Raw genomic sequence first — 72,089 nt, 5'->3', positions numbered from 1 at the left:
GACACACATAGGGTTAGGGTACTAGACTCAAGTGATCCATAATATATCATCAATTTTAAGAGAGAGGCAAGTATTAGTTATGCCAAGGAAGTTTATCATTCTATGAAATGTCTGAGGCTGCTTTCCTATGAGATAGAGGGAGCAGGCTACAATGAAGAGGATGGTAGAGAAAACAACTTTGAGTTGTCAGAAACGAGATCGGGGGTGGAAGAAGGTGTGGAGAAGGAGGAAGTCCTCCCTGAGGGCTTGAGAAGGAGCTGGTTCTGAGAGACTTGCGTTGGTGGGGATAGGTGAACAATTACCAGCTTAGGAGTCTGTACCTTTTGCAGAATAGCCTTGAAATCTGGAGAGAAAGAAAAGCCCAATAATATAGAGATAATACATTTAAAATACATAGTTCAAAGGAAGAGTTTTTTTGTTACCTTTGTGGCCATGAAAATGACAAGGAAAGCCACGAATGGGTGAGAACCTCTCTCTCTTTCTCTGTGTGTGTGTGTGTGTATACACACACACATATATATACACACACACACACGTATATGTACTCATATATGTAAATATACACATATGTATATAAATACATATATACATATATATAGAGAGAAGCATTTTTACAACTGGTGAAATTTTGAAAGTAAATTTATGAAACCAAATTATGACATGTCCAATCTTATAGTTACATTTTGAAATCAAGGAATGAAAAAATTTTGCCATTAAGTTCATGAAATAAGTTATTGTGTTGTTCCATACAGGGTAGCAAAGGATAGGAAAAAGTAATGAAATTCAACAAAGCCTATACCCCACTACCATTGCCCAAGGAAAAAAGGAGCAGAGGAAAGAAAAAATATTGCTAGATGAAAACAGAAAAAATAGAGAAAGCTTGAAAAATAAAAGCTGCTAAGATTAGATGGTCATTATTTTGCTTCTTTTCTCCTCACCTTATATCATCATGGAATGCATGGAGAATAGATGGCTTGGAATAAATTGAGAGCCTAATTTGATTTGAATCAATAACTGTGACATCCTGTCCAATGCTCTGAATTAGGTATTTTTGAAGATACAAAATAAATAAGACTTCATAGAACATTCACTGTATCCAGGATAATGAGTAACACAAAACACCAGTGTCTATTAGTGCCACGGTTGGGAAAGGGGCCTATGGGACCAAAAAAGTTTAATTCTTCTTAGGGGTATCACAGACTTTTGAAACGGGATCATATGTAATTAGGACTCTGATGATTGTGTAGAATTTGTATAGGTGGAACTGGAGCAGAAGAGAATCAAGAGAATCCCGGAAATACTAAAATGGAAGGCAGGTCTTAGGGCAGGTGCTTTTTGTGGGCGATAAAACTTGGTAATTCAGATCAAAAGGAAATATGGACATTCAGAAGGTCTTTGGAAGGCCTTGTTGAAAGATACTGTATTATATTGGTTACAAACTCTTGCAGAGATCCGATTGAAGTTGTTGCTTCTCACGCACATATGCACGTTCAGTAGTGTTTTGCACACTGTTTATAGTTTCACAGAAGGCCTTGAGCTATCAATAATCCTTACTCATAGGCAATGGGAAAATGTGAAAGTAAGTTTCTAAGAGCACACATTTTCTGATAAACTGCAAGCATTTTTTTTGTTTTATGTGAAACTCATCATCACCATCTACAACTCTGGATACAACATGGATTTAAAATTGCAATGGTCTTCCCAGGTGTGAAAAGATTAAAACATTTCTCTGGAGAGGTTTACACAATGCCAAGGGTAAATGCTTTTAAGAAGTAAATATCATCTATGTGAGCATATATCTCCGATTCTGTGTTTGTAGAAAGAGTCCCCCTGATAAGTGTGCTAGTTTAAAGGAACATAATATACATATTTTTAAAGCTGAGAAAAATGACTGAGTTTTGTTCCTCCCATGTCATTGGCATAAAGGGATTTTTATCACTCAGACATTTCTAGAATTAGAAAAGAGCTTTCACAGATTTTACCCTTTGAAAATGACAATATCTAATCTCTTTGCTTTCATGAGCCTAGCCTGCATTGCCAAATATCTCAGGAGGGAAATAGTAAACTATTTTTCACAGATCCTCAATAATAGATGAGATATGAAATGAATTTCATGGAAGTTGAGCACCCTGGAGGTTATTAGTTTGCCATAATATATAGCATTATTCTGACATCACATCATTATCATTATTATTTTTTTGTGCAACCAACCTAAAACATTTGAAGCATTTATCAATTTTATCATTTATGGATCTTAATAAAGAATGTGTGTCTTTTTCTTGAAACTGTTAAGCTATGAAAGTCATTTATATTTTAAGTTATACATGCATGCACTGAATATTTAGTATGGCAACTTGAAGTATATTAGAGAAATAATTAACCTATATTTAGTTAATACAATATACATTTTTAAGAGCAAGAAACATGTACACAATTAATACATCAAATTATTGACATAAAAATAAGTAATAATTTACACAGGCATTATCAAAGGTTTAATTTTAAAGCCAAAATGTATAATAAATAGTGATCATTTTCTAAGTGTTATGCTTGGGTGCTAACATATTTTTAATATTAGTATGTATATATATGTGTGTGTATTTTTTTTCTTTACGTTAGGCTAGGGAGAGAACTAAATATGCATATTTAATCTCTAAAAGGTTCAACTTGGAAATTGTCTTCAATATTTTCAAGCAATCTTCAGAGTCAACTTTTAAAAGTTGGGAATTGAGGATCTTATATTTTATTGGCAATTTTTTCCTCAAAGATTCTAGAAACCAGTATTAAAATGTTAACTAAACACAACAATATATATTTGTTAAAACTAATAAAACCTTGCACTTAAAAGGGTAAAAAAAAAATGTAAACCAAACATCAATAAAGCTGACTCTAAAAAAGCATGAACAAATGAATCATGTGAAACTTTTAACATACTTTAAAATAGATACAAATATTGTTTACAAATATCAGTAAGTTTGAGCATCTCAAATCTGAAAATCTGAAACTAAAATCCAAAATGCTCCCAAATTTGAAACTTTCTGAGAGCTGAAGTGATGCTCAAAGGAAATTCTCATTGCAACATTTCAGATTTCAGATTTTCAGACTAGGAATGCTCAACAGGTATAATGCAAATATTCCAAAAGTTCCCCAAAATCCCAAATCTGAAACACTTCTGGTCTCAAGCTTTTTGGATAAGTGATAGTCAATCTGCACAGCCATGAGCTAAAGAATTTTTTTGTCCACCCTGAAGCCCCTGTCCTAAAGAGTAGTACAATTAGAACAAATTTAAAATTCTGTGTTTATCAATATTTTTTCTTTCTTAAAAAATGTCAACAGCATTAATTTCACTACCAAGAATCAGTCCATTAAAAATTAAATAAAAATTTCCTCTTTGGTGTTTGGTAGGAGATGTAAAAAGAGTTTTCTTGATATATTTACTATATTTTCTTGTTTTCATCATTTGAAAGATTTATGGTTATTTGTCTATTTAGCTAACAGATGGGAAGTGATTTTCTCATGTTCTGTATTCATCACAGAATGACAGATCATTCCTATTTTCCCTCTATTTCAGAGAAAAACAAACGAAAAATAACTTCCATTATAGTTGTGCTACTTTCATTACAGTGTTATTGTCACTTTACACTAATCGAGGATATGAGTCAAGGCACTGAGTATCCAGTAAAATAAAATAACCTTCTTGTACTGTCTCCAGTAGCCTAGTTTTGATTCGAAGCTCTTGCTTCTGCTCACCAGCTGCACACAACTCTTCTTGCATTGTCTGACCCACTCTTCTCTTTCAGAATTCAATCGTCTGCCTTTTCAGCTGACCTCTTATTGATTCTGTGCCGAGACACTTTGCCTGTCTTTGAGTTTCAGATAAACCCTTATTCTTCTATCATAAGTGGCAAAACTAAGACCAAAAAGCCAATGCCCTATAAATGGTCTAAGGTGTGTTAGGATCCTAGGCACCTAAATCTGGTGTGAGATGTTTACAAGCTTTCCATGCTCTTCTTCAAACATGGATAAAGTAAGAAAGTGCTGACCACTGGCATTTGAATCACTTCATATCCAGTTCTCCCAATCCAACTCTTAGGAATCTCATCCAGTATGAGCTACCTCCCCAGTTCAGGAACAAATGAGCTCACAACCCTCCCAAACCCATGTATTTTTTGGCTTCACTCCCAGGAGACAGCTCCTTCACAGCTTTCTTCTTCCCAAAGCATAACCTATCTCACCTATTAGGAAAAGTGGGATAATAGTAAGGAAGTCCTAGTCCTTTCCTCAAAGCATCCCAATGGGACATTATTACTTAGGCAAATCCATGTCCTCCATTCAAAGGAAGAAGGAGATCCCTTCCTATCATACATAGAATAGTTTACAAAGGAAGAGCCTATTTTAGACTTTGCCATTGTTCATCTTTACCCATAGTATCATTCCTTTCAAGGACTCTAGATTTTAAGCCAGTTAAAACCACATTACTTTTGATACTTTATATTAAACTCAAAATAAATATTACTTAATGATATTCTGTTTGGTTCAATACATTGGTAACGGTTCTTTATTCTGATTGCTACTAAATATGTTGCTGAATTCCAGAAGATCCTGGTTAGCCATTCTTGAAATAACATACTCAATAGCATTAATTTGGATTCATCCATATATAGAAACATATTTTGAGTATGTGGTCTTTTATTGGGATACATCTGGAATACATTGGTTGTTCCATTAACTGACTGCCCACTTGTATATAAAGATAATACTTATGGAAATGTATTAAACCCTCTTTTAGTAACCTTTATATATTATATAATCTGCTTCTTACAAAAACTTTATGAGGCAGGTACTATTATTCATGCCCATTTTAGTGTTCAAGAAACTAAGGTGGAGCTCTACTGAGTAACTTTCTCCAGGACATGCAGCTAATAAAAAGTTATGTTTGTATTTGAATCAAGAAAGTCTGGATCTAGAGCCCATGATTTTAACCGTGACTCAACTTAACTTTAGCAGATGTTCATTTTAACTGAGACTCTTCCTATTTCTTGTCAGAACTTGACGAGATTGTGTGACTCAGTTTTAATGGAGTCAATCCACTTTCACTGCCCATTTCACTAGCCCACAGTATCTGAAATAGATAGATCCCACCAAAAGATGTTCTGCCAGAATGTAAGGACATAGAAGAAATTTTAAATACTCAAGGGCTAAAATTTGACAAAGAGCCACTGCAGGGTGGAAACAAGATTTTGAAGTATTAAAATGTCAACCTCTTAATCTGATGCATGTATATCAGTAAGATTTAATGTAGACCTTCTGACTTTTTAGACCTCATCCCTGGAAGAGAGAGCTCGTTGATCTTTCATCTACTTGTCATCAAATACTGGAAAAAATTATTCATAAGAACTGTGAGTTTGCAAAATATCTAGGTTGTAAAACGTATTTCCTCTTTCCATATTACAACTTCTGAAAAGCAATATCATATCTTCAAGAATGAGTTATATCAAAAAGCGATTATTCAGAGGCCATCCCTCATGCCATTCTTAAAGATTACACCCCTAGAGAAAGTAAAAACTCATCCATTGTGGTTTAGGAAATGTGTTTCTGTATGTTCCTCAGTCATTTTATCTTGTCCTCTTCAGCCTGCTTGTAGTTAGTTTTTGTTTTTGTTTTGTACACTACCTTCTCTACCATTAGTAGAATATTTACCTCTTTATTGTCTTAACCCATAGTTTCCCAATCTCAGCACTAGTGACATATTGAGCTGGATAATTATTTGTTGTGAGGGGGCTGTCTTGAGTATTGCAGGATGTTTAGAAGCATCCCTGGCCTCTACATTAGGTGCTAGCGATACTACTCTCTCCCCATCCCCAAGTTATGACAAGTAAAAATGCCTCCACTCATTGCCAAATGTCTGTTGGTGAAGAGGGTGGCAAAAATTACCCTCTGTTTGAAAACTACTGACATAAAGCATGGAGAAAGTTGTTTCCTAAGAAGATACATAACATCACTTACATAGCTTTCTGCTTTAAATTTTCCTTCAAGGAGAACTTAATAAAAGATAGTGTTAAAGTACGTGGGCAGTAAGAGGCAGTTATATACCTGAAAACTGACCATAGATTTTGGATTCAGACTGCCTGCCTGGGCCTGAACTCCAATTCTAGTACTTAGTAATTACATGAAAGTTCACCACAGTTTCCTCATCTGTAAAGCTGAAATAATGTTCTTGTGCTGATTATTCTCTTTTGCTCCTCCAGATTATCTCCACCCTTGTCTTCCCTGACTGGGACGCCGACCCACAGGACTAATCTTATGTTTCAGAAAAGAAATCTGAGATTCTATGACCTTAATAAGGAGTTTTTCTGAAACAAAACTTGTATATGGGAGACTTGGGCTTCATAGCTAGGAGCGCTGTCTAAAATTAAACAAGTGCTCACACCACCAATGACTAACTTCCTGTTTTAATAATTCTACTAATTAGGAAAGTTTTAATACCCATTTATTTCATTTTGAAGATACTTCTATAACTGTAGTTACTCCTGCATATGCTTTCTATTAACTCTCAAATATGTGTGTAAAGATTATTATCATTCTCTTTTAACAGATGAGGAAACTCAAGCCACAAGCCTGTTTTTGTATGCTCTCCTATCCCATGAACATTCCCTTCAGCCTCTGCTTGATTTGTTTCCTGGGGCTTTAATTCTAGCTGTCACTTCATCAAAGAGCACTTTTGTGGTTATCAGGTCATCTAGAGTCAGTTTCCCTTATTCCTTATTTATTCCCTGTATAGCACTTATCTATAATCTCGAATTATTTTATCTACATAGGTTTTTCTACTTGCCATTTGCCTCTCTCCAGTAGAAGAGACAGAGAATATAGCTGTCTCATTCACGTTTGTCTCCTCTGTGCCTAGTATGACAACAGAGAGCAATATGTGATTAACAAGTATTGAATGTGTGAACGAAGAGTCATACATCCAAGAAATGGTAGTCAGAAACTGAACTCAGATCTTAATGAATCAAAAGCAAAGCTTGAAATCACTATGACTATTTCCTTTTATAATCTGAAGGAATCTCTAATCCTAAGAATATAGGGCAGCCAAGGAATACAAGCTTCTCCACCAGTCTTCCCACATCAGTTTCACATTTGATTTTTCTCTCACTGTTGACCATCCTCTCTTCCAGCACCCTGAACTACTGGTCAATTTTATTGTACCATTTCCAAATTACATAATTAGCCCAATCACTTACTTTCATATTCATTGCTACCTTAGCCCAAGATAATGTCTTTATTTTTTATGCTATAACAGATAATGTCTTTATTTTTTATGCTATAACACAGTCTTCTTATTGATTTTGTTTGGTTTGTTTCACTCTTTCTCTCTTGATATATTCTCCACAGAACAGCTGGTAGAAATTAAAAAGAAAAGAATCATAACATTGCCTTAAGGAAAAATTTTCAATCATTTTCCTTTTGCAATTAGAATAAATATAAAAATCATTAGAATAACCAACAAAATCATATTCTCTGATATTGCTTTCTGCACTCCCCCTCATTTACCGCTTCTCAGTGTTCCAGCCTTTTTAAAGTTTTGTTTGTTTGTTTGTTTGTTTGTTTTGTTTTTTGAGATGGAGTCTCACGTTGCCGCTCAGGCTGGACTGCAGTGGCACGATCTCAGCTCACTGCAACCTCTGTCCCCCGGATTCAAGTGATTCTTGTGCCAGTAGCTGGGACTACAGATGCGCGCCACCATGCCCGGCAATTTTTTTTTTTGTATTTTTAGTAGAAACGGGTTTTTGCCATGCTAGCTGGTCTTGAAACCTTGACCTTAAGTGATCTGCCCGCCTGGGCCTCCCAAAGGGCTGGGATTACAGGTGTAAGCCACGGCGCCTGGCCCCTTTTTTAAGTTTCTTGAGCAAGACAAGCTCATTCCTTTCTTTGGAATCCTGATCATTGTGTTAGGCTGCCTCATCATTCAAGGAAAGTTCTGCTTTCCTCAACTACCATCCGTAAGAGGTAATAGTCTTTTTTTTTTTTTTTTCTTTGTGGCATTTATTTGCTACTGAAATTATTTATATGTTCCATGTGTACCACTCCACACCAGAGGTTTTAGAATTTTTCCTAGATCATAACTGTATTTGCAGTTCCTGGAACAATACCTGGTGTGAAGTAGACCCTAAATTTAAAAAAATATATATGAGTAAATGAATAAATATATTTATTCTGGACTTTCACAGAACTTTTAGAATAATGGCTCAGTATCGTTACCTTTTATTCTTAACTAAAAATGTTTCTAAGAAAAACTCAACTTTAATATGCTGGAAATAGGCAGGATCCTTTCCACTACAAATGACACAAACTCAACTCAAACTACCTTACACTAAAATGTAATTTGTCAGCTCTAGTGTCTGAGATACTCAAAAAGTGATGTGACATTCAACCTGGACAGTTAAAACACTGTTGGCTGCTTCTCTTTCTCTCTCTCTCTCAGTCTCTCTTCCCCTGCCTCTTTCTCCCTCTCCTTTTAACTCTGTTAACTTTATTTTTAGATTGTGTCTCTATAATTAGCATTAATATGACCGCTAGCTACCCCAGGCTTACAGTTAGTGATCTCTGGGTGAAGAAAGAAGTCTCCTCTCACACAGTGTACATAGAGGTGCTCCCAAATTATTGTTTTGCTCCACCCCAAAATATGAGCCCATCTCAATAATGGAGGAAGTAGGTATGTCCTTGTGTGACAATCCCAGCAGAACCACATAGAGAGGAAGAGGAGGAATGGCTCAAAAATTAAAGCTCAGGAAAGAAGAAAGTGCACTTAAAGTCCACCAAGCCATAATGTGCCCTTTTCAGTGGCTCATTGTAGGAAACATGCCAGCCATTCAAAACCACTTACAATAAGCGAATCTAAAGTTAAACTAACGTTGGAAAGATAGATCCAGGTGTATTTCACCTTCCTTCTGATCCTGGATGGTGACATAACTGGTTCAGCCTTCAGGATAACTGTTCAACTTGGGTTGAACTTAGCCATGAGGCAAGGAAGTATGGAAAGTTTAAATTTTCTAACTAGTTTATGCTCCATTTCACACTCAGTGATATTAAATGAGACATGAGAGATGAACAATGCAGTTGGTTCTTCATTAAACTGTTATAGCCATTTCTATTTTAAACTTATACAGGCTTATTTCCATTTGTAGATGTGCATGTGAATACTTGCACATTTTCTCTGACATACGTGTAGAAGAAACAAATACCCGTGATGGTAAAGATACATTTCTTCATTCTAAAGATATCAATTATCAATATGTAGATTCTGGATTGTATAAAACATTAATCCCTGGTTTGCCAACATTGGCTAGAACATTTTCTAAAGAAGCCTAACAGTTTAGGGGAATGTAGACAGTATTTCCCTCTTGTTTATGGTTTTGTTTTCTGTGGTTTCAGTTACCCAGAGTCAACGGACGTCTGAAAATATTAAATAAAAAATTCCAGAAGTAAACAATTCTTTCTTTAAATCGAGTACCAGTCTTGAGTAGCATGATGAAATCCCATGCTGTCCTGCTCCATCCTGCCTGAGACATGAATTATTTCTTTGCCTAGAATATCCACCCTGTATGCACTAACCTGTCCATTAGCCACTTAGTAGTTGTTCCTGTTATCAGATTGACTTAGTGGTATCACAGTACTTGTGTTCAAGTAACCCTTAATTTACTTAGTAATAACTTGAAAGTGCAAGAGTCGTGATGCTGGAATACTGTTTTATTTGTTCTAATTTGTTATTATTGTTGTTACTCTCTCACTATGCCTAATTATGAATGAAGCTTTACTATAGGTATGTATGTATAGGAGCAAACATTAGTATATACAGGATTTGGTACTATCCAGCATTTTTGGTATTCACTGCAGGAGATGGTCTTGGAAGGTATCCACTGAAGACAAGAAGAGAATGCAATTGTATCTTAACAATACAAATTCTCACAGAAACCAAAGGAGTCTAGGGAAAATAATCCATATTAAAAAAAAAAAAATACTTAGCTAAGATCTATTCCTCTAAGCTGCTTATCTGCATAACACAGGGGCACCAAATTAGAGATAGTAATTTTCTGAAAGAAAGTATGCTTTGGGGACCCTTGGAAAATAAAAAACACATGTTTTGGGAAGAAAAATCCTGCCAAACAGCCAAAACAATATACTAGAATGAGACAATTGTATTATTAATCAAGTTTACATAAAGTTTGATTCTTTACAACCACCACCACCATAGAAAGAAAAGCTTACATTGGACACTACATTTAATTATGAAATATAGAAAAGATTCAAGTAGAGATTGTTTTATTTTTTGTTTTGTTTTGTTTTGTTTTGAGACGGAGTTTTGCTCTTGTTGCCCAGGCTGGAGTGCAATGGCCCAATCTCGGCTCATCACAGCCTCCTCTGCCCGGGTTCAAGTGATTCTCCTGCCTCAGCCTCCCAAGTAGCTGGGATTATAGACATGTGCCACCATGCTTGGCCAATTTTGTATTTTTAGTAGAGACAGGGTTTCTCCATGTTGGTCAGGCTGGTCTCGAACTCCCAATCTCAGGTGATCCACCAGCTTCGGCCTCCCAAAGTGCTGGGATTACAGGCATGAGCCACTACGCCCGGCCGAGATTATTTTAATGATGACTAACATTGTAATTTTAATGAAGAGAGTTTCTCCTGACTTAGAGCTTTCCTACTACTCTTTATTCTAGTGTGTCTTGAGCTATCACATTGGAAAACAAATTATAATAAAATAGGATTTGATGTAGCTTGATTGCATGACACGGCCCAAATCTCATGTTGAAATATAATCCCCAATGTTGGAGGTAGGGTCTGCTGGGAGCTGGTTGGATCATGGGGGCAAATTTCTCATGAATGGCTTAGCACCATCCCTTTGGTGCTGTCCTTGCCATAGTGAGTGAATTCTCTCAAGATCTGGTTATTTGAAAGCATGTGGGACCCTCTGTCTCGCTCTTGTTGCTGCTTTCACCATGTGACATACCTGCTCTCCCTTTGCCTTCCTGCCTGATTATAGTTTTCTGAGGCCTCCTCAGCAGCAGATGTCGCTATGCTTCCTGTACAGCCTGCAGCACCTTAAGCCAATTAAAAACCTCTTTGCTTTATAAATTATCCAGTCTTGGGTATTTCTAGCAATGGAGGAATAGACTAATACAGATTTAATCTATAACAAATCAATATAAAAATCTCAGTGAATTCACACTGCTGAAAATTTACTTATTCTACATATGTGGAAAAACCTTTCCTTAGACTTTTCTAAAATTAGATTAATGAAGGTAAGTAGAATCTGCTCTAATGATCACACTCTAGTTAGGAAATGTGGAGGAAGAAAAACATAAGAGGTTATTCACTCTTTCTTATTTGCAAACATCATTAAATCTCCATCATATTGATAGGAGTAATAATTTCATAATAAATGCTATGAAGTAAGCAGTAAAAACTCATTACTGTGTAACGAACAAAAGTATATTTGCCAAATTCAGTTGTCCCTTTTTAGTTTTACTCTTAAAATTTTTAGTCGTTAATTAACTCTGATAACAATCTTATCTTTTCTACCATTCTTTTTCTTCTTTTCCTCTTTATTACTCCTTCTCTTATTTCCTTGCTTGCTTCTCTTGCTCTTATCTGCATTAGTAACATAGTGGCACCAAATTAGAGATAGTAACTTCCTGAAATAAAGTATGTTTTGGGGACCCTTGGAAAATAAAAAACATACATGTTTTGGGAAGAAAAATCCTGACAATTTAAAGTAATTATTTTCTGTAAGTACAAATACTCCTCCAGTTTAGGTTCTATCTTTGGCTTTTAAAATTTATCTGTCTAGGCCAGGCACAGTGGCTCACTCCTGTAATCCCAGCACTTTGGGAGGCTGAGGCGGGTGGATCACTTGAGGTCAGGAGTTCAAGACCAGCCTGGTCAACATGGTGAAACCCCATCTCTACAAAAAAAACGAAACAAACAACAGCAACAACAACAACAACAAAAATTAGCCAGATGTGGTGATGCAGGCCTGAAATCCTAACTACTTGGGAGACTGAGACACGACAGTCGTTTGAACCTGGGAGATGGAGGTGGCAGTATGCCGAGATCACGTCATTACACTTCAGCGTGGGTGGCAGAGTGAGACTCTGTCTCAAAAAAAAAAAAAAAAAAAAAAAAAAAAAATTATCTATCTATCTATCTATCTGTCTATCTATCTATCTATCTATCTATCTATCTATCTATCTATCTACCTATCTTTTCCCATTGAAATTCTATTTCGCCACTTAACCAGGTTTTTTTTCTTCTTTCAGAACATTTTTTTTTCTTTTTTTTCACTTTAAATTCCAGAATACAAGTGCAGAACATGCAGGTTTGTTACATAGATATATGTGTGCCATGGTGGTTTGCTGCACCTATTGACCCATCCCCTAAGAAGTTCCCTCCCTCATCCCCCACCGCACAACAGACCTGGTGTGTGTTGTTTCCTTCCCTGTGTCCAAGTGTTCTTACTGTTTAGCTCCCACTTATGAGTGAGAACATGCCGTGTTTGGTTTTCAGTTCCTGAGTTAGTTTGGCTTCCAGCTTCATTGATGTCCCTGCAAACACATGATCTAATTCCTTTTAATGGCTGCATAGTATTCCATGATGTATATGTACCATATTTTCCTTATCCAGTCTATCGTTGATGGGCATTTGGGTCCGTTAGATGTCTTTGGTATTGTAAATAGTGATGCAATAAACATACATGTGTCTGTGTCTTTATAGTAGAATGATTTATATGCCTTTGGGTATATACCCAGTAATGTGATTGCTGGGTCAAATGATATTTCTGATTCTAGATCCTTGAGGAATCACCATACTGTCATCCGCAATGGTTGAACTAATTTACATTTACACCAACAGTGTAAAAGCGTTTCTATTTCTCCACAGCCTCATCAGCATCTATTTTCTTGAATTTTTAATAATTGCCATTCTGACTGGCGTGAGATGGCATCTCATTGTGGTTTTCATTTGCATTTCTCTAATGATCAGTGATGTTGTGTTTATTTTCATATTTTTTCTTGGCCATGTAAATGTCTTCTTTTGAGAAGTGTCTGTTCATATTCTTTGCCCACTTTTTTAAGCAGTTGTTTTTTTCTTGTACATTTGTTTCAGTTCCTTGTAAATTCTGGATATTAGACCTTTGTCAGATGGGTAGATTGCAAAAATTTTCTCCCATTTTGTAGGTTGCCTGTTCACTCTGATGGTAGTTTCTTTTGCTGTACAGAAGCTCTTTAGTTTAATTAGATCCCATATGTCAATTTTGGTTTTCGTTGCAATAGATTTTTGCATTTTTGTCATGAAGTCTTTGCCTATGCCTATGTCCTGAATGGTGTTGGCTAGGTTTTCTTCTAGCTATCTTGGGTTAATTTTTGTATAAAGTGTAAGGAAGGAGTCCAGTTTCAGTTTTCTTCATACAGCTAGCCAGTTATACCAGCACCATTTATTGAATAGGAGATCCTTTCCCCATTGCTGGTTTTTGTCAGGTTTGTCAAAGATCAGATGGTTGTAGATGTGTGATGTTATTTCTGTGGTCTCTATTCTGTTCCAATGGTCTATATGCCTGTTTTGGTACCAGTACCAAGCTCTTTTGATTACTGTAGCCTTGTAGTATAGTTTGAAGTCAGGTAGCATGATGCCTCCAACTTTGTTCTTATTGTTTACGGTTGTCTTCGCTATACAGGGTCTTCTTTGATTCTATATGAAATTTAAAGTAGTTTTTTCAAATTCTACGAAAAATGTCAGTGGTATTGTGGTGGGACTAGCACTGAATCTGTAAATTACTTTGGGCAGTATGACCATTTTCACAATATTGATTCTTCCTATCCATGAGGGTGGAATATTTTTCCATTTGTTTGTGTCCTCTCTTATTTGCTGAGCAGCAGTTTGTAGCTCTCCCTGAAGAGGTTCTTCAAATCCCTTGTTAACTGTATTCCTAAGTATTTTATTCTCTTTTTAACAATCGTGAATGGGAGTTCATTTATGATTTGGCTCTCTGCTTGTCTACTGTTGGTGTATAGGAATGCTTGTGGTTTTTGCACATTGATTTTGTATCCTGAGACTTTGCTGAAGTTGCTTATCAGCTTTAGGAGATTTTGGGCTGAGATGATGGGGTTTTCTAAATATGGAATCATGTCATCTGCAAGCAGAGATAATTTGACTTTCTGTTTTCCTATTTTAATACCCTTTGTTTCTTTCTCTTGCCTGATTGTTCTGGCCAGAATTTCCAATACTATGTTGAATAGGAGTGGTGAAAGAGGGCATCCTTGTCTTGTGCTGGTTTTCAAAGGGAACGCTTCCTACTTTTGCTCATTTAATATGATACTGGCTGTGGGTTTTTCATAAATATCTCTTATTATTTTGAGATATGTTCCATTAATTCCTAGTTTATTGAGACTTGTTAACATAAAGGGATGTTGAATTTTATCAAAGGCCCTTTCTGCATCTATTGAGATAATCATGTGTTTTTTTGTCTTTGGTTCTGTTTAGGTGATGGATTACATTTATTGATTTGCATATGTTGAACCAAACTTGCATCCCAGGGTTGAAGCTGACTTGATCATGGTGATTAAGTTTTTTAATGTGTTGCTGAATTTGGTTTGCCAGGATTTAACTGAATATTTTCATATTGATGTTCATTGGGGATATTGACCTGCAGTTTTCTTTTTTTGTTGTGTCTCTGCCAGGTTTTGGTATCAGGATGATGCTTGCTTCATAAAATGGGTTATCCCTCCTTTTCAATTGTTTGGAATAGTTTCAGAAGGAATGGTACCAGCTCCTTTTTGTACCTCTGGTAGAATTTGCCTGTGAATCCATCTGGTCCTGGGCTTTTTTTGGTGAGTAGGCTATTAATTACTACCTCAATTTCAGAACTTGTTATTGGTCTATTCAGGGATTCAACTTCTTCTAGGTTTAGTCTTGGGAGGGTGTATGTGTCCAGGAATTTATCAATTTCTTTTCAATTTTCTAGTTTATTTGGTAGAGGTGTTCATAGTATTATTTGATACTAGTTTATATTTCTTTGAGGTCAGTGGTGATATCTCCTTTATCTTGTTTTGTGTCTATTTGATTCCTCTTTCTTTTCTTCTTTATTAGTCTAGCTAGTGCTTTACCTATTTTTGTTAATTTTTTCTAAAATCTAGATCCCAGATCGATTGATTTTTGGCAGCTTTTTCATTTCTCTATCTCCTTCAATCTTGCTCAATCTTAGTTATTTCTTGTCTTCTGCTAGCTTTTGGATTAGTCTGCTCTTGATTCTCTAGCTCTTTTAATTGTGATGATAGGGTATCAATTTCAGATCTTTCTAGCTTTCTGATGTGGGCATTTAGTGCCATAAATTTTCCTCTTAACACTGCTTTAGCTATGTCCCAGAAATTCTTGTACGTTGTCTCTTTGTTCTCATTGGTTTCAAAGAAATTCTTGATTTCTGCCTTAAATTTCATTATTTACCCAAGAGTCATTCAGGATCAGGTTGTTCAATTTTAGTGTAAATATGTGATTTTGAGTGAGTTTCTTAATCCTGACTTCTAATTTGATTGCACGGTGGTCTGAGAGACTGTTATGTCTTCACTTCTTTTTCATTTGCTCTGGAGTGTTTTTCCTTCCAATTATGTGGTTGATTTTAGAAGAAGTGCCATGTGGCACTGAGAAGACTGTATACTATGTTACTTTGGGGTGGATAGTTCTGCAGATGTCTATTGAGTCCACTTGATCCAGAGCTGAATTCAAGTCCTGATATCCTTGTTAAGTTTATGTCTTGATCTACCTAATATTGACAGTGGGATGTTAAAGTCTCCCATTATTACAGTGTGGGAGTCTAAGTCTCTTTGTAGGTCTCTAAGAACTTATTTTATGAATCTGGGTGCACATATATTTAGGATAGTTAGCTCTTCTTGTTGAATTGATCCCTTTATCATTACGTAAAGTGCTTCTTTGTCTTTTTGGATCTTTATTGGTTTGAAGTTTTGTCAGAGGTTGGATTGCAACCCCTGCCTTTTTTTTTTTTTTTTTTTTTTTTTTTTTTTTTTTTTTTTTTTTTTTTTTTGCTTTCCATTTGCTTGGTGAATTTTCCTCCATCTCCTTATTTTGAGACTCTGTGTGTCTTTGCATGTGAGATGGGTGTCCTGAATACAGCACCCCTAAGAGTGCTCTTTCCAATTTGCCAGTCTCTGTCTTTTAACTGGGGCAGTTAGCACATTTGCATTTAAAGTTAGTATTGTTATGTGTGAATTTGATCCTTTTGTCGTGATGCTATCTGGTTATTTTGCACACCAGTTGATGCAGTTTCTTCATAGTGTCATTGGTCTTTATATTTTGGGGTGTTTTCTGCAGTGACTAGTACCAGTTTTTCCTCTCCATATTTAGTGCCTCCTTCAAGAGCTCTTGCAAGGCAGGCCTGGAGGTGATGAAATCGCTTAGCATTTGCTTGTCTGGAAAGGATTTTATTTCTCCTTTGCTTATGTAGCTTAGTTTCGCTGGATATGAAATTCTAGGCTGAAAATCCTTTTCTTTGAGAATGTTGAATATAGGCCCCCAATCTCTTATGCCTTTTAGGGTTTCTGCTGAAAGGTCTGCTGTTAGTCTGATGGGCTTCCCTTGGGCTTCCCTTTGTAGGTGACCTGGCCTTTCTTTCTGGCTGCCCTTAACATTTTTTCCTTCATTTCAAGCTTGGAGAAGCTGATGATTATGTGCCTTGGGGTGAATCTTCTCATGGAATATCTTAGTGGTGTTCTCTGTATTTCCTGAATTTGCATGTTGGCCTATCTTGCTAGGTTGGGGAAGTTCTCCTTGGTAATATCCTCTAGTGTGTTTTTCAGCTTGTTTCCATTCTGTGCATCTTCTTCAGGTACTCCAATCAATCATAGGTTTGGTCTTTTTATGTAGTCCTGTATTTCTTGGAGCCTTTGCTCATTCCTTTTTGTTCTTTTTTCTCTAATCTTGTCTGCATGCCTTATTTCAACAAGGTGGTCCTCTGACTCTGATATCCATTCTTCTACTCGGTCGATTTGACTATTGACACTTGTGTATGCTTCACAAAGTTCTTGTTCTATGTTTTTCAACTCCATCGGCTCATTTGTGTTCATCTCTAGACTGGTTATTCTAGTTAGCAGCTCCTCCAACCTTTTATCAAGGTTTTTAGCTTCTTTGTGTTGGGTTGCAATATGCTCCTTTGGCTAGGTAATGTGTTTTTTTATTACCCATCTTCTGAAGCCTACTTCTGTCAATTTGTCCATCTCATCCTCATCCTAGCTGGAGAGGCCTTGCAATCGTTTGGAGGAGAGGAGACACTCTGGCCTTTGGAATTTTGAGCTTTTTTTCATTGATTCTTTCTCGTATTCATGACTTTTTCTTATTTCGATCTTTGAGGTTGCTGACACTTGGTTGGGGTTTGTGTGGGGATTTTTTGTTGTTGTTGTTGTTGATGCTGTTGTTTTTGCTTTCTGTCTGTCTTTCTTTCAGTGGTCAGGCCCTCCTTCTGTAGGACTCCTACGGTTTGCTGGGGGTTCCCTATTCATCAGCTTTACTCCTGCACCTGGAGATGTCACTCAAGGAGGCTGGAGAACAGCAAAGTTGGGTGCCTGCTCCTTCTTCTGGAATCTCTGACCTTGATGGGCACTAACCTGATATCAGTGGGATAGCTCCTGTATAGGAGGGTCTCACCCAGTTGGGTGGCACAGGGAACAGGACCCATTAACAAAGCACTTTGACTGTCCCTTGGTAGAGGGGGTGTGCTTTGCTAGAGGGAAACCCAATTGTCTGGGGTGCCCAGATTCCTCAGAACTACTAGGGGGAAAGGCTAAATCTGCTGGTCCGCAGACTGTGGCCACCCTTCCTGCTAGGGGCTCAGGCCCAGGGAGATCAGGGATCTGTCCCTGACCCTCTGGCTGAAGTTGTTGGAGTTCCACATCCAGTGAAAAAGGATGAGTCAGGGTCAGGCCTGAAGAGGCACTCTGGCTACAGTCTGCCATAGCTGGTGTGTTGGGCTGTGGGCGGCACCTCTTGGGACCAAGCCATCCAGCCTACCTGGCTCCAGCCGGGGAAAAGCATGACCTAGAGCTATAGAGATGGATGCTGCCTTTCCCCAACCCAGGGAGCTTGGTGTGTGAGGCAGTTATGAGTCCCAGTGCTGGCTGCTGCCCCTCCCCGCAGGAGTTCAAACTGCTTAGCTAGCAGGCAGCGGCAGCTGTGAAGCTGGTCGCCCCTTCCCCCTGAGAACTTGGCAGGCCTAAGCAGATTCTAGCTGAGAGGCTGTTGAGAATCTGCATGGCTTGGGGATTGGGACCCTAGGCCTCAATAGCATGAGTTCGCGAGTGGGATCTTCCGATCGGTGGGTTGCACAGTTCTGTGGAAAAAGCATGGTTTCCCTGGGTGGGTAGCACCCTCACTCACTGCCTTCCTTGGTTGTGGGGTGGGGGCTCCCCTGTCCCGTGTGGCTCTCCAGTGGGCCACCGCACCACACTGCTCTTCTTTCCTCCCCGTGGATCATGCCAGCTGCCTGGTCGGTTTTGATGAGGGAATATGTTTACCTTGGTTGCTAGTGCTTTATTCACATGCTATTATGGTTCTTTTCAGTGGCAGCCTCTGATTGCCACTGCTTCTCAGAAGCAGCCATGGTTTGTCAGCCATGTTGGCTCCACCCTCTAACCACTTTTCAGGTGGCATTAAAATTCTCATTTCTAGATCAAACTCCAGATGAAATTATTTTACAACTTACATCACTTGTCCTATTGATAGTCCATTTTGTAATGAACTAAACTCAGTATCGTCCCAAAACCTTTCATCTTCTTAGTTCCTTCTTTCAATTAATGATGCCAGCCCTCCTATTGTGAGGTGTAAAACCCTAGTCATATTTATGTCCTTACTCTCTTGAGCTAACCACAGTCATTTAATATTTAAATCACGTGATTCTAAATTCCAAAATATCTTTCTAATCCTCTCTTTATTATTTATTTTCAATATTGCCCTACTTATTACAAATTCTTTACCACACTATAGGTACATCTCATAGTATTATGCTTGCAGTACTTTGTATAACACCTTATATCAGTTAGGCATAACACATGTAGTTGTTGAAGTAAGTTTTATACACAGGTGCAAAAATTTATAATATGGTCCTTATTTTTCAAAGAAACATAAGCTATAGTTTGGAGCTTCCCTTCAACAAAAATTACATGACACTAGAAGTAAAATAATATTAAAGTCATATTTTGATAGTATAAAATCCAACTCTACATGATACGTTTTCTACCACCAAAAGTTTAGAATTCGTAATAGTAATTGTATAGGTTGGAAATACCCAACTTGCAGCTTTTCTAACCTGTAAAATGACAAAATATTAACAATTCATGAAAAGTAATACATTCAATTTGAAAATTGAGCAAGGGAAATGATACTAACATTGAGCGTTCAATATTGGCAGGTACTATGATAGAGAACGTACATAGGCAGTTCAGCTTAAACCTTACAATAAGCTTGTGGAGAGAGATTATTTTATGGCATTTTACACATGGGAAAAACTTTCATATTTTTATTTCTCCATGATCACAATTCTAGCAAATGGCTCCCCTGAAACTAAAATCTAACTTTTAACTTTTTAAATCACATTTGCAGGAGACACCTAATAATATGTGCCAGGCTTCTGTCTTACTGTGCATTGCAGATAAAATTTAAAAAGAAAAAAAATGTGTTATACTACATTTGGGAATTTTTAAATAAGAAGCAAAAGTTTATATTAGGCTAAAGCACTTTCAAATCTCTAAAAGCATCAATCATGTATTATCTAGCCTCCAAGCATTTATACAAACTGCTTTCTCTGCCTAGTAAAATAAAGACAACATTACAATAAGTGAATGACAGTTAGATAATTCATACATTCTTTAATTTAACAATCAAAAATTGAGTGCACACTCTGTGAAGTGACCAGAATTCCTGGAGTTTACAGTTGTCCCCGGATAAATATATTCATCAGTTGGATATTCTACTTATTAGTTGTGTAACACTGGGTGATCTGCTTATTTCCCTGAGCTTTAGTTTTTTTATATGTAAATAGGATTTTAAATTTCTTAATATATTAGACTGTTGTAAAGAATAAATGCAGAAATATTGTGATTTATTTAGCACAGTTACTAGCAGTCATTTTGGATTTGACTTTCAGCCACAATTTTGGTTAGTTTTGGTTTTTTTGCTTCATTTTTTAAATTCGTCCTTATAATTTAGCAATCTGATTATACATCCTTCTTCCCAAGAAACCTTCTCTGCAACCTCAGTACAAAATGAAGCATCATTTCCACACATACTCACATAGCTATCTGTATACATCACCATATTACAAATCACATTTTTTTGTAATTACATATATTTTACATCCCAAATCAGACTATAAGGTTTTTGTTTTTTTTTTTTTGGAGATGGAGTCTCGCTCTTTTCACCCATGCTGGAGTGCAATGGCACGGCTCACTGCAACCTCCACCTCCTGGGTTCAAGCAGTTCTCCTGCCTCAGTCTAACAAGTAGCTGGGATTACAGGTGCCCGCCACCACACTGGACTAATTTTTGTATTTTTGGTAGAGATGAGGTTTCACCATATTGACCAGGCTGGTCTCAAACTCCTGACCTCAGGTGAACCACCTGCCTCGGCCTCCCAGAGTGCTGGGATTACAGGTGTAAGCCACCACCCCCAGCCAACTATAAGATTCTTAAGGGTAAGATGAGATTGGGCTGCTCACCCATGGGTTCACAGCAGGTGCCACATTTCTAGACCACAATGGATTTCTAATAAGTGGTTCTGAATGAATGTGCTTGGAGTACAAAGAAATAATGGGGATGTAGGAGTGGTGAACTTCTTGGCAGTTGTTTCAGTATTGCAACCCAAATTGGATCTACAATGGATGGAAGGCCATTATTAACCTAACAGCCATGTGAGTGTTTTAACTCTCTCTATTGCCTTTCAGTTTAATAGCGTTCCCCAGTAGGAAAGGCAAAACAGACTGCATGCACTGTCTGTCTGGAATATTGTTGAAAAGGTTCATATATTAGAAGAAATATTGGACTCAAGAACATTCCCAGGTACCAAATAGAAATTTATTACCAAGTTTGATTCTGCTCAGAAAAATGTAATATCTGGGTAAATAAAATCTGAAAATAGAGCATTTATTGTCTCATTATATATAAGAATTGAATAACCTTGATATTTAAACAGAACTTGTGAATGCAGGTAATATTCATTACAAAATGTCATCAGTCAAATTCTCAGTCTTTCATTATGGTGGCTATAAAGATTGAAAATTTTAAATAAAGCTGTACTGTACTGAACTTTTCACTTCCTCCAAGTGAGCGAGTAAGTTGTCCTCAAAGCAATTTTATTCCAGCAGTGGTTCTTTATGATAAACTGGGATAACTTCTTCCTTCACTGATGGATGTGGGCTCCTTTGCTGACATGACAGATTTGCTTTTTTGTAAGGTTTTCCTCAAGAAATATAGCAATTAAGCTTCGAATGTAAGAGGATAAACTATAATTTATAACCTTCTCCCTAACACAGCAATTTAGAAATGGTGCTTCTAATTCAGAGGAAATACAAACAAAACAAAACAAAACAAGGGAAAGTCAAAAGAACAACAGCAACAAAAACAACAATGGAAAGGGGTTGGTAAGGCTTTCAAAACTTGTAAACTTTTTATACACTGTACTTGACATATCTCAGTGGAATGTGCATCAGAGGGGGAAAAAAGCATGTCATTGCTCTGAAACTGTCTTTTCTAATTCAGTGCATCCATGTATTGTTATAAATCTCTTTCCCAATGATGCTTCCTCACTGAAAGATGCAGACACAAGGGAACAAGCTTCACTGCTATCTATCAGCTCAGATAAAGGAAAAGTTTATTTTAACCTGACACTGACAGCTTAATGAAATGAAGGCCAAGATGCATGCATGCAAATAAGAGAAAGAGTGCTAAGGTAGTGACCATACGTGGTATTTAAAATAGGCAAGTAGGGCGACTTGTACCTATGCTTTTCTTCCCTTAGGCTAGGGCAGTGAGACTAAGACTGCTTTCTGTGGATAGTCTATGGACAGTGCTTTCACAACTTTGTAGATACAACTTTTCTTTGGCCTAATGAAATAATTAAAGTCATTGCACTTATTTAAAGGATTAAAAAAAGGCTATAGTTTTTTTTTTTCTATTTTGATAAATGAAGAAAATGATAAGATACCAAATCTCATTATGTAAACTTGTATTATGTACTGTGATTTCCTGTCATTGCTTTGAACCTTGCAGCTGGGTTATTTTAAAATCTCTAAGGACCAGTGGGATTTTTATAGAATGAACTGAAAAATGGACCCAATCCTTTACTTGAAACGTAGCAAATATTTACTACCCTTTGTTTCCCCATTAGTTTTTACTTTCACACGCCTACACCTTTCCTTAGCATTTGTAGGGGGAAAAGAATAGCGGGAAGAATTGGGAAGAACTTCCTGTCACACATTCCAGATTATTAACAGTAAACACAAAGTACTCAAAATCTCATGAGAAAATCTGAATGGTAAGAGAATTACAGCATCAAGTTTGGTGAAAGAGGTGATGATTATAATGCAAGCTTTTTTTTTTCTTCTTTTTCTTTTCAATCTTCATTTGGTTAAAGGTGAAAATGTTTTGAAAAAAGATATAAAATTTACTAATCACTGACATTTCACCCAATCACTAATCCTTAAAAGGCTTACCTGTCAGTGTTTTCGCTCCTGACTTGAATGCATTTACACTGAATATGTCGGAACTACGTTTCTGCATGTGCTTCAAGTGGCCAGTGTCCTCCAAAACACACAAGTCACCTTGTAAAGCTACTGCAGACAAAAGTGACATGAAGATATTGCTGTTTCTAAGATTCCCCCCCCCCCCCCATTATTTAAGTGTCTATAATACCATTAGGATTACAATAGAAGAGAAATCTGATTTTCTCCAATCACTAGCTAGATTTATATCTAATGTCACTCCATATCTTCAGAGCATTTTAGAGCTTACACCAAGAACACAGTTGAGGCCGAGAGTGGTAGCACATGCTTGTAATCCCAGATACTCAGGTGGCTGAGGCACAAGAATTGCTTGAACCTGGGAATGGGCCACTGTACTCTAGTCTGGGCAACAGAGTGAGATTCTGTCTTAAAAAAAATACAGCTGAAATGAGAATTAACAGAAAGATTAATGCTACAGTTTTAAAGTAGAGAGAACCATTTCTAAAATTCTGGATGTTTGTTTGTTTTTTTATTTGTTTGAGACAAAGTCTTGCTCTGTGGCCCAGGCTGGAGTGCAGTGGCGCAATCTCTGCTCACTGCAAGCTCCTCCTCCCGGGTTCATGCCACTTTCTTGCCTCAGCCTCCTGAGTAGCTGGGACTACAGGCGCCCCTCCACCACGCCCAGCTAATTTTTTGTAGTTTTAGTAGAGACGGGGTTTCATTGTGTTAGCCAGGATGGTCTTGATCTCCCGACCTCATGATCCATCCGCCTCAGCCTCCAAAAGTGCTGGGATTACAGGCGTGAGCCACCTTGCCCAGCCTAAAATTCTGTTCTTAAATCAGTGTAAAGCAGGTCTTCTATCTTCATATGTGAAAGATTTTTGACCTCTATTTTATCCTCCATCATTTTTTTTCTTTACTCTTGTACCAATAGCCACACACACACACACACACACCCCTTAAAGGTAGAGGTATTAAATTAGTTCACTATTTTAATTAAACTTCAGGGGCAACTACTGATTCACAGTCAAACAATATTTGTCAAAAGGCAAGAGTTATTGTAAAAACAAAAATTTTAAGAAACTCGCTGAAGTATCTACTGTGGTTAGCTATTATAGGCCAATTGCCGTAAAATTAAAAACAAAAGCAAATAATGTTTTAGTTGTTTAATATGGTGGAACTTTATATTTATGTCTTCCATCTCAGTCTACTTGCACAACCTTCTGTGTGGTGATTGAGAGACTCAAGGTCATTCTGTCTAGTGGCTCTCCCACTATAAGCGCCTCAGAGCTCTCCACCAGACCCTGTGCATCAGGACTAGAGAGAAAGGAGAGCAAGCATGTGAAGGCTCATGGAAGGTATTTTAGAGGCTGTGCCTAAACTGGATGAAATTATTTCTTTCCATATTTATTATTTAAACAAGCCTCAATCAAATGGCTCCATCAAACTAGTGTATAATGTAGATTTTTTTTTTTTTTTTTTTTGAGACAGTCTGACTCTGTCGCCCAGACTGGAGTGCAGTGGCATGCTCTTGGCTCACTGCAACTTCTGCCTCCTGGGTTCAAGTGATTTTCCTGCCTTGGCCTCCCAAGTAACTGGAATTACAGGTACCCGCCACCACAGTCAGCTAATTTTTGTATTTTTAGTAGAGCTGCAGTTTCACCAAGTTGGCCAGGCTGGTCTCAAATTCCTGACCTCAAGTGATGCCCCAACATCGACCTCTTAAAGTGCTAGATTACAGGCATGAGCCACTGTGCCCGGCCCAGAATAGCTGACACTCTGTAAAAACATGGCACAGTTTAGTAACAATCTTATTGCAGATGATGTTCTTTATTAATTTCATCATTTCGGAGCTCTAGGAGAGTTCTCACTGAGAAATCTGATTATATTCATTTTCTTTCAAATATTGTTTCTCAAGAACAGGCTATTTTGGAAAGGACAAATTTCAATTGTCATAATGTAGGTGTGTAAGTCATTATAGAAGGTACCATTAGATTTAGAACTGGATATACCTTATCTTCAGTAAAGTTGTCTCACTTTCTTTGTTCATTCCACTTTACATAGATGATAAATTTATTATGTACTTAATATAGTCATATGAAGTAATTGATCTTACTGTAACACATCTATGAACAGATAAACAATTATATAAATAAATAGACACATAGATAACTACATAAGTAAATGTATATATAAATAACTTTGTTGATTGATAAAGAGACAAATATGCAGTTTTTATTGTAAACAATACGATAGGATTTTGTCTTTTCCATCAAATCACATTTAATAGGAAAAAAAAAGACTCTAAAGTGATAAGTATAATGATAACTATAAGAATAGGATGTATAAAGGCCCTTGAACCCACATAAAGGTGAAAAAAGAGAGATGGGAGTTGATGGTCAATAGAAATTTCCTGAAGCTGCGGAATCTTGCAAAATTAAGTAAATAAAGGTGGGAATATTCCAGGTTGCTGGAGTGCCATACAAAGGCAGTAAAATATGTCAGAATGTTCTATGTTTGGGGAACTTCAAGAAAATTTTGGTATGGTGCAATATCATGTTCAAGAGGAGTAGTGACCAGATAATAATGAACCTCATATTTAATGCAAAGCAAATGAGAATCAAATCTTTAATGCAATATTACATAATAATTGCCTAAAGATCCTGATTCAGTAGGTAAGGCTTTGACATATTCATTTTTAGCAAACAACTCAGGTGATTTTTGAGGCTATTTGCCTTAAATTTATTAGATATTATTTATTAGATAAAACTTTTGAAACATTGCTTTTTGGTAATGAGAGTCCTGAAAGTATTCACCAAGGAAAAACAAGGAAACATTTCTTTTGAAAATAATAAATTCTGTGACATTTCGGTGAAGAAATGGATAAGAACAAGTTGTTAATAGGAACTAATACAAATTAGGAAGTTGTTAAATAATCTAGGTGAGAAATGATAAAAGTCTCACCTATGGCACTGCTGGAAGTAGGCAAAATATATGGAAATTGTTAAGGAAGAATTGTCTAGTCAATACCAAACCACCATTCACATATACTAAAATCCTTACTATATTTAAATTATTTCATCCTCACATACTATGATGAACATGTGTTATCTCCTTTTATAGATATTGAAAGTTTCAAAGACAATTAAATAACTTGCCCAGTGTTATATGGCAAGGAATTGGTTGAACAGGATTCCAGCCCACACTGATTTCAAAGCCCATTTTTTTTTTAACATGGTATACCCTCTCTTTTGTGAATCAGATAATATAAACCCCACTTTAGAGAATTTTGCCTGAGAAAGTAGAGAAAGAGACAGGCCTATTACAAGAGTAAAATTTAGGGAGGTAAATTTCTGTAGTTTAAATTTGAAGAGGGAGTAGATTTGAGACTGCTTGTTTCCTCAGGGCAACATGTTGGTGGAGCTGAAGACAAGGAAGAGTAAGAAAATTCATAGAATATGATGATGAAGAAGCTGGAAGAAACGGAATCTAAAGCATAGTTAGAGAAACAGGCTGTAAAGATAGATGCATTCTCTTGTGGGTCAGAAGAGCATGGCAAAAAGATGGATGTAAAGAAGCAAAATGTTGAAGTTGAAGGAAGTGACAGAATCATGGAAAAGGAACCAGCCATCCTGATCGTCTTTATTCTCTGTGGCAATCTCATGTCTAAAATGAAAGATCTAAAATGAGAGCATCTAAGCTATATGGGAAGAAGTATGGCTATCAGAGAGGGCTGATAGAATGGTATGAAACATAGCAATCAAGATGTGTAGACTTCATGAAGACAAAGAATAACCTTAGATGTAACTGAGCTAGAGAATGGGTAGGATTACATTTTTTGAAGGCAGAGGAGTTACAGCCAATGAAAATTTCCAGGACGGGTTATGGGTGTAGGTGAATAAATGTTTCCCTTGAATGCTGAATCAACAAATACTTGAAGACACAGAGAAAAGCACCAGTTAATGGAAGACATTGAAAATATTGTGGCAAATATGGACATCTTTTGAATAGAAACTGATCATATATAGTTTCCTTTCAATGTAATAAATCATTCTAAACTTAACTTTATATCAGGAATGACAAATAAGAAGCAGAAGAGCTGTTACTTCCCTCTCATAGCAGGTGTTGGTTATTAATCTTTGAGCTCATTCCAAAAAAAAAAAAAAAAAGAGACAGCTTCACATCCCTTTTTAACTTAGCTCTCAACCATATTATTTGTTACATTACCTTAAATGTATTTCCCACACCTGATATATCATAAATAACTTACAATACTTTGACAACTTTATAATAATAGCATTGATCATTTTGACTGCATTGGCTTATTTCCTAAACAGGATTATTAATATAAAGCTCTTACTACTAAAATTATTTTAAGGCTATTTGAACATTATCCTAATCACAAAGATAATTTAAAGCATACAAAAAGATACCTAATAGTTTAAATATTCCATACTCTGTCAGTTTTTTTTAAGTTGACATATCTCAATATATGTTTGATTTTTCTATTGCAGTATTTAGGAATACGTAAAATACAATGAAACAAGTAAGGGAAATGACAAAAATCTTGAGATTACTCAATATACAAACAATCCTGAATTTCTAAAAGTGCCTCCATTTTGTAAGCTTTCTGTCATTTGGAGTCCCTCTGAACTCTTATTTCCAGCTGCAGAAATGGAGCAATTTGTTCTGTAAACACTTGTGAAGACATATGGTGCTCTCTGATCTCTATTAAGTTTTCATTTGCTAAACTTGAGTCAACTAAGGCAGAAGAAATATATTTTGAGAGCAAGCAAGAAAAAAGCAGTTTTAATTTTTTTTCCATTTTCAACAGATTCTTGGGTTCTCAACTTTATCTTTTCTGTACAGAAAACTTAATTAATTCTAGAGAATGATAAATCCTAAGACTACGAGAGAAAGAACAGCTTTCAATTTCTAATAAATCACTAAAATACTCTTTTATGGCATGTGTTAGTAGAATCTTCCCCATCTTTGTTAGCTTGCTTATTTTCTCCCCTTCTGGAAATCTGTAAGTTAATACATACACTTTGATATGAGAGAAACAGATGATATAATCTTTTAATACTCCATCTATGCATAAGACATGCTTGAAAATATCAAATAAATCTAGGTCAAGAAGAAGAGGGATATCTCAATATAAATATTAAAAGCCCCATGCTTTAGCAATGATTTAATCATTTTAAAAATTGTCAATACTCAACTCTGGAAAAGACAGAACAGATTAAAAAAAAAGAAAAAAACAGAAATTATTATTGTAAGGAAATGGCGGGTGGGAATTATTAAATCTGAATGAACAAACAATAAGAGTTTGTATTAGTTTGTTTTCTTTTACATAAAATAATCCCATATAAATTAGTTCCTTCAGCCTTTTCCTTTGACCTTAAGCTGTTCAAGCCTAAAGGAATTCACAAAATTCCTCTTTGTCATTGAACTCTATGTGAACATAGATGTTTTGTAGTTCACACAGATCATAGACTTTTGATCTAAATATATAAAAAACAGGGGAGAGAAAGTCAGGAATTTCTAATAGAAATGTAAGATAACATTCTCAGACATAAGAGCTCATTTGGGTATACTTTTAAACAGTGTGATTTTTTAAAAAGTGCTTTAGCTTATAAAACAGTGGTTTAGAGGATTCCTTGCGTGATATTTCTGCCACTTCCCCCATTAATAATCACCTTCATTACTTCACTCCCATTATCATATTAAATCCTACAAAGTTTTTCTTTTTCTTTTTTTTTTTTTTTTCAAAATGGGGTCATACATGTAATAAAGCTGCTTATCAGACTAACTGATCACCAGTTCTACCTGTGCAGAGTGACAGTGGCACTCCTGTGATAGAATTATAGTATCTAATCAGTTTATGGTCATTTGTCATCAGAGCTTATTTCTCTGCCATTGGTGAAGAGACCAATGAAAACATGGCCATTGATCTGTGCTTGCCTCTGCACCACTGTGTAGACCAAGTATTCACTGCTGTGTGGTAAAACTGGAAAACTAAGGACAGTATGGAGAATTTTCAGTTAAGTTAAATGTGTTCACTTTTAAAATTTCAATATATATATAAATTCTTAGTTTTGATGCAAAATGTCCTCTCTTATAGATTGAGAGTATGCTGACTACAACTGAGTTTTGCTCTTTTGACAACCCTCATCCTTCCACAAGCATATATGCACATACTCACAGAACCAAGCAACATAGCACAATGATGGCTCACCAGCCAGTCTTGCCAAATGTTAAAGTAATTTTAACACATTTTTTATTAAGAAGGTCAACCAAGCCCACAATTCACCTGAAACGATTAATCTATGTCTCATTGTGGTTCTCATTAGACAACTTTTATGAGATCATTTAGAAGTAGTTGTGATCAAATAACAGTTTATCAACAGTTCATGAGCACTGAAAAATGTGAAAATTCAGTTTGAAATATCCAATAACTTTGATTATATCCAGGATAGTAACTATACAAGAAAACAAGGATCTTGAGAAGGTCCTTCACGTGATAATATAATAATGATTCACTTTTGCCTCATGAGCATACACATAATTAAGGTATAATCAAAATAAAAAATTCTCAACATACTCATGATTGAAACATCTCATTTATGTTAATTTCTAGTGTCGTTTAAGTAAAGTTGAGATTTGTGTATTATAATCTTAATTTTTTTACTGTATCTTATTTTATATTGAAGTTTATACGTTTCTTAGATGAATTTTGATGGCTTGAGAAGTGTTCTGAGTCATCTATTATCTCTTAACTTTGCTCAGGTCTTTTAGTCTCTCTCAGTAGTAAATAATATATGTTTTAGTTGAATTCTGTCTGTAGCCTCTACTGTAACTTGCAGGAGTAGGGAATCTCATTAAGCATCTTACTGAGAAAACAAATATTCATCACAGTTCTTTACATTGTTCCCATGGGAAATCATACATAAGCAGATATATGTTACAAAGTGGTGCAGTCACTCACACTGCCTTACTTTCTCTGTGTAACAACTTGATACCATATTGTCAAAGCGTTATTTATTGAAGAGCATCAACTATTTAAAAAAATTATATGAGATCAACTTGAATTATATGAGCTATCAAATGTAGATAAAATACAATTAGCGGTGGTTTGAATACGTACATACATAAACATAGGAGTTTGGGAGCTCGTGATGTGATTGGAAATGAGCTGGGTGGCAGAAAAATCTCTTATTCATCATCTATGTGAGGTGGCTGAGGATAGGAATGTGGACAATAGAGAATAGTTGGTTTCTTGTAAACTTGTGTTTTTCTATTCTTACTCAAATTGAAGGCTTCTTTGTGTATTTGAGGGAAACTAAAGGAAGTTACAGGGGGCTGACACACTTGAAGTTATTAATAATATATTCTCATAAAATACAGTATCACTGAACATTTTCGTTCTCATATAATGACTGTGTTGTTAGCTTATCTCTTGTTGTAATGTCTGTTTCATACAGAAGGAGAAACAAGTTTACTTTAAATGATAATCTTTACTCCATCAAAGCACAATGATTTACTTGGACACATTCACATCACACTATACTTAAAAGCTTTATCCTTTAGTTAAATGAGACTTTGAAGCCTAACTTTGCTTTTTTAAATGATATGTTTGAATTTCCAATCATGTATTTTCTTTCCATATATTCTTCAGATAAAGGAAAAGCTTCCATTTTCACTATCTTAAAAGAAACCCTTTTTCTTGGATAATAGCTGTAATTCATGCATTCATGTCTAAACACCAGCTTATTAATTCAGAATCGGTATTATATGTAATACTGAAATTAGAGTCTGAGCTAAAATTAACTTTTGCGTGGTTAACTCTTTCTTCATAAAAATTTCTGGGGAAATCCAGGCCCAGAAAAACCTGGGATTTTCAAGTAATTCTCACATACACACAAAAATACTTTAAAGAGAGATGTGTTCAGGATTGGCAAGCCAGATAAGTTGATTATATCTTTCATGCCAATTCCTCAGTCAAAGGCAAAAATACAGTCCCTTACTGTCAAATTCTGTCTCCAAAACTCCCTTACCCACCATGATCTGTGTTCCCCGGGAAGCTCTGTTTCCTAGAGTACAAACTCAATCAGTTTCAGTCTTTGCCCCAGTAGAAACCTGTCCATATTCCTCAGGGATAGTGGGTTCCTGTCAGCTACTTATTATTCTGTACCCTCATATTTTCAGGCTACAAGACAGCATTTATAGTCACCTCCTTTAGTCCAAGTCTTTTCCTAGACTTCTTATTTTTCTCTCTCATTCAAAACTCACAAAACAGCAATATAAACAACAAAACTCCTTTGACATAAAACTCTGTAGAACCTAATCTGTCATCACTTTAAAAACATAAAACGTGTTCATGAGTTTAAAAAAATCACTTGCTACTAAAAGGCTATAATGAAAGAAAAATATACTAATCCCACCCATCAGCTCATTCCCCATAGCCTAACACCGTTTAGTTTTCATTTCTCTTCATTGACCACCCTTTTGCAGTATATACATACTACTTACTCTCTGTTGATTTGCTATTTTTGACATTGCATCCAATAAATATAAAACTGTTCCAAAATTTAGTGATTTTGTGGTATAAAATCTTTTTAATAAGTTGTTCCAGTTCTTCTCCAGGCTATGGGTTGGCTGAGCTGACTGCTGGTTGGGATGGACTTCACTAATCTTGGCTGGGCTCACTCATGTATTTAAGTTTAACTGGTAGGTCAGCTTGGGGCATGCTGGTCTGGTGTGGTCTCTGCAGGGTGACTCAGCTACCCTTTACACATCTCTTACATACTCAAATCTCTCATAGCAGTCAAGCCCTATTCTCCTGACATACTCTGATGGCATTTTACAGAAGCAAGAGGATGGGAAAATGTGCAAGCAGTCTTTCAAAGCCCTGCTTGTATCACAGTTACCGGTATCCCACTGTTCAAAGAAAGTCACATAGTCAAGTGCAGACAAGGTTTGGGAGCATAGTACCGAAGGGTATGGATACAGGGACAGCAATGATGTGGCCCATAGATAAAATCAAGCTGGCTTCCAGTATTAGAATATGAAACACATTTTCTCCATTAGATTCCTAATCAGAGATTAAATTTTCTGAGCCACTGCATATATGAAAATCTATTCCACTCCCACATAGTTGGAAAGTTGTGCTGACTATGTTGGAATTCTAGGTTCCTAGATTGGCAGTTGTATAATATTTAGTCAGGATAATGTAAAGTTACTCTTTCATTGTCCTTCAGGGTCCAGTATTATTATTGAAAAGCCCAATGCCATGCCATCTTGTTTTCCTAATGCTTGTATTTGTACCCTGTTTTAATCTCTTCAGATTTTAAAGTATTTATTTATCAGTTATGTACTTACCAATCTTTTCTCTTTTTCCCTTTATCTTAGAAAATGTGTAATGCTATGCCCTCATGTTAATAATTTCATACTTGTCTGATACCCCATGGATTATTTTTATTATGGAAACTCATATTCTTCAATTCTGAAAGATTTTCCTATATTGTGTCTGATAAATTGTCTCCTATTTACTCTTGTCTCCCTTCCTGGAAGTTCCAGGTACTTAAATTTAGACCTCTGAATTAATTATTTAACTCTGTTATTTTATTTTGGCCCTCTGTAACCTGTCTGACAATTCCTATGAATTTGTACATTTCTGGACTTCCAAGACATCTCTTTTTAATCAGGCCTGCTTCTCAACATTACTTTCTTGCACACCCAAATGGTTCTAAATTCTAAGTCTTCCTATTTTAGTGTTTTCAGGAATTAAATTTCAATATCCTTGCTTTATGCTAGATATTTGGTGGCATATATTCTGTGCATGATTTATGAAAGAAATTTTCTCTTTTTTATGTCAACTTCTAAATACAGTCACGTGCTGCAGAATGATGGTGGTCAATGACGTACTACATGTAAGTCGGTGGTCTTATACGATTATAATACCATATTTTTAATGTACCTTTTCTATCTTTCAATATGTTTAGACACACAAATGCTTATCACTATGTTACAAATGCCTACAGTATTCAGTACAATAACATGTTGTACAGGTTTGTAGCCTAGGAAGAATAAGCCATATAGCCTAAGTGTGTAGCAGGCTTTCATCTAGATTTTTCTAAGTATACACTTTGATGCTTGCACAATGATGAAGTGGCCTAAAGATACATTTCTCAGAGAGTATTTTCACTGGTAAGTGATGCATGACTCTATTGTGCCATTATTTATTCATTCACATTTTTGGGTATAAAGCAGTCTTTCAAAATGTTATCTTCTATTGTCCTTTTTCCCAGTATTTGACCTGATAGATTTATATTTTTCAAAAATTCCTTTATGATCATTTTAGTGGTGTCTAGGAACCGCTAAATGAATGTGGCAAGTATAGCATCTTGAAAAATAAGCCCATTCGTATCTAGTTTATAATAAGCACGTTATTGCTCTCTTTCCATAAATCCAACTTCCAGTTGAACATCACTATGTTAATGTTCTGTTTCTGCTTGCAATCAGTATACCCCCAAATTAATTTATCATTTTTCCTATAAAATCTATAGAATCTCAAGGCATATTCTGATATTAGGGAGGAAAAAGATTTTATGTAGCACCTGGAATGACAACCACAAAGACGGGACAGATACTGACAGACACGTAGACTAACTCCAGAGAAGTAAACTGTTAGTTTGGTGCAAAAGTAATTGCGGTTCTTGCCATGAAAATTAATCATTGTTGCCATTAAAAGAAATGGCTTTAAAAGTAATAGCTATGCATGTTTGACACTTGTAATTCATTTCTCTTTTAACAAGTCATAAAACATCTATATAGCACTCATCAGACTGGACATTTACTAAAATGGTAGGCAAATCTCAGGGTCTGGGATTAGAAAAGGTTAATTGTATTCAAAATAGAAAAAAATAATAATTCTGAGAAAAAAAAAGAGCAAAAAAATAATATAATGGTATTAAGGTCCTGAGGTTGAATTCAGGACTGTACTATTACATTAAAATTTTGATAATAAGTCAAGATTCTAGAGGGAGTAAGTTAAGGTAAAAAGAAGACCTAGCAGACATAGTAATGACTCTAGTAATTTTTAAAATAAACATTTGAGAGTGATGTTTCATATGCTTGGAGTAACTGGCATCAAAGGAAGTTCAAGGAGCAAAATGGGAGTGTGCTATTTATGCAAAAGACTACAGTTTCTGAGTCTGTGAGTGGGAGTTCATGCTTTTATTTAGTGGAAATGGGACACTGGAGCTACTTGCAAACACATCCTGGTAAAGATTGAGCCAGGAATATTTTAGTACAATCTTATTGGGAACTCAAAACATTCATAGTTTCAGCATTTGGTGGAAGAAGAGAACGTGATAACCAACAATAGCATCCCAAATTGTTTTTTCTTATGTCCCATGCATCCTCAGTTGCCCATCAGGGTCCTTAAGCTTTGAAATTTTAGAATCACTTTTAAAACTGTTCTTTTGTTCTTCCTTAATTTAAAATCAACTGATAAATCAATTACTCTATTGCTATATTTCTTGTTCCTTTTCTTATTGAAGCTGTCATTATCTCTTATTTAGATCACTATAATTGTCTGTTTAGTACATTCTCTTTTCATAGTGTCTCATTCAATCCACCTATGTGACCCCAGATTTGTATTTTTAAATCATAATTCTGACCCTTACATTCTTATTTTAAAGTCTTTGAATCCACATTACATATAGAAACTCATATTATGATTGAATGTTATTTAAGTTTTTCCTCATAATCTGATCGAAATCTTGTGTTAATCACATACTATTTTCTAGGAACACATGATTTCTCATCATTCTTAAATATGCACTGTACGTTATATCATAAGTTTCATCTCTATGTTCACGCCATTGTCTTTTTTTTTTTTTAATTATACTTTAAGTTCTAGGGTACATGTGCACAATGTGCAGGTTTGTTACGTATGTATACATGTGCCATGTTGATGTGCTGCACCCATTAACTCGTCATTTACATTAGGTATATCTCCTAATGCTATCCCTCCCCTTCCCCCCTCCCCACAATAGACCCCCGTGTATGATGCTCCCCTTCCTGTGTCCAAGTGATCTCATTGTTCAATTCCCACATATGAGTGAGAACATGTAGTATTTGGTTTTCTGTTCTTGTGATAATTTGCTCAGAATGATGGTTTCCAGCTGCATCCATGTCCCTACAAAGGACACAAATTCATCCTTTTTTATGGCTGTATAGTATTCCATTGTGTATATGTGCCACATTTTCTTAATCCAGTCTGTCACTGATGGACATTTGGGTTGATTCCAAGTCTTTGCTATTGTGAATAGTGCCACAGTAAACATACATGTGCATGTGTCTTTACAGCAGCATGATTTATAATCCTTTGGGTATATACCCAGTAATGGGATGGCTGGGTCAAATGGTATTTCTAGTTCTAGATCCTTGAGGAATCACCACACTGTCTTCCACAATGGTTGAACTAGGTTACAGTCCCACCAACAGTGTAAAAGTGTTCCTATTTCTCCACATCCTCTCCAGCACTTGTTGTTTCCTGACTTTTTAATAATTGCCATTCTAGCTGGTGTGAGATGGTATCTCATTGTGGTTTTTATTTGCATTTCTCGGATGGCCAGTGATGATGAGCATTTTTTCATGTGTCTGTTGGCTGTATGAATGTCTTCTTTTTAGAAGTGTCTGTTCATATCCTTTGCCCACTTTTTGATGGGGTTGTTTGTTTTCTTCTTGTAAATTTGTTTGAGTTCTTTGTAGGTTCTGGATACTAGCCCTTTGTCAGATGAGTAGATTGCAAAAATTTTCTCCTATTCTGTAGGTTGCCTGTTCACTCTGATGGTAGTTTCTTTTGCTGTGCAGAAGCTCTTTAGTTTAATTAGATCCCATTTGTCAATTTTGGCTTTCATTGCCATTGCTTTTGGTGTTTTAGACATGAAGTCCTTGCCCATGCCTATGTCCTGAATGGTACTACCTAGGTTTTCTTTTAGGGTTTTTATGGTTTTAGGTCTAACATTTAGGTCTCTAATCCATCTTGAATTAATTTTCGTATAAGGAGTAAGGAAAGGATCCAGTTTCAGCTTTCTACTTATGGCTAGTCAGTTTTCCCAGCGCCATTTATTAAATAAGGAATCCTTTCCCCATTTCTTGTTTTTGTCAGGTTTGTCATGATCAGATGGCTGTAGATGTGTGGTATTATTTCTGAGGACTCTGTTCTGTTCCATTGGTCTATATCTCTGTTTTGGTACCAGTACCATGCTGTTTTGGGTACTGTAGCCTTGTAGTATAGTTTGAAGTCAGGTAGCGTGATGCCTCCAGCTTTGTTCTTTGACTTAGGATTGTCTTGGCAATGTGGGGTCTTTTTTGGTTCCATATGAACTTTAGAGCAGTTTTTTCCAATTCTGTGAAGAAACTCATTGGTAGCTTGATGGGGATGGCATTGAATCTATAAATTACCTTGGGCAGTATGGCCATTTTCACAATATTGATTCTTCCTATCCATGAGCATGGAATGTTCTTCCATTTGTTTGTGTCCTCTTTTATTTCACTGAGCACTGGTTTGTAGTTCTCCTTGAAGAGGTCCTTTACATCCCTTGTAAGTTGGATTCCTAGGTATTTTATTTTCTTTGAAGCTATTGTGAATGGGAGTTCTTTCATGATTTGGCTCTCTGTCTGTTACTGGTGTATAAGAATGCTTGTGATTTTTGCACATTGATTTTGTATCCTGAGACTTTGCTGAAGTTGCTTATCAGCTTTAGGAGATTTTGGGCTGAGACAATGGAGTTTTCTAAATATACAATCTTGTCATCTGCAAACAGGGACAATTTGACTTCTTCTTTTCCTAACTGAATACCCTTCATTTCTTTCTCTTGCCTCATTGCCCTGGCCAGAACTTCCAACACTGTGTTTAATAGGAGTGGTGAGAGAGGGTATCCCTGTCTTGTGCCAGTTTTGAAAGGGAATGCTTCCAGTTTTTGCCCATTCAGTATGATATTGGCTGTGGGTTTGTCATAAATAGCTGTTATTATTTGAGATACATTCCATCAATACCGAATTTATTGAGAGTTTTTAGCATGAAGGGCTGATGAAGTTTGTCAAAGGCCTTTTCTGCATCTATTGAGATAATCATGTGGTTTTTGTCTTTGGTTCTGTTTATATGCTGGATTACGTTTATTGATTTGTGTATGTTGAACCAGCCTTGCATCCCAGGGATGAAGCCCACTTGATCATGATGGATAAGCTTTTGGATGTGCTGCTGGATTCGGTTTGCCAGTATTTTATTGAGGATGTTCATCAGAGATATTGGTCAAAAATTCTCTTTTTCTGTTGTGTCTCTGCCAGGCTTTGGTATCAGGATGATGTTGGCCTCATAAAATGAGTTAGGGAGATTCCCTCTTTTTCTATTGATTGGAATAGTTTCAGAAGGAATAGTACCAGCTCCTCCTTGTACCTCTGGTAGAATTCGGCTGTGAATCCATCTGGTCCTGGACTTTTTTGGTTGGTAGGCTATTAATTATTGCCTCAATTTCAGAGGCTGCTATTGGTCTATTCAGGGATTCAGCTTCTTCCTGGTTTAGTCTTGGGAGAGTGTAAGTGTCCAGGAAATTATCCATTTCTTCTAGCTTTTCTAGTTTATTTGCATAGAGGTGTTTATAGTATTCTCTGATGGTAGTTTGTATTTCTGTGGGGTCGGTGGTGATATCCCCTTTATCATTTTTTATTGCATCTATTTGATTCTTCTCTCTTTTCTTCTTTATTAGTCTTGCTAGCAGTCTATCAATTTTGTTGATCTTTTCAAAAAACCAGCTCCTGGATTCATTGATTTTTTGGAGGGTTTTTTGTGTCTCTATCTCCTTCAGTTCTGCTCTGATTTTAGTTATTTCTTGCCTTCTGCTAGCTTTTGAATGTGTTTGCTCTTGCTTCTCTAGTTCTTTTCATTGTGATGTTAGGGTGTCAATTTTAGATCTTTCCTGTTTTCTCTTGTGGGCTTTTAGTGGTATAAATTTCCCTCTACACACTGCTTTAAATGTGTCCCAGAGATTCTGATATGTTGTATCTTTGTTCTCATTGGTCAAAGAACATCTTTATTTCTGCCTTCATTTCATTATGCACCCAGTAGTCATTCAGGAGCAGGTTGTTCAGTTTCCATGTAGTTGAGCGGTTTTGATTGAGTTTCTTAGTCCTGAGTTCTAGTTTGATTACACTGTGGTCTAGAGATAGTTTGTTATAATTTCTGTTCTTTTACATTTCCTGAGGAGTGCTTTACTTCCAACTATGTGGTCAATTTTGGAATAAATGTGATGTGATGCTGAGAAGAATGTATATTCTTTTGATTTGGAATGGAGAATTCTGTTGATGTCTATTAGGTCTACTTGGTGCAGAGTTGAGTTCAATTCCTGGATATCCTTGTTAACTTTCTGTCTCGTTGATCTGTCTGATGTTGACAGTAGGGTGTTAAATTCTCCCACTATTATTGTATGGGAGTCTAAGTCTCTCTGTAAGTCTCTAAGGACTTGCTTTATGAATCTAGGTGCTCCCGTATTGAGTGCATACATATTTAGGGTAGTTAGCTCTTCCTGATGAATTGATCCCTTTACCATTATGTAATGGCCTTCTTTGTCTCTTTTGATCTTTGATGGTTTAAAGTCTGTTTTATCAGAGACTAGGATTGCAGCCCCTGTTTTTTTTTTTTTGTTTGTTTTCCATTTGCTTGGTAGATCTTCCTCCATCCCTTTATTTTGAGCCTATGTGTGTCTCTGCACATGAGATGGGTCTCCTGAATATAGCAAATGATGGGTCTTGACTCCTTATCCAATTTGCCAGTCTGTGTCTTTCAGTTGGACCATTTAGTCCATTTACATTTAAGGTTAATATTGTTATGTGTGAACTTGATCCTGTCGTTATGATATTAACTGGTTCTTTTGCTCATTAGTTGATGCAGTTTCTTCCAAGCATTGATGGTCTTTACACTTTGGCATGTTTTTGCAATGGGTGGTACCGGTTGTTCCTTTCCATGTTTAGTGCTTCCTTCAGGAGCTCTTGTAGGGCAGGCCTGGTGGTGACAAAATCTCTCAGCATTTGCTTGTCTGTAAAGGATTTTATTTCTCCTTCACTTATGAAACTTAGTTTGGCTGGATATGAAATTCTGGTTTGAAAATTCCTTTCTTTAAGAATGTTGAATATTGGCCCCCACTCTCTTCTGGTTTGGAGAGTTTCTGCTGAGATATCTGCTGTTAGTCTGATGGGCTTCCCTTTGTGGGTAACCCGACCTTTCTCTCTGGCTGCCCTTAACATTTTTTCCTTCATTTCAACTTTGATGAATCTGACAATTATATATCTTGGAGTTGCCCTTCTCAAGGAGTATCTTTGTGGAGTTCTCTGTATTTTCTGAATTTGAAAGTTGGCCTGCCTTACTAGATTGGGGAAGTTCTCCTGGATGATATCCTGCAGAGTGTTTTCGAACTTGGTTCCATTTTCCCCGTCACTTTCAGGCACATCAGTCAGATGTAGATTTGGTCTTTTCACATAATCCCATATTTCTTGGAGCTTTTGTTCATTTATTTTTACTCCTTTTTCTCTACACTTGTCTTCTCACTTCATTTCATTCATTTGACCTTCAATCACTGGTACTCTTTCTTCCAGTTGATTGAATCGGTTACTGAAATTTGTGCATTTGTCACGTAGTTCTCGAATCATGGTTTTCATCTCTATCAGTTCGTTTATGGTCTTCTCTGCATTGATTATTCTAGTTATCCATTCTTCCATTCTTTTTTCAAGGTTTTTAGTTTATTTGCGCTGGTTACGTAGTTCCTCCTTTAGCTCTGAGAAGTTTGATCGACTGAAGCCTTCTTCTCTCAACTCGTCAAAGTCATTCTCCATCCAGCTTTGTTCCATTGCTGGAGATGAGCTGCATTCCTTTGGAGGGGGAGATACACTCTGATTTTTTGAATTTCCATCTTTTCTGCACTGGTTTTTCCCCATCTGTGGTTTTATCTGCCTTTGGTCTTTGATGATGGTGACGTACTGATGGGGTTTTGGGCACACCATTGTCTTTGAATGGAACATCTCTTCCATCTTGCTAATGAGAGTCTTATCCATTCACACATCTCTAGTCTTTTCTGATGTCCCAGGTCATAATTAATTTTTTCCTTCTCCCTGTTTATAAAGCACTTGTCTTGTCCCTCTACATTAGATTTCATTACTGTACAAGATGCAATGCAATGTATTGAGCCACCTCTGTATCTTCTTATGAGCTTCTTAGGAACAAGGGCAGTATCTTCCTTATCTTTACATCCACTTTATTTTCTAGTTGCGTCTTGCTCGTGATAGATGTCAGTTCAATGGAATCCAATGATCTTCCTCTTCTTCATGCTGTTCTACAACGCCTAACTACTTTCATATTCCAGGTGCAATCCACTTCCTATAAGAATTATTTCCTCTACCTGAAAGTTTATGATGTACGTTGGACACCTTAATATGTATGAAATTAGCTAGTTTCTTTACGTGTTTTTATTGTATTCTGTTCTCCTGTACATTTGTAGTTTGTTATAAATTTGAAAAAATAAACTGAATTTAGGCATGTACATAAACTCTTAGACTACATATGTAACTGGAAAATTACATCAGCTTCATGCAAGAAGGGCATCACAATTCTAAGAATAGTCAAATGTGAGTTAGTGCTATTGATAGAAATATATAGCTCTCTCTTATGAAGATAATAAATTGTGAATTAAACTAATTTATTTATGTTCTAGACTCAGTTCAATGTCAGTGTGCAGAGCTTTACTTCCAAAGAATAGCTACACAGAAACAATTCTAGGATCCAATACTTTTTGAGCATTATAATAGTATTATTAGATAATATTAGAGTGCCGTTTATAGTCTTATAAGTACAATCTGTGAAACTGGAACATTCTTAAGGAAATAAGTTTGAAGATGGTGATCTTTAAGAGCATGGATCATAAATTAAAATAATCAAATGAAACCCATTGTTGTAGAAAGAAACAAAGACTATAAAGGGAAGTTTATAGAAACAACAGTCTTAAAAATAAAGACATCTGAAATGTTATTATCAAAAGCAATCCATGTGAAATGCTTAATTTCTGAAAACAAATAAAAATCCGAAAAAGAGGAATTCAAGCTTTCATGTAAAACTTCAAATGAATGGCAAAACAGGATTATTTAAAACACAGGTAAACACTCCCTGGAATAGAGAATGAAGAAGAACTAACATTAGCAAGGTAGAAAAGAAACTGACATTTTAGTCTGCAAGATGACCCTTAATCCACAGAAATTATCCTTCAGTATTTTCAAAAGTTGTTCTAAAACTTTGGTGATACTCTAATTCATGACATGGGTAGGAAAAGGTGAAATTTATGTGCCTTTTACTGAACCACTTTTACTCATGCTCAGTCTTAACATTACTCTTTTCTTTCAACTACATGACTATACCTTGGGAGGAATAAATAATTTGAAAATATATGAGTCCACAAAGAAAGAAATGCAGAGTTGCAGACTGATAATGGAAATTACAGGGGTTATAAAATATCATATATTGTGTTGCCAATAAGATGAAAGGAATACGGGAAGTTATAAATAATCCACATCGTTTTTTAAAAGACCGCTTTTTAAATATTCTTTGTGGAAGCATAACTGATAAAAGTCTAGTCATTTTTCATGTTAAATCATTCTTCTCAATAAGCAACTTGCTAAAGTGAAAAAACAGGATTCGACAATGGTTGCATTATTTCATTCAGTACTTCTGAATGAAATGTCATATCCGGCGTACAGTCTCATACATGAGTGAAATGTCGAATGGCTTTGTAATATATGGGTGTTATGCAACAGAAATGTGAAAGTCTATAAAAATAATGCTTTTATCATGCAATAATAAAGAAATAACAAAGAAAAGAACCATTTATGGTATTACCAACTTACTGAATTCTTTACAGTTTATAAAGTGTTTTCAGGTACATAATTCAATTAAGTTTTCCTAAGAACCTTGTAATCTAGCCATTTAATACTATTTTTCTTACAGAGACACTGAATATCATTAAATGACTCTCTTAAAGTCTCTTAGGTAGATCTTTTGACTTTTAAGTCAAAGGGGTTGAGAAGTGATAAGTCTAGGAAAAGGTGAAAAAAGATATGGGAGAGAACAGCATCTGCTATTGTCAAGAATAGCTCAGGTCTTAACACTTATTAAATTACTTTACTTGCTATACTTACTATGAGATAGAAAGAACCAAGATGTCAGGGAACAGAAAAGAATGACTCTATTGAAACAGCCTCATATTATTCCTCAGGTTTGCACAAACAGTTTGATAACATTCTGAATTATATAACATTCTGCAAAGGAAAAGGGACCAATTTACCCATATTTCATGTTGAGCCAGTAAGAAAGCCCAGACCGCTTGGATCTTCTAACTTCCTTTGAAAACTGCAGGTAAGTTAGAGCATGGTTGCCTGAGATGATTTGGAAAAGAAAGGGCATAGGTAAGAGGAATTTACTTATTGGATCCAAACTAATTAAATCATGCAACAAATGCCTTAGGTATGTCACCTTGGTGAGAGAAAGGGAAAGTCACAGAGAATATATATAGTCTACTGTAATGAAAAATATTTGATTCTGGCAGGATCTTAAAATACTAGATCTCAACATCAACGTCGATGTATATAATTTTTACACTATATTAATAGTGGCTTTCAAAGAGGCTAGAAATTAATAAAATTGGATTTAAACTAAAAGAGTTGGCCAGGTGCGGTGGCTCACGCCTGTAATCCCAGCACTTTGGGAGGCCGAGGTGGGCGGATCACGAGGTCAGGAGATCGAGACCATCCTGGCTAACACGGGGAAACCCCGTCTCTACTAAAAATGCAAAAAAATTAGCTGGGCATGGCGGCGGGCGCCTGTAGTCCCAGCTACTTGGGAGGCTGAGGCAGGAGAATGCGGTGAACCCGGGAGGCGGAGCTTGCAGTGAGCCAAGATCACACCACTGCTCTCCAGCCTGGGCGACAGAGCGAGACTCCGTCCGTCTCAAAAAAAAAAAAAAAAAAAAAGAGAGTTGTTCAGGGGAACTAGTACACTGTAAAATTGTTTGCTTATATTAGCACACAGAAATGTTCTGTGATCCACTAATTATCCCATGTATTTTCTTATTTCTGGAAAATGCCTGTCAAAATGCTTTCTCTGATGATAAGGATGACCACAGATGTTTATTTTCTAAATATATAAATGAACTAAACATCTCAAAAAATTGGTACCCTTCAGAATTGATTATCTGTATTCATTTCTCAAACTTAATTTTCTATAGTTAGTTGCTACTTACAACTTTTACTTTGAAAAGAAAATTCACTAAATACTTTCTGAGTGTCTGTTTTTCATTAAAATAATTTTATTTACATTAAGTCAGTTTTTAAAAATGTTTTTGTGCCATTGGTTCTAGTTGTTTCTGTCTGGGAAAAATTGATTTTTCAAATCAATTTAAAAGTTGGTCTAGCAATATATAGTCACTTAAGCAAGCCTGTGTGTATGTGGACAAGTAGACATTAACAATTACTCTCATTTTTATTATCAGTGTGTCTAAAACTATAAATTTTTTAAAGAAGATCACCCACTCATTAATTTTTTTCTAAACCATAATAAATATCGATTTATATATTTTTACATAGTAACTATTTTATTACATTAATATATATATTTTCAGAATATTTAATCAATCCTCTATTGAAGCATTCTTGTTTTGTTTCCATGTTTTTAAAACTAAAAACATTGTAAATAATATTGTAAAGCTGGTCATTTTTAATGGTAAATTTTAATAATAGAATGCATGGGGAAATCAGTATGGAGATGTTTGGATTACTCATCAATTAGCCAAATTGCCCTTTGGAAAGCTTATTTTAATTGTATATTTCTACCAAAAAAATACGAGAGGGCCTTATATCTTCTTCTCTATTCATTCTTAGTCTCTTAAATGAATGGCAAAACAGGATTATTTAAAATTATTTAAAATTTTTGTCATTTGTAGTGGTCAATAATGCTCTCTTATAGTGTTTTAATGTTTAACATACAGTGGAAAATGTATTCATATCTCTTTGTCCATTTATATGTCAAATTTTATGAAGCATCTGTCCATCTCTCGAAATTATTTTCATTTTAACTGACTTATCAAGTGTTTTATATACTAAAAGTGTTCAAATTTCTTTTTCTTATTTGCTACAAATTCACGTTTCCAATGTTTCATTTGTTTTTCAATCTTGATTGTAGTATTTTTTAGCCATTCATATTTATTTCTATATCTCAGAATCATTTTTCTCATTTTAATTTTTAAGATTGGAATACTTTTGGAAATGCATTCAGTGCAATGTAATTGTTGGTTTTCATATTATTTTGCAAGCTAGTGGGGAATACTGCGGAAGCATCAGGGATATCAGCTGTTGACAGCTGCTCTATTAATTTGACTATCCCCAGAGTGCTACATAGCCTGAAGTTATTTCTATAGATGGAGCCAAGTACTCAATCCATTTGTTTTCACTCTATTAACACATTTATTTTCTACAACAATTCCATGATATAGGTTACTATTATCATTCCTGTCTTACGTATGAGGAATCTAGAGCACAAGAGGTTAAGATGTTGTTTTAAGTTTATGCCAACTTAGAAATAAGTTTATGCAAACTTAGGTAGAAATTGGGAGAGCTGAGCTTTAAACCCAATCTGTCTTATTTCAGAGTTCACACACTTAACCCTTCACTATTACTGCCTCTAGAGCAAGTTTTGGCAGTCTTTTTAATGAGCTTCCTGGTAGGTCCCTTGAGTGATTGTGTGGCCAACATGCATTTCTTTTGGAAGCTCGAACTGTTTATTTTAAGCTTCACTTACATGAACCTCATTTATGACCTTTTCCTGAAGAGAATGATCGCATTTTAAAGCTGCACTAATTTCCATGTCTAACTTCTGTTATAGGCTCACTTTAAGCTTTTTGTCTTTCTTTGGACCAGTAGGAATTATCAGAAGGAAATTTTCTTTTAACTTCTTTGTGTGGGTACTCTTAAATGCTGACTCTAAATAGAATGACATTATTTGATACATTCGAATTATGTATATAGAAATGTAGATTTCTCTCTAAAGCTTTAAGTTTATTGTACATTTTATTATGCCATTCCATTAAATATGATTAATTAATAATTGTGAACAAGTCCTGGGTATACTTATCAGTACTTTACTTCTTTCAAATATGGCATTTTTACAGGCTTCAAAGACTTCGCTGTATCACAAAGCTAGAGATCACGTCACACAGTGTTACGGCTGATATTCATTGATCTTCACAGTGTTATGGTTGATATTCACTGATTCATTGTCTTCATCACTGGTGACTTCAGAATATTCTTATTCAACAGCTCAATTTCTAAGGAACATTATTTAGAAAATTTATTTAATTAAACTGTATACATGGATGAGGTAATATGATGAGAAAAGAGCTCTGAATATAAAGTCAGAAGGCTTAGGTAACATTTTATTTTTTACTTCATAATGTTGTGATTTCAAATATTAGGCTTTCAAATCTTGGTTTCCTCAACTTTAAATTGTAAATAATAGAATATGTCATTTATGTATGGCATAGATACTGAAATAATTAGAATAGACATCAAGTAATGGTGGGTGAAAGAATTTTATTATAAAGCACCCTATATAAATACGAGATCCTATTTGTTATTCAATATAAAATCATCAATGAAAATTATAGCAATACCAGAAAATGTATATTGACAATGACAAAACACTTAGCCACTATAAGTGTAATGAATTATTTTTATTTAAATAAAAATAATCCAATATTGCTGTTGTTATAATTCTATATAGCCAATTTTGGGGGGGTGTAGATTATTAAACATAGAATCAATGTCATTTTATGAGTAAACATTTTCCATTACACCACAAACATTCTTAAATATGATTTTGCATTGAAATTTATTGTTAAAATCTGGTAAGTTAAAGTTGCATGCATATGTGTATGCATGTGTGCGTGTATTCATATTTGTTTTATATGAGTCAACAAAGGTTTATGTTGTAATATTTATCTGCATTAAATAATTTGTCCATTTGTTTCTTCTTATTTTATGTTTTTGATGTTTCCCTCGTTTTGGAGGAAAAATACATTCTGAGTGAATTCAGTGATTTGGAATTAAGATTTATTTACAGAAATCATTTTGTTTCATAAGAAATGTTACTAAAAGTGATTGCTAATCATTCTCAGAGACAAAGAAGATGTGTATTTTTAATACTAGAAATGGGTTGCTCTGAATACACCACCTGGGGAATATCATTTGAGGGTGACTTTGGTTATGGTGCTTTTTAAGGCTGCCTTTAATTGCTTTTGCATACAGCTATATTCATGAATGTGCATTCATCAAAGAATGAAGAGCAATGTGACATTTTCAAGTTTTACTAAGTCAACTGGCATCCGTTGCCATAGTACTCAGAAATCAGGAAGCCAGGAAAAGGCAGAGCTGTTTTTCATTATGCATTGAAAGATGTCAGCAGGATTAAAGTATGAAAGCAAAAAGCAAAAAAAAAAAAAAAGCTAAGAGAAGGTGAACTACTTACCAAATGGTCACTAATGAATATAAAAAGCAAATACACAAGCCAGTACTTTTGGAGAAGGATGAGATTGAAAAAATATGTAATTAAAGGAAGGGTAATTTTATTATTTTTAAAAATATAAAAAATGCCTGATTCTGTCTTTTCCCAGGTAGGAAAAAATGTTATCCCCATACATATAATATCTCCTAATTTGAGAAAACACTGTCCTCTGCTAGTGAATAGTTTGAGCTGGTTTTATGCCTTGAATGAAATAAGGATGCATAAAAACAATTTTGTGCCCTTCAAATAACCTTTGAGTAAAAATAATATTCAAGAATATATTTGATAATTAGGGCTAGAACTTTGTAAATAAATATAACCTTTAAAAATAAACATCAAACCTTATTTAAATATGGTGGCTTCATAACTATACCCCCAACTCTGTAATTTCTAAATGTCAATGAATTTTGACAATGATATAATGTTTATATCATTATATCACTTAATCTCTCAACTTTTTCCTTCATCTTCTGACTATTGCAGGAGAAAGCTACACACAAAAAAATTGGATACATTATAAACACAATCTATCAAATTTCATTTCGACCTGCCTTACTGCTAAATAAACTTTCTATTTTTCTCTTATTGAGCCAAAATTCTATTTGGGATTTCCAAATTTCAGTATTTTCTCTTTCAAACTTCTTCCATATTTCTTTAACTCTAGCCTGAGCTTCCATACATACTGTGAAATTATTCTATCTCCCTACTGTATATGGACTATTAATGTTAAATGAAATGGTGTACATTAGCTTCTCTATTTCACTCCAAAACGTATGTTGTTTGCCACTCATTTTTTTTTTTTTTCAATTTCTGTCTCTCTGAATGCATGCCAGACCCTCCACCAAAGCTCTTAATTTTATCTTCTTTCTCTTCCAGATTGAAACTAAAAATACTGATGAGTTAAATAGGACCCTAGTTAAGCAGTAATGCAAACTGAAGGAAATTCTTCCACTGTTAGCCTGAGCACGGTGGCTCACACCTGTAATCCCAGCGTTTGGGATGCCAAGATGGGTGGATCACCTGAGGTCAGGAGTTCGAGATCAGCTTGGCCAACGTGGTGAAACCCCGTCTCTACTGAAAATACAGAAATTAGCCGAGCATGATGGCAGGTGCCTGTAATCCCAGCTACTCGGGAGGCTGAGGCGGAGGTTGCAGTGAGCAGAGATCCTGCCATTGCACACCAACCTGGGAGACAGAGTGAGACTCCATCTCAAAACAGCAACAATAGCAAAGAAAATTCTTCCACTGTTTACCTGTGTAGAAAATGCATCAACATTATTCTAAGACTCTTCAGGAAATTCAGGCATTTAAAGTCAGCCCTTTAATATTATGGTTCTTATTAAAACCAGAGATTAATGTATAACCAAAACTAAAACTTCATAGGTTAAATTTTGTTGACATAAATGAAATAAAATTACTGTGATAGAAATACGCTTTAATTTCTGTCTACAATTACAAAAATGGAAGTTGAATGAGGAATTTAAAAGAAAACAATACACTTTTATCTTGTAGCCTAGTGTTAATATCAGTGAAATATACTTTTCAGGATAACATTTTCAAATGCAGCAAATATTGTTATAGACTGATGGCATAGCCTTTATTTGCCTTGTCAACATTAAGGTGGGAAGACTTCTGAGATAAAAATGTCAGACTGACAGTAGTGACTCAGAAGGCAGAAATCCAAAAAATGCACTTGCAGTAAATTTTGCTACACTGCCCAGGGCACTTCTTCATCTGTATGTGTAACATGTATTCAGCTATTGTAAAGTTTCTTTAACAGTCCTCGAAGTACTACGACAGTAACAAGGAAGATTGATAGCAGATTCCATGCCTCTTTGTTAATCACATTAAGAACTCTGCTTTGTACTCTTTCATGTTGTGTCTGGAAATATATATCCCCACCACACCATATTGAAAACTTTCATCCTATTACCCATCTGCTGCCAGCAAATGATCAGTTTAAATGCAAAAAATGGGTGACGGGGGTGTGAAAGTCAAAGATTTGCCAAGCATACCGTTTTTCTACTACTCATTCTTCTAATTACTTTTTGGGAAATGAGAGAACCTAACCATACAACATTTTGAAATGTTTCCTTAGGGAATCTGAATAGCATTTTATGTAACTTGAGTTATATGATAATGACAAGCATGTCTTCAAACATTAGAATTAAACCCATGGATGTAGCATAGTGCCTGCTGTTTTTCATCATAAGAGTTTATGGTAAAACTGATCACTGGAGTCTGCAGTTTATAAAAAGATGTTTCCCTCTGTTTAGCTGGAGGAGTTTCTTACACTGGTTGACTGGTTCCCAGCTCCTACAGTCAGATAAATAAAAAGTTGCAGCAGGGGGACCAACTAGTAGTGAGTACATTTCATCAGTTGGAGACAGAAAATTTATTTCTTCAATTACTTTAGAACATCTGCATGTTACAAACAGGAATGTGCATTAACACAATTAACCATTTCTTTTTTAAAAAAAAAATTGAATTCATGGATTAAATCCTAAGTTTTCTAATCAGTTTTGTTCTGGTGTCATAAGTTAAGGGAGAATCAATACCCAACTTATTTTCCTGCATAAAGAGATTACTTGGATAATAGATTTTTTCCAATGCTTTTGCAAATATTGAGTCTGATAAAATAACTCTAACAGAGATACAATTAATCATATCAGTAAGTTTTTCATCAGAAATATTTCACAAAGACTAGACCTGAATCTAAATTGTAGGCAAGGTCATTCAATTTGATAGAGTAGCTACAATTTTCTCATATAGTAAAATGACCAACTGCACTCAGCAAATAGGACAGCACAACCCGTAAGTGGAGGGAATCTGGAGGCAAAACATGCGGGTCAAAGCCTCACTGTACCACTTTCCAGCTGTGTAATCTTGGGAAAGATTCTTCATCTGTAAATTGATGCTTAAATTCTGTACCTGACTTTTAGGATTGTTGTAAACATTAAATTTATAAATGAGAATGATCTTATAACTGTACATGTAACCATTGTTTAAACCTTTATGAATAAAATTCTAGATGAGTCACTGATATAGTTTGGCTGTGTCCCCACCCAAATCTGATCTTGAATTGTAGCTCCCATAATTCCCACATGCTCTGGGAGGAACCTGGTGGGAGATAATTGAATCATAGGGGAGGTTTACCCCATACTGTTCTTGTGGTAGTGAAGAAGCCTCATGATAGTTGATGTTTTATAATGAGTTTCCCTTTTGCTTGGTTCTCATTCACTCTTGCTTGCTGCCATGTAAGACTGTGACTGCTTGGACTGTGAGGCCTCCCCAGCAACGTGAAACTGTGAGTCCATTCATTTTCTTTATAAATTACCCAGGCTTGGGTATGTCTTGATCAACAGTGTGAAAATGGACTGATAACAGTCTTGGACTGTGAGTTCCAAGAATTAAGTGCTGTGTAGAACGATGGAATATCCTGGGAAGACATCTACAGCTCTGGAGAGGCACTACCTAAAATAAGGAACTTATGTCAGAAGGGAAAATCAAACCTATTTTCATCTTAATGGATTCTCATTAACTACATTACTGGTGAGCATTTTTCATACATGGCTGATTTTCTCAGTTGAGACTACAACCAGATTTCATTCCTTCTCCAAACAGGGATGTGTGTACTCTCAGGAAATGTAATCTAATTTAAAATTGGATGGAGAAAAACCATGTCAAAAAACACAGTAGCTGTATGGCTAAAATAGATCAACCACTTTATTACATACAAACCAAAATATTTCAGATTATGTACTTCATTGTTTATTTCTTTTAGAATAGAAAAGAAAGAGTTAAGATCATATCACTGTCTAAAGATTTAGAAACAGGGTCCGGTGGTAGCACTATCAATGAGTTGCTTCCAAATAGTCTGCCAGAGAGTCCACAAAATTTAAATGTTCTCTTTAAAGAGGCAGTAATTGAGAATCATTACTTTGATATAGAATCTCAACTGTCACAGCTATAAATAATATTCCTTCCTATTATAATTATTTAGTATATTGCCCTCTTAATGATTGTTTTCATAATTAAGAAGAAATGCAGTATTCTCTCTATTTAAAAACTTTTTTTTTTTTGTAAGTGTATTGAACTGTATATCCATCCTCCTAGCAAGCTTAGTGTCCCAAACTGGATTAGAAAAAAAAATAATACGGGTAGATTTAGGATGTTTGTCATGCTAATAGGTATTCTTTAGGAAGAGAAAACTTCAATTAGTTTCTGTCATGGATTGGAGAAGGTAAAGGCAGGAGGAAGGAATAAATGTGGGAATTACATTGAATAAATTTATCTTGGGGAAGCCATCCTGAACTACTTAGTAGGAAAAGCAAAGCAAAATGGTAATAAACACTTCCACAATCCAGAGCAATGAGGATTGTCAGTAGGAAAGGGAAATTCTTTGAAATAATATCTCTGTACATACTTTTGAACCACAGGAGAAGCAATGTACCGTGAAGTAAAGTCAACAGATGAGAGTAAGACTAGCTCTCCAAGTGTCTGAGACAGTAGAACAGTATAAAATACCCTTTTGCAATTTATGAATATAATTGTTAAGTGCTGGAAAAATGAAGGTAACCAATATTGAAAAACAATGAATAAAAATAGGCAGATATGAAATGGAAAACAAACAATATTTTAGAATTGAATATATAGAAATGAAAAATATATACTCTGTAAACAGGCCAAATAACTGAATATGAGAAAACAATACTGAAGAACTAGAATATAAATCTGAAGAAACTCTCCAGAAGCTGCAAAATGACATAGAGAGATGAGAAATATGAAACAGAAGTTAAGAGATATAAACGGTAAAGTGGAAGGTCAACTTTTTTTTTTTTTTTTTTTTTTTTTTTGAGACAGAGTCTCACTCTGTTGCCCAGGCTTGAGTGCAGTGGTGCAATCAACTCATTGGAGCCTCGACCTCTAGGTCCCATGTGCAAGTGATCCTCCCACCTCAGCCTCCAAGTAGCTAGGACTACAGGCTCAGGCCACTATGCCTGGCTAATTTTTTTTTTTTTTTAAGTTTTTGTAGAGATGGCAATCTCCCTATATTGTCCAGGTGGATCTTGAAATCCTGGACTCAAGCAATCCTCTCACCTTGGCCTCCTGAGGTGCTAGGATTATAGGTGTGAGCCACCACACCTGGTCAACATATTTTTAATAGGAATTTGAGAATGGAGAATAGGGAAAATAAAGACAAAGCAATATTTGGAAAAGTAATCATTGAAAAATTTCTGGCAATAGTTAAAAATCAGTTCTTAATTTCTAAAATTACAATATATTAAAAGAAAAGTATTAAAATATAAATTTTAAAAAAAGGAAATCCAAGATGAATTTAAAAATAATAATTAGTAAAAGAATGTATATGTGGGTATATATAGATGTGTGTGTATATATGCGTGTGGTCATCTTCTAGAGATGTATGGTTTTAGCACATGAAAAGAAACAAAAATAAAGCAAATAGGCTAACATTATTAGAATTCTACTACTATTAATGTACTCTAGTATGACCATGTTAATATTAAAACTTCATTTTGACAAATGACACTATAAACAGGATTAGACCATAGACTGAAAGAATGGATTAGAGCACAAATATGTAAAGAAATTTTCTAGGTCATCATGAAAAAGGCAGCAATCTAACAGAAAGTATTAAAAGGATATGATTAGGCAATTCACAGAAGACAAAAATTTGAATGGTTATCATCTTATAAAAGGATTTCCTACCAATCAGAAAAATAAAAATAAATTTTTAAAAGATAGCAAGCATTTGAAAAATCTCATATATTGCATTTCTGTAACTAACTGAGTAAATAAATATGTCATATCAATTGAAACTAAAGCATACACCTTATGAGGTTGGAATTATATTTCAGTTGCCATATTGTTTGCAATAGTTACATGTAGGACAGATAAGTGACATATTATTATTACAAATGGATTAGTATATAGTGTTAAAATCTACACTCTATGAAATGTTAGCAATAATGAGGCAATAACGTTGTCTGGAAAGAAAATATTATTAAAATTTTTAAAAGCATTTAAAAATAATTTCCTGCAGGTAAATTTTCAGATGATTTTAGGATAAAACAGAGAGGATTCATTATAAACTTGCTTATTTTTTGGGTTATAAAGTATTATTAATTTTAGACATCATTAGGAAAATAAAATTATTAATTTTTTGAGTAACCACTCATAATAGAAATAGATGTAGAAGTTTAAATTCATCAAGGAACAAAAGACATTAATCTAAATCAAGTCAGAAAATGTCAAGAAAAAAATGAAAAAATCATAAGCAAAAAATGAATGAATTAATAAAATGCAAGATTAAGAACCCAGTATATGAGACAATTTTTAAGATCTTAAATCATTTACTAAAAAGAAACAATGACATAAGACACTTCCATTTAAGTTAAGCATAGAAAATAACTATAGATGTTGAGCACCTTACCTTGGTAGATTTAGGCTGAGATGACAAAATTTTGATGTAGTAGAAAGACAATTGGGTTCTTTTTCCTGGCTCTGAAACTTATTTATTCCATATGTGAAATTGAAGAAATACATTTAACTTGTATGAATGTCTGTTTTTAAATGCAAATGTGGGGTAATGAGAACAGTTTTCCCTTAGTGTTTAGGATGAATTTCCAATTGCCCATCATCACATGCAAGGACTTTCATGAGGCTTCTCTAGCCTCATCTCCAACATTTTTCTTCTCAGGACAACTTTGTTTCAGCTCAAAAAACTATTTGCAGTCCCCCCACGGATTCTCCGCTGTTCAAAACCTGTCCTCTTCAGAAGTTGCTATGTCCACTCAAGTCTTTTAAGGGAAACTACACTGCTGAAAAACCTACTGAAGAAGGAGAACCTAGGATATCCCTTGGAAAAGTGGCAACTGATTTTACCAGATGGTGGTATCTAAGTCAGCAAATCTGGTAGCATCTTGCACAGAAAATCATGAGTAAGAGGAAAAATGGTAATATGCTGGGTTATTCACATATGAATTTGGAATTATTTCTTCGGAATTTGAGAAGAAAATTGTGAAGATAACCAATCACACATAGCAGAAATAGAAACAAGAAAATAGATCATAAAGAGCAGAGACCAAGAGTAGAGGATGATCATATTAACAAAACTAAAATAAGGAAAGCATTACTTTCTTTTCATACATTAAATAAATGAAGACAATTGTACTCTGTTATACCTGTTAACAAAAGACCATGAGATCTTTGGAGGAAAAAGGAGAACTTTACTTTTTTAAAACAGTCTGCAGATTGGGGAGACACAGCCTTTGGTGCAAACTCTGGGATTGGGGGTTGGAAAGTTAGAGATTAAAAAGCAAAAGTTGCAGGAAGAGTCAGGGGAGTGTGAAACAGAGTCTTAATCGGATGGCATTTAAGATCCAAATCACCACTCTCTCTTGGTTGGCTGGTTCCAGGTGGCTGGTGGTTGGTTGGCTTGTGCAGTGTGGTTCTTTTATAGTCAGTTAGGGACTTCTCAGCTGCAGTTGTTTCCAGGAACTGTTATTTTACTTAGTTGTAGAAAAACAGGTTTTGCAACACTTTCTAAGGACACAGAGGGAGTGACTGCTCCCTCACCCTGCCATGGGCTCTGGTGTCTGCTTTTACTTTTGAGCCACAGAGTCTGGGAGCATAATTGTCTAATAACTGGTAGCATAATTTAGACTTACGATATTGAAAACAGGTGGTTTTTAAACTCTAATTTGAAAAAAAAAATGTTATAGATAACATAAAACATGATTTCCAGGCTAAATTTTTGTTACTCTTTTTCTTTTGAATGAATGTTTTAAAGTTAATAATTTCACATTTAGTTGAAAATTTTCTTAAACTGGAGAATTTAGGAATCCTATTTACCTAAAAGTAAAGCCACTAAAATGTTCCTCCACATTCTCAGGTGTAATTCTCTTGCGTGTTGTTCTTCAAGTTTCAAACATGCATAGAATAAACTGAGATTTACCTCCACTAACAATTTTTTTTCCTCAATTTTTGCCTAAAAGTTCATTCTCTCATTTCCTAGTAAAGTAAATAATGGAAATTTGATTCAGCATACATGTAACTTTTGAGTGAGTTTTTGTTGTTGTTATTAAAATAATGGAGTACAAGAAGTATGAATTAGCAATAGAAATAAGATAAAATAATTTTTTAAGAGTAGGACCATATATTTACGTACTTGTCCCCCCATCCCCACAAAAAATTAGGTATTAACATAATTAAAGTTTTTCTTTGGCACTAACAGCTTCTAAAAACAAGGAATACCGAAGGGATTCAATCAGCTAGTATTTTATGTTGCATATTTACTTCTGAATTAGTTATGCTAGCTTTTCTCTAAGTCAAAAGTGGCTGGCATACCAGCAACAGCAGTGGTGGGTGGAGATGGGGAATGAGGAGATATTGACCAGATAATTCTGAGCAGATTCCATTCCCATGGCTATGAAAATAGAAAGCAAAAAAGGCAGGAAGCAGCAGTGAATGCAATAGTTAAAATGCTCTTGCTTTGAAGCGGAGAGGGGGAAGGGTGGAGGGAAAGAAATAAGCAACCAAAGACAGGTCATGTAAACCATGAGCCAGGAAGTAAATTCTTTAAAATGATGCTTGCCAGAAGCTAAATTCTTGTAAATGTGGGCCTTTTTTTCCCCCCAATGCTATTACTATTGGAATGAGGAATACTTGGGGACCGGATGAGGAAAAGGTCAGAAGTCACTAAATTGTAATTTTATGAAGAATGTAATTGCTCTGCTTTAGTTTTAACATTAAAATCCATAAGCCCAGGAAAAACAATTCTCCTTCTCATGAACTACCCTTTCCAACATTTCTAGAAGATTTATGTTATATGAGAAAAGACTCTCATCCTAAAGTATTGGTTTATATTTTCAAAATCTGTTTTTAGTTTGGAGTTACTGGGAGGAGGTAGGAGCAGGCTGTGGAGGAGGGAGGAAGTTGTTAGTCTAGAATGGTTGCTGCTTGGGTGGAAGTTGGATGAATCTAAATGACTTAATAATTTCAATTCTCTGGAGTTGATCTGTTTCTTATCTCCATGTCTAAGGGAAAAGTAATTTTTGGCTAGTAGGCATAAAAATTTTTCAATTATTGAGACATCAAATACTGCTAATCCAGAGTTAAAGGTTAGCTTCAACGCATTAAAGATGAGATTTAAAAGTACAGGTTTCTACTGTAGTACATATATTCATACATAGAATATTGATATTCTTTTCAGCAATAAAAATCATACTTAAGGAATATTGCTACAACAGCCTTTGGTGTTAAGAAGCAATTAACGAAATAGATAGCAGTTTTTGTTTGTTTGTTTTTTGCCATTGCCATAAACCAGTAAATCATGAGCATGCAATTCCAGATAGTTACCACCATTAAACAAGTGGCTTGAATAGAATGATATTAAAAATATTTGAAGTAGTAAACACTTTGGGGGAAAAAAATGGAGAAGAGAAATATCTGTTTTTAAAAACATTATCCTCAGATATGTCTCACTGCATGAACTTCAATTCAGTGAAAATATGCGCCTGCAAAAGTTGCACAAAATCTTGATGTTACTCTTACCATACAACCTTACCTTCACTTTTAAATTTCCTTAGCGTGACTGATTTTCCCCATTAGATAAAATATGTTTAAATTTCAGGCACAGACAAATAGCCATATAAACATCTATCTGTGTGTTCATAAGGAAAAGTAACTGCTCAAAGGATTATTAACATCATTTTAAAAGAAAATATTTGTTTAACAATATTGATTCTTCCTATCCATGAGCATGGAATGTTCTTCCATTTGTTTGTGTCCTCTTTTATTTCACTGAGCAGTGGTTTGTAGTTCTTCTTGAAGAAGTCCTTCATATCCCTTGTAAGTTGGATTCCTACTGCCCAAGGTAATTTATAGATTCAACGCCATCCCCATCAATCTATGATGACTTTCTTCACAGAATTGAAAAAACTACTTTAAAGTTCATATGAAAACAAAAAAGAGCCCACATTGCCAAGACAATCCTAAGCAAAAAGAACAAAGCTGGAGGCATCACGCTACCTGACTTCAAACTATACTACAAGGCTACAGTAACCAAAACAGCTTGGTACTGGTACCAAAACAGAGAAATAGACAAATGGAACAGAACAGAGCCCTCAGAAATAATACCACACATGTACAACCATCTGATCTTTGACAAATCTGACAAAAACAAGAAATGGGGAAAGGATTCCCTATTTAATAAACGGTGCTGGGAAAACTGGCTAGCCGTACGTAGAAAGCTGAAACTGGATCCCTTCCTTATACCTTATACAAAAATTAATTCCAGATGGATTAAAGACTTAAATGTTAGTCCTAAAACCATAAAAACCCTAGAAGGAAACCTAGGCAATATCTTTCAGGACATAGGCATGGGCAAGGACTTCATGTCTAAAACACCAAAAGCAATGGCAACAAAAGCCAAAATTGACAAATGGGATCTAATTAAACTAAAGAGCTTCTGCACAGCAAAAGAAACTACCATCAGAGTGAACAGGCAACCTACAGAATGGGAGAACATTTTTACAAACTACCCATCTGATAAAGGGCTAATATCCAGAATCTACAAAGAACTCAAACAAATTTACAAGAAAAAGATCAAAGAACCCCATCAAAAGGTGCACAAAGGATATGAACAGACACTTCTCAAAAGAAGACATTCATACAGCCAACAGACACATGAAAAAGTGCTCATCATCACTGGTCATCAGAGAAATGCAAATAAAAACCACAATGAGATACCATCTCACACCAGTTAGAATGGCGAACATTAAAATGTCAGGAAACAACAGGTGCTGGAGAGGATGTGGAGAAATAGGAACACTTTTACACTGTTGGTGGGACTGTAACCTAGTTCAACCATTGTGGAAGACAGTGTGGTGATTCCTCAAGGATCTAGAACTAGAAATACCATTTAAGCCAGTCATCCCATTACTGGACATAAACCCAAAGGATTATAAATCATGCTGCTATAAAGACACATGCACATGTATGTTTATTGTGGCACTATTCACAATAGCGAAGACTTGGAGCCAACCCAAATGTCCATCAGTGATAGACTGGATTAAGAAAATGTGGCACATATACACCATGGAATACTATGCAGTCATGAAAAAGGATGAGTTCATGTTCTTTGTAGAGACATTGATGAAGTTAGAAACCATTATTCTGAGCAAACTTTCACAAGGACAGAAAACCAAACACCACATGTTCTCACTCATAGGTGGAAATTAAACAATGAGAACACCTGGACACAGGAAGGGGAACATCACACACCGGGGCCTGGCGTGGGGTGGAGAGAGGGGATAGCGATAGCATTAGGAGATATACCTAATGTAAATGACGAGTTAATGGGTGCAGCACACCAACATGGCACATGTATACATATGTAACAAACCTGCATGTTGTGCACATGTACCCTAGAACTTAAAGTATAATAATAAAAAGTAAATAAAATAAAATTTTAAAAAACTGGAAAAAAAAAAGAAAATACTTGTTTCTTCTTTTGGATTGAAAATGAGTTTAAAGGTTTTATGTGAAAATACATAATTAAAGGGATAAATGCTAGATTTTTAAAAAGTATTTAAAGACCCTGTCATGTTGGACCCCTACTGACTCCACTAGGAATGACCCTGTCTCTGAGAGGCCAAAAAAGAGACCCAGAGCCTGCAAATTAGATGTCAAGTTTATTGAAGACTTACGTATGGGATGGTCCAGTGGTAGTGGGCTGGACAGGACAGATGCTACCCTTTGTAAAAGCATGTGGTCTATACGGCAATTTTCACTTTGCACACTCCACGTAGCAACCCCCATTTAACCCCAAACAAAGGGCTTCAATCCCCTGTATGGTCTGCATTCCAAGGGATAGGCCAATGGATCAGATGTCCTTCATAGATAAGGAATGAATCTCCAGTTGGCTACCCCCAGGTTTCTTGCTTGGAACTCCAAACATACATTCTCCTTAGAATGTAGGGTCATCCTCAGGGTATGGTTAAGTTATTGCTGTCAGGAGCATCTGCCATACACACCCAGAGGACATTTGCCTCTCCTCATAGATTAGCAATAGATTCTATATTTTCATATTCAGTAGTATCACTTTTAAAGTTAAAGGTCTCTTTCCAATACACTAAACTGCTCAACAATTTTTGAACAATTTTGAGTAATCCAAGGCTTAACGAGCTATTATGGTTAATAAATTGCGTCCCACCTAGGTTTTTGATCAGAATATTCAGACAGCTTCTAGCAAAGAGTTAAGGTAAAATATGGTAAATAATTTCTATTTCAAAACATAGACACAACTTTACTTAGTATCTTTGAAATAGTGAGCATTAGTTTATAATTTCACAATACATTTCATTGAAAGAATTGTATAAGGTCTTCAATACTCTCAACTATGGAGTTATACAGGAATGATTTTTACTCTATATTTAATAACAGCACTTTCTTTTAATAAGACATCCCAATGGAAACCACCAGTATGTGAATTACAGAAAATAAAAGTTAATTAAACAAGTAGTGACATTGACCTCATTAAGATACCTGGGTATTTATCAGAGAAAGTGATACCTCAGTGAGTTTATCAGAACACAGAACAGAGATAGCATCACCTTAATTGAATTCAAGTAACAGTGAAGGGAAAATTTCATTAGGTATTCTGTATGAGAAAGCTAGATGGTAGAAACAGTATTAGATTCAGGCACTACACCAAATAGTATGAAAGTTGTTTGAATTCAAAACAAGATTATATTATTAGAAGATGTGAGTTATCATAATGTATTACTCATGTGAAAGTAAGTGTTTCCTCAGTATTCTCTGGGGTGTTTACCTCACCTGAACATCTCCATAGTGGATGTAAAAATAGCCTGTCAATGGTTAAATCAGACTGAGAAATAGCAGTCCTGACTTCTCCGGCTTGTTTTCCAAATTACCTTGGTGCACAAGGGAATGAAGCTTGCTTTTAACTCAGTGACTGCACAGCAAACATATTCCTCATGGAAAACACGTGTAGGAGGTCATATTTCCTCATCTCAGCTTGTGTCAGCCCTTTTAGAAAAACAGAAGAAAATGAAAGCAATTATTTCACCTTAGCTAATTTGTGAATTTCTCTATACATCTTGTGTTTCAAATATTTTTGTGAGGAATAAATTTACCAACACAGTTTGAAGTGTGTGGTTGCTGTATGTGTGACTTATGATGTAGCATGGGAATCCCCTATCTTTCAGTAACTAGCACAAATTCCCATTTTCCTATTTTAAATAAATTAAAAATGAAAATGTATTTGTTTTGTTTTGTTTTTTAAGTCTGGTCTTTGGAACTGGATCCATTATTGAACAGGTTAGGGAAAAAATCTTACTGATTGAAAACCCTGCAATTGCAACTATTCCATTTTTCAACTAAGCAAATTTCAGAGCCCTCTACAAAAGATATCCTACTATATCAACCCTTCTTGCCTCTCTACCCATCTGTTCTTCTCTTTTAAAATTTTATGTCATTTTACTTACTGTGTCACTATCGTGTGAGAAATGCCAGGTTAAACCTTGTTTAATAAAGAATGCTAAAATAGAGACCTTGGTCTGTTGGAATTTATACTATAAATAGGGAAATAAGTATACATGCATGAAAAAAGAAACTAATAATTTTTGAGCACCTATTATATTTTACACACATTTGCACATAAACTACATGAACTTGAGCATTGTAAAATTGTTTGGGGCTCTAAGTGCTACTAAGGTACCTGTCTTGAACATAAGGACAATAAAGTTTAAAGAGCCCCAAGATCATATTACTAATAAATGCTGGACCTAGGTTTTGAACCAGGGTATTTGATCTTCAAACCATAGTTCTTTGTTCTATACCAAAGCCCTCTCATCTGCTACTCCTTTCCCCACTTAATTCCTTGGCTACATTTTTCATATTCTATCTATTCATTCCTTAATGAGGAAACACTCAGACTTCACAAGAACTGGTTGTAGCGTCCCCAGTAACATCTGGGGAATAAAAGGGGTTGATTTTCACATAGCACATAACAAATAGAGATAGAGTCCCTGTGGGTCAAAATGAAGCTGAAAGGACATGGCCTTCAAATAAATTGTATGTAACTTTAATCTGCACTAGAACATCAACCCTTGTTATCTTTTAAGACTTAGCTCAAGTGGCCTTTCTTTGAGTTATAATTAAGGATAGGTGAAATTGAAGATAACCAAGGATTCAAACTCTTATTATTATCAATTCAGTGTTGTATTGTTATTTAGATAGTACATTATATAATAATGCATGGCTGAAATGAATATTCAGTAAGAGAAGAAGGTTAGAATGCTCTGTGGGGAAACAAGAGCTCCAAATGTAAATACTATGCAGAGAGGAAACAAGAGCTCCAAATGTAAATATTATGATGCAGTGGTAGCATCCAACCTTCCAGATGACTAAAGGATCTGATTTTATCAAGATAAAATATCATTTGTGTTGTTTATCAGTCCTATTTGATATTAAACTCATTTTAGTGAAATTGCTTGGACTTGAAGTCACAAGATATGGGTGGTTTTCTTTTTATGTCACATATACGATTTAGGACAAGATACTTTAATCACAGCTGATCTCAGGTTCTGTGGCTGAAATACACGTCTTAAAAGTTAACACAAGAATTAGGCCGGGCAAGGTGGCTCACGCCTATAATCCTATCACTTTGGGAGGCCGAGGCAGGCCGATCACTTGAGGCCAGAAGATCAAGACCAGCCTGGCCAACATGGCAAAACCCTGTCTCTACTAAAAACACAAAAATTAGATGGTGTGATGGCACACCCCTGTAATGCCAGCTCCTTGGGTGGCTGAGGCACAAGAATCTCTTGAATCTGGGAGGCAGAAGTGGCAATGAGTTGAGATCACACCACGCCACTTCAGCCTGGGTGATGGAGTGAGACACTGTCAAGAACAAAACCAAACCAAAACAAATTAATACAAGTATTAAATGACAGAGGGTCAATAAAAACACCCAGCTTAATGCCTTGTACACAGAGCTTAGTATATGTCACATGACACTAGGGTGAGTTGCTCCAATAACAAGACCTTGGAGCTTAGTCATTTGGCCATCTTTGAAATATATTACTGGTCATTTGCCTGGGTTAGATTGTGGCTACTTAATTTAGTGAGCGAAACAAAAACTATCACAAAAAGAGAGAAAAGAGGAACCACACATAAACTGTCAACATCTGCTTTAAAAAAAAAAACAACACCGTGGGCCGGGCACGGTGGCTCACGCCTATAATCCCAGCACTTTGGGAGGCCGAGGTGGGTGGATCACAAGGTCAGGAGATCGAGACCACGGTGAAACCCCGTCTCTACTAAAAATACCAAAAAAATTAGCCGGGCGCGGTGGCGGGTGCCTGTAGTCCCAGCTACTCGGGAGGCTGAGGCAGGAGAATGGCATGAACCCAGTAGGCGGAGCTTGCAGTGAGCCGAGATCGTGCCACTGCACTCCAGCCTGGGGACAGAGCGAGACTCCGTCTCAAAAAAAAAAAAAAAAAAAAAAAAACACCGTGAAGCTTTAGGGTGCTAAAAAATAACAGCAGTACTTAGAATAATTCGACAAGGCAAGACGCAGTGGCTCACACCTCTAATCCCAGCACTTTGGGAGGCTGAGGCGGGTGGATCACCTGAGGTCGGGAGTTCAAGACCAACCTGACCAACATGGAGAAACCCCGTCACTACTAAAAATACAAAATTTGCTGGTCGTGGTGGTGCACGCCTGTAATCCTAGGTACTCGGGAGGCTGAGGCAGGAGAATAGCTTGAACCCAGAAGGTGGAGGTTGTAGTGAGCCGAGATCACCCCAAGGCACTCCAGCCTGGGCCACAAGAGCAAAACTCTGTCTCAAACAAACAAACAAGCAAACAAAAACAAACAAACCAAAAAAACAACAAAAAAAGAATAATTTGACAAGCAGATACAAACAGTGGATATATTAAGCAAAATCGAGATGATAACTACAAGCATAAAGAGCAAACGTATAAAGAAAGGATCCATCTAAGAATGGGGTCTGCAATCTGAAGTCAGCATCCACATTGTTATTAGCAATAACTGCCACCAGTTCATACATTTATTTCAGGTCTTCTGCTTAACAACATGCTGGGGACGGAAAGTTGGTGCTTCGCACCATTCAGATCTTGAAGCCCTACCCACAACTTGATAATATTTGGAGATGGAGCCTTTGGGGAAGTAATTGGGTTTAGATGAGGTTAGGAGACTGGGGTCCCCATGATGATATTAGTATTCTTATAAGAAGAGGGAGAGACCAAAGCTCTCTCTTTCTCTTTCTACCACGTGATCATACAATAAAAAGACTGCCATCTGCAAGCCAAGAAGAGGGCCTTCACCAAGAAGCAAATCTGCTAGCACTTTTATCATGGACTTCCTAGGCTCCAGAACTACGAGAAAGAATTGACTCTTATTTAAGCCATCCAGTCTACGGTATTTTGTTATAACAGCCTGAGGCACAACGGAAGAGTTCATTTAAAACCACACCTTCCCTCAACATCTCATCAACTGGCCAAAGTGTCTGAGTTCAACAACAAGTTAGTGCTCATTTCTGTGAAATAGATTTCAATCATTTTTTAAAAATAAAGACATCAAGTTGTAGATATTAGACAAATCTTAGGTTTGAATGAGGAAAATCTGTCCATATATGTTATTAAGTGGAGACTGTGTATTTTGAGACTCATTTGGGAAGAAACATAGTAATCAAGGTGCCAGATGTCACTGTTACTAGTTCTCTCTTTTTTTATTGCTGTGCTTAAAGGTATAAAAAGCAAGTTATGTAAATTTGAAATGAAATATTATGAACTTTTACATTTTAAAAGGAGAAACATGGCTAAAAGTGATTTCTGTATCTCTAACTTTTAGGAATCATTCAATATTTTATTAGATTAATACTGTTAATAAGTACACTCTTGTGAGCATTTTATATATGCCAGAACATATCTTAGAGGCATTTATATCACCATAACCATAATGAATTGAGATAGATGTTAAAATTCTCATATAACAGATGAAGAAACAGAGTCTCAGAGTAACGAAGCATGTTTACTAAGCAATCGTGGTAACTAAACATTTGAGTTGGGACACTACTGACTCCAGGCCCCATGCTCTCCAAGTTTAAAAAATAACTTCTGATGGTTGTACTTGATTATGGTGATTTCAAATAAGCTTCTTTCCATATTTTGGGTAATTTCTCACCGGAAAACTTTCACAGCAAGTTCTTGTGATACATGTTGATCATAAAAGAAAAGAATTAAGCATAAAAAATAGGTGGTTAGAAACTTTGTCTACTTCTGAACAGAGGAATATTATCTTCTCACCATTTATTAAATGCACATAATATACTAAATGTTTTTTGTTATAAGAGTAACAGATGTGTTTTATTTCTATGTATTTCATTTAACTTGCCATTTTTTTTTTTTTTTTTTAAATTTTAATTGAGATGGAGTTTCACTCTTGTTGCCCAGGCTGGAGGGCAATGGTGTGACCTGGGCTCACCGCAACCTATGCCTTCCAGGTTCAAGCGATTCTCCTGTTTCGGCCTCCCGAGTAGCTGGGATTACAGGCATGCGCCACCACACCCAGCTAATTTTGTATTTTTAGTAGAGATGGGGTTTCTCCATGTTGGTCAGGCTGGTCTTGAACTCCCGATCTCAGGTGATCTGCCCACCTCGGCCTCCCAAAGTGCTGGGATTACAGGCATGAGTCACTGCACTCGGCTAACTTGACTTTTTAAAGTGGTAATAGCCAAATTTAGGTTGCTACTTTTATTTATCTATTATCAGTTACTTTTTTCTTTATAGGGTATTAATTTTTTTATTTTTTTCTCCATTATTAGTAGTTTTCCTTTTGTCTCAGCATCAGTTCAGTTTGGGAAGCACTGTCTAGTAGCTCCTGGCATCCAACATATATCAATTCTTCAATATTTGGAAATGGTTGAGAAAAAAGAGTAGTAAATGTACAATATATTTTGATAAATCACATATATTTAGACAGAAAGAAAACAAAACCACTTATTTCTCTCCAGGTGATCTATTTCTGACAGTAACTTGACACGGTAACTACAATTTAGACTTCACAAAAAGACATATCGTGCATTTTCAATAACTCCAATTGCCTCATGCTGCCACTCTACAGGAAGAAATATTTTTCTTTTCTTTTCTTCTTTTCTCTTCTCTCCTTTTCACTTTTCTAATTTGGAAGTTAGAAAGTTAAATGTGCTATGGAAATAATATAACAAGGAAGGGGGAAAAATGTAGGTTTGGGGAGGGTAAACATTTTAAATGGAGAGTCAGGTAAGGTCTCACCAAGAAGACGGCACGTAAGAAAAACCTTGCAGGAAGTGAGTAAATCTTGGGAAACAGCATATACCAGACAGAGAGAAAAGCTGGTATAAAAGTATTGAGGCAGGAGTGTTATTAGTGCATTCGCAGACTAGGAAGGAAGCCAGTATGGCTGAAGCAAGGTTAAAGATGTAATGGGTGGCCAGATTTCTCACAGGTTTTTATACACATAAGGACATGAAATTACATAAAAAGTATGACAAGGGTTACCCTGGCTGCTTTATTGAGAGTATAGTATAAGAGCAAGAATAGAATCAGGAAGACCAATAAGCAAATATTAAAATAATTCAACAAAGAAACAATGGCGACTTGGCCCAAAATAATAGCAATGGAAGTGGTTAAAGCATTGGATTTTGAATGCATTAAAATCAACAGCGATTGTGGATATTTTGGACATATGTTATGAAAGAAAGAAAAAAATTAATGATTTCAGGAATTTTCAACCGGGTGCAGTGGCTCATGCCTGTCATCTCAGCTCTTTGGGAGGCCGAGGTGGGCGGATCACTTGAGTTCAAGAGTTCGAGACCAGCCTGGCCAACATGGTGAAACCCCGTCTCTACTAAAAATACAAAAATTAGCTGGGTGTGGTGGCAGGCGCCTATAGTCCCAACTACTGGGGAGGCTGAGGCAGGAGAATTGCTTTTACCTGGAAGGCAGAGGCTGCAGTGAACCGAGACTGCGCCACTGCACTCAAGCCTGGGTGACAGAGTGAGACTCCATCTCAAAAAAAGAAAAAAAAAAAAAAAAAAAAGAATTTTAGCCCGAGGGACAAACACTATAGAATTGTTATTAATTGAGGTGGGGAAGTCTACGGGTAAAGCAGGTTTATTTGGTGCAGATCAAGAATTTAGTTCTGAATATGCTAATTTAAGAGGTCCATCAGACAAACACAAGAATATGTTAGGGCGGCAGCTAGAAATATATGGATACAGTTCAGGCAATGTGAATGTGGGTGTTGTCGTCATATAGATGGTATGTAAAGTCATGAGATTAGGCAAGATCTTCAAAGCAGTAAGTGTAGCTAGAGACAAAAAGAAATCCAGGCCAGGCACAGTGGTTCATGCCTGTAATCCCAGCACTTTGGGAGGCCGACGTGGGCAGATCACCTGACGTCGGGAGTTCGAGACCAGCCTGACCAACATGGAGAAACCCTCTCTCTACTAAAAATACAAATTTAGCCGGGTGTGGTGGCACATGCCTGTAATCCCAGTTACTAGGGAGGCTGAGGCAAGAGAATCGCTTGAACCTGGGAGGCGGAGATTGCGGTGAGCCGAGATAGTGTCATTGCACTCCAGCCTGGGCAACAAGAGCGAAACTCCATCTCAAAAAAAAAAAAAAAAAAAAGAAATCCAAAGTTCAAGCACTGGTACCCTCCAACTATAAGGTAGTTTAGGAAAAATCAACAGTATAAACTGAGAAGTAATTGCCAATGAGCAAGTGTAAAATTAGTAGAGTGTCATATAATGGATGCCAAGAGAAAAACAGAATTCAAGCAAACAAGGCTATAGACTTTATAATAAGTTGGATAATTATATCTGAAATAAATACATCATAACTTATCTCACCCTGTTATTTAAGGACATTTAACTATGTTTGTGTAATAATAATTAATATTTTTGTATAACATTATCTTATCATTACACATTAGGTCAGGATTAAATATGAAATATTGGGCAGCTGTGCTACTTTCTGTTTCATTGAAGAAATCAACAAAATCAAGCTATTCTTATATTAAAAAGTGCTGTACTTCTGTCACTTTTGACTTATAAAACATGATCAATATGACAGTATATTGTATTCTTAATATATAGAAAACAGATGGAGGGAAAATCAGTTTTCTTGCCATAATTAATATACACTTTTTTGAAAGTGCCAAAGTGCATTTGCATTATGGATTCAGGCCACTGTATCTTTAAAATCTAAAAATCTGGGCACGGTGGCTCATAATTGTAATCCCAGAACTTTGGGAGGTTGAGGCTGGCAGATCACTTGAGGTCAGGAGTTTGAGGCCAGCCTGGACAACATTGCGAAAATCCGTCTCTACTAAAAATACAAAAATTAGCCAGACATGGTGGCTCATGGTTGTAATCCCAGCTATTCGGGAGGCTGAGGCAGGAGAATTGCTTGAGCCCTGGGGGAGGAGGTTGTAGTGACCTGAGATTACACCATTGCACTCCAGCCGGGGAGACTCAGCAAGACTCTGTCTCAAAATAAATAAATAAAATAAAATAAGATAAAAATCTAAAACCCTCACACACAAACCTATAAATTAGGAACGTTCATGAGCTTTATCAGGAAAGCACAGACTATGCCATGATAGGATATGGCAGACTCCTGAAAAGGTAGGCTCTCAAATCCTCAAAACATAATATGATGTTAATAGAACTACTTGGTATTTCATCTGATGATTAAGAAAAACACATGTGCATTTTAATTTTCTTACTGAAAGTGGCTCCACAAAGTGCTGACTATAATAAGTACTAAATATGCATAGAAACACAAATATGTCTGATTTTTTAACTATTATGATAAAATAAAAGAATGTAAGCCTTGACCATTAGGAATCATGGAAGTAATTTTCATGTTAATAACAAAAAATAAGGAACTGAAGTATAAGTGCTCCATTTCAAGCCCTATATTTGGAGAACCAGAGCCTGCCTCACAGGAAGCAGCCTGGTTGCCTGCCTGTGAAAAGTTTCACACGCCCTCCTTTTGCCCCCTTAACCCTCTCACTTCTTAGCCCCACCTTGCTCACTTGCCCCATTAACACTGAGCATAAATCAGTTTCATCTGCTGTCTCTTGTGTTTCTTTCTTCCCTTCCTCTTTCACTCTCTTTCTCTCCCTGTCTGTCTTTGTAAGTTGGTCTCCATTGCACCATATGGCAGCTGAGAGAAGGGGAGAGCAATTATCTGGCTCTGAACAAAAGGCGCTGTGGTGTCACAGCGGCCCATGAATGCATGAGACACGGTCATGTATAGAAGGGCCTCCAGCCCTGTCAGCGAGACTAAAGGGAAGGGTGATGGAGCTGCCTCCAGATAGGGAGAGGAACCAGTAATCTCTTCCTCAGTGTCTCTTTCCCTTCTCTCCTTCCCTCCATTTTCAGTGTTTTTCGTTTGCTTGTTTCTGTGCCCAAATCATATTAGTTTATTAATGACAAAGTCAGAATGTGTGGCAGAACAAGAAATTAAAGCAAGCTATCTTATTCACACACTTCTAAATAGCTCCAAACAACATATCAGTAATTACACAAGTATTTCAACATATAAGGGGAAAACTGATAAATTTCAAGGAGATGGTATCCTTTTAAAATATTTATTTATTTATTTTTATTGATATATCATAACTGTTCATATTTTGAGGTACCTGTCATATTTTGATACATGTATACAATGTGTAATGATTAAATCAGAGTAATTGAACTATTCATCACCTCAAACATTTATCTTTTCTTTTTGCTGGGAACATTGCAATTTTTCTCTTTTAGCTACTTTGAAATACATAATAAATTATTGTTACCTATAATTTTCCTACTGTACTATCAAACAGTAGCACTTGTTCCTTCTACCTGACTGTATTTTTGTGCCCAAAGACTATATTATTTTTCCCTTTCTTCTAAAGAAAAATTATACATACTTACACAAATTAACTCTTGAAAAAAAATCTGGATAATACAAGAGGATACAGGTAGGACTGTGAGAATTCTCTGTGATGATAACAAGTTAACTGTAGTTTCTAAGATTATGTCTTTTAACATTTATTAATGGTTATTATATTATTCAAGAAAAGGAGCACCTTCTCACTGTTTACCTTCTTCCCTATTTCTTGTTCTTCTTGTAGTTGTCACCCCTCTTCTATGCCTGGATATGCATGATTTGTTTCAGTGGCGAATTTCTGCAAAGCAGACACAACATTTTTATTAGTGAAGTTAACACCATGCTAGAAGAATAGTAAATTCAAGCTGTAAATCCACCAGCTTTCAGGAGACTCATTTATTCTGTTCCATATGAAATAAAAATCTACTACAGGGGAAGAGTTGAATATGACCATATACATTTATGAAGGAACATTTTATACTTTACTACTGTAGGCTACTACTGGCCTTAGGGGCTGATGTTGATTTTATTTGATTCAAAATAAAAGTACATAAAAAATAAAGCAGACATCCCCCACCACTCAATCGCCCACCCACCCACCCACCCAACAAGGTATCTTGGATCACAAAATGCCAGATCCCTGTGGTTATTTAAAGAAACATGGGCAGGTTTCCAAATTACACGGAGGCAACAATAATAGTTCCTCATGAAGTAAATCAATGGACATATGATGGACATATGTAGAGTACTTCTACAATGCCATGTACTATTTTTTGCTTCAATCTTTAAGAAGAAAGTGAAGGTTATGTAGCTCAGTTCCACACATTGTCTATAAACAGGACTTCTCTTCAGGAACATTCTTATTATGAAGACACCCTCCCTCTCTTTTAGCTATAATGTTATTTAATGCTTTTCAACAATAAACGCAGCTTTTAAAAATTCATATACAATACTTTTCTTTGTACAATGCAGTCTGAGACTGATAGTTATCTGTCAGTTGACGAAAAAGTAAAATTTCATTGGCTTTTCAATTATATTCTTCATAAATTCTCTTTCATAATTACCATAAATGTTTGGTTTTACATGAAACATTCGTTAAAATAAACATTCACTAAATAAACAAAACCAAGAGCTAAGGGTGCCTGTGTTTAGCAAATATCAGGACTCTGCACGTTTCCACAGCAGTAAGAGTTATGTGGTACATCATCTGTCAGAAAGACTTGTGTGGAGAGAACCCTCTGTGGTACAAACAGAAAGCAGGAAACAAAGCAACTATTCAACCTTTTCTATTCACTGCACCCACATCTGTTTACATGGCCTCTGCTCAATCCTGAAAGGTTTTGTCCTCCTACCTCCATTTTATTTTACACAGCTCTGAGCGGCTGGCAGCTTGGAAGACTTTTCTTTCTTCCTTTCTTTTTTTTTTTTTTTTTTTTTTTTGCCTTAAGAGCTAGGGATTCAAATCTGTTTCGTAAAACAGAAATTTGAAAAACAGGCTTACAGATAGCAGTTGGTCTCTTTTCTAGTCTATCCAGTTGGAGTTCTAATGAGGGATATAAACTCCAACATTCTCATTAATTTTTAAAATAAATTTAACAGACATAATAAGCTTCTTCAGGAGGGTAGTAGATGGTACTATTTTCCCAGTTCTGCTCATTACTAAATGTCAGTTTGCCTTCTTTTGACAAAAAAAAATTATGTTTTCTAATCTACTCTGTAAGTCAAATTTCTACTCTGTGAGAGAAATGCATGTGCTATCTAGAAGTAAAATATTTCAGAAATATCACTGTAAAAGATTCTATTTTTATGACACTTTACATTTTACAAAGTTATTTTACACAATTTAGGTCATCAGATCCTCAAAATGAAAAAAAAAAAAACCTAAAAAAGGTAGAGCAGATGATTTTATTCCTAATTTTACAAAAGGAAAACTGAAGCTTTCCTTTAATAGCATGGGATTCCCTCTATACCACGATGAGTGTGTGGTTTTATGACACAAAAACCATATTTCCCTCTATGTGTTGTATACGTATGATAATGCTTTATTCACAATTTTATTCTAAAAATGACTTATGAGCATGATCATTTCTAATCCTTCTTGCATTTTTAAAGTTCTGTAATTCATGATCAGATACATGATGAATGAGATATAAAAGATAAAAGTTCAAAATAATTATGCTCATATGTTGAAAAATTGAAGTCTAAAAACTTTACATCTTTGGTATTCATACGTATAAGAATACTTATAAAGTATGATAAATATAAGTATTATCATACTTTATAAGTAAGATACTAAAGGTTAGACATCAAATATATTTTCCCTACTTTTCTAAGATTTACTGGATTGCCTTGATGTAGTAACTCAGAGACAGAAGAGATCATAAGAAGACATTTAAATAATATAGTTACAAATCACATATACTGGATTCAATGCTGATTCTACTGGATCAGTAGAATCATATCTAACTGGATGACATTAACTCAACTTTGACAAGAAGAAATAGTAACAATCCAATGCCACCCAATTTCATTGAGAATTAAATCAACTAGTATTTGTGAAGAACAAGTGGTAAAGTGTACAAAACCACACCAATATCAGTGACCGCCATTAGCTTTTGTTGTTTCTATATTGTTAAACAATTAATTTCAACTGTACAAATGAAACTGAAATACTTGAACACTAAATAATAAAATCAGTAATAATAACAAGAGTAGCTTGCAGAAGAAATTCAAAAATATGCCACCTGCTGGTTTACGTGAAAGTGAAAGGGTGAATGAGAAAAAAATAAAAGTCCTTCACTATCCAATAATAGTAGTGCACAAGCTAGAGAGTCTGTATATAGATGCTCGACTATCATCCTCCTCATCCCATATTTTGGTAAATAAATCTTTTCTAAATGAAAGAATATTGGCTCAGAATGTTTTTTTTTTAAAGGCATAGAGAGGCCAGAACTGGGTAATTTTAGAAATATTAGACATGGTATTTTGGCAAGAAGATTTTAAGGCATCTTTCAATGAGAAACAGCAATGTGATATATTTCTTTATTTCTAATTTTTTAAATTATTTATTAGAACTGACATATGAATAACTTGTAATAAATTAGTATTCAACAATAGCACACTCTAGTTCATAAAATCTGGTAAAGTTGAAAATAGAAGACAAATCTTCAGCAGTCAAAAAATAGCTTATATGACAAACAAAAGATACTTTTAAATCTGCTCATAGTCAGCCTGTGTATGTGAAAAAAGATACAAAACTAAACTATCAACTAAAAATCACATTATTTTCCATTCAGAAAAATATTATTTGAGGAAACATAAAATATAACCTAAAAAAAGTTAAAGGCATAAGAATAAGTGACTTTGATGGGGAATTGCATTAGTTGCCAAACTGGAATTCAAAACCATCTCTAAATTTTTAGAAGTTGAAAGAAAAAACAACAACAAAAATAATTGGTATTTCCTGAGCTTAAGGACTAGCTTCAGTAGGACATATGGTTTCATTTTGAGGCCTCTCATTTCTTCTGAAAATGTTACTATTTCTGTAGGCATCTTCATTTAAGGGAGTAGGTTTAATAACTAATTAAACCAGAGTTAGTTCACCTGATTTTGATTTCATCTTATTTTTTGGCATTTACATTTTTCCATAGTAAATTATA

This window comes from Papio anubis, chromosome 3 (genome assembly GCF_008728515.1).
Source record: "Papio anubis isolate 15944 chromosome 3, Panubis1.0, whole genome shotgun sequence".
Classification (NCBI taxonomy): Eukaryota; Metazoa; Chordata; class Mammalia; order Primates; family Cercopithecidae; genus Papio; species Papio anubis.
Note: the sequence above shows the minus strand (reverse complement) of the source record.